The 72,089-nt window shown below is 40.8% G+C and overlaps 1 protein-coding gene across 1 annotated transcript; it reads left to right on the plus strand.

The window, feature by feature from the left end:
- Window positions 1-2,690: 2,690 nt before the first annotated feature.
- CASTOR1 (cytosolic arginine sensor for mTORC1 subunit 1) lies at window positions 2,691-48,611 on the plus strand. Its single transcript, XM_075213172.1, has 9 exons — window positions 2,691-2,930; window positions 3,725-3,795; window positions 15,825-16,003; window positions 26,385-26,514; window positions 37,763-37,886; window positions 40,160-40,273; window positions 41,839-41,921; window positions 44,306-44,400; window positions 47,077-48,611. The coding sequence occupies exons 1-9, from the start codon at window positions 2,818-2,820 to the stop codon at window positions 47,170-47,172; spliced, it is 1,005 nt and encodes a 334-aa protein (XP_075069273.1). The 5' UTR covers window positions 2,691-2,817; the 3' UTR covers window positions 47,173-48,611.
- The last annotated feature ends 23,478 nt before the right edge of the window (window positions 48,612-72,089 follow it).

A 72,089-nucleotide genomic window follows, 5' to 3' on the forward strand; every position in this document is an offset into this window, starting at 1 on the left:
TGCCACCTTCAACTCCCTCCTATCTCCAGCCCCCCTCCCATCCCGCCTTCCCTCTTCGCCTCTGACCTCGCCACCTTTTTCACTTCCAAAATCGAGGCCATCAGACTTAACATCTCCTCCTCCCATCCCTCTCTTCCCCCCCTTTGCCCTCCTCCTCCCCCCAACATCCAACCCTGGTGCTCCTTCTGCCCCACCTCGGGTGAAGAAGTTCGCTCACTTATTCTATCCTCTCCACCCTCCACCTGTCCTCTCGACCCTATCCCCTCTTGCCTCCTTCGCTCTCTCTCTTCCACTGCCTACTCTTACCTCGCTCACCTCTTTAACCTTTCACTCTCCTCTGGAGTAGTGCCCTCCTCATTCAAACACGCTCTTATCTCTCCTATCCTCAAAAAACCTAACCTTGACCCCACCTCCCCTGCTAACTATCGCCCAATCTCACTTCTCCCCTATGCCTCCAAATTACTTGAGAGAATTGTCTACAGGCGCCTCACCAAACACCTCTCGGACTACTCCCTCCTCGACCCTCTCCAATCAGGCTTACGCCCCCTCCACTCCACTGAAACTGTCCTGGCCAAAGTTACCAACGATCTCTTATTAGCCAAATCCAAGGGTCACTTCTCCCTACTCATTCTCCTCGACCTCTCTGCGGCCTTCGACACCGTTGACCACCCCCTCCTGCTACAAACTCTTCTCTCTCTTGGCCTATCTGGTTCTGTCCTCGCCTGGTTCACCTCATACCTCGCAAACCGCTCCTTCTCTGTATCCACATCTGGCTCCTCCTCCACCCCCTCCCCTCTCCCTGTTGGGAGTCCCTCAGGACTCTGTACTCGGCCCTCTTCTATTTTCGCTCTATACCTCCTCCCTTGGTGCTCTCATCTCCTCCTTCGGTCTTCAGTATCACCTTTACGCTGACGACATCCAACTCTACATCTCGCCCAATCTCTCCCCCTCCCTTCTCTCTCGTGTATCCGACTGCCTCTCGGCCATCTCCTCCTGGATGTCCTCGCGCTTTCTCAAAATTAACATCTCTAAAACTGAAATAATTGTCTTTCCTCCCCCCAGGCTCCCCTTCTACCATGACCACTGTCAACAATACCTCCATCTCCTCTGTCACCCAACTTCACTGCCTGAGCGTTACCTTCAACTCCTCTCTCTTCTTCACCCCCCACATTCAATCCCTTGCCCAAGCCTGTCGCTTTTAACTTCGCAACATTGCCCGCATCCGGCCTTTTCTCTCTCAGGATGCCACCAAAACTATCATCCACGCTCTAATTATCTCACGCCTCGACTACTGCAACCTCCTCCTCACCGGCCTCCCTCTCTCTCACCTCGCCCCCCTCCGCTCTATTCTGAACGCGGCTGCCAGACTCATCTTCCTCTCTCGCCACTCCTTCTCCGCTTCCCCTCTCTGCCTTGCCCTACACTGGCTCCCCATCCCCTACAGAATCATCTTCAAACTCCTGCCCACCACATACAAGGCACTCTCCCAGTCTACTGCCCCCTACATCTCCAACCTCCTCTCCATTCACACTCCTGCCCGCTCCCTGCGCTCGGCCAATAACCGTCGCCTCTCCTCCTCTCTGATTACCTCTTCCCACTCCAGAATCCAAGACTTCTCCCGGGCAGCCCCCCTTCATTGGAATAACCTCCCTCTCTCCGTCCGTCTCTCTCCCACTCTAAGCTCCTTCAAACGGGCACTAAAAACCCACCTGTTCCTCAAAGCCTACCATCCTTCCACCTAACCCGCTCTCCCCTCCCTCCTCCCATCCCCTCTTCTCTCCTTTACATCAACTGGTCCCTTTTGTACCTGGGTTTTGTTCACCCTCCCTTAGGATGTAAGCTCATTTGAGCAGGGCCCTCTTCCCTCCAGTGTCCTTACCTACTCTTCTGCTCCGTCTTTTCTGCATTAGCCTGCTTGGAGCTTCTGAACTGTTGGTATTTTTGTTTACTGCTCAGTAATGTTTTACCCTGTACTGTCTATTGTCTGTGCATTGTACGGCGCTGCGGAACTCTTGTGGCGCCTAACAAATAAAGGATAATAATAATAATAATAATATGGTGCTTGGGTTATCTCGTCATAGGTCACTACTCCCCCTTTTGGATTGTGTTGTCATCACATGTGTTGGGTTCAGTGAGTGGGACTCTGGGCCATTATGTTGAATATTTTACTGGCGGTTATAAGGGGGTTGTAGTCTTGCCGTTGTACAGATATTTTGCACCGGCCAATAGACAAAGTATGATCCTGGGTTGGTGGTACAATGGTCTGACCTTCCCACCGTTATTGGTTTTGTGTTTGCTGACTGCCCTGCTCTCGTCCGCCTTTTAGCCCCTTTAGTTTAATATTAGCCCATTTAATAAATATTTTATTCCAACGTTAATCTGGTGTCCGTGTCTTTATTGGTTTTCCTATGGTATTATGGTAAACATTAAGAACTTCCACACTGTGCATTTTAACTGAACTCCATGTACCAAGCATGGCATGAGTTCTTCTATTTGTGTTTTTATAAACTACAGTAACTGGCAGATTTCTCTCATCAATTTGCATTAGCGGCATTCCTCAGGAAGCTTTTATAGTTTTATACATGCCCTAACGAATACCACAGTCTACAATTAGCCTGTAACTGAATGAGTAACAAAGTGCTCTGCTCCCTCAGACGTCAGACGGGCACAGTCACCGAGTTCTAACTTCACATCTCCACAATCTGGAGCGTCTGTCTGTGGTGTTGCCCATGTGTCAGTAGCCCCGCCCCCTCACAGACACACATCTATGCACGGCTTCCTCTCAGCGCTCCCGCTGGATCTCCGGGTCTCCCAGTCATGGACCTGCAGCTGCTGGATCATCGGGTGCGGGTAACCAGTATTGACAAGTCCGGGCTGTGGTTCTACACTCACTCACTTGTCAAGTTATTGTTCCTGAGGAACCGCACCAGGTATCTGTCAGGGAATGTTACTGCTGGGGTAACATAGCGCCTACCTCACACCCCACCCACCCCTGCCCCAATACTGTTCACCAAGGACCCATCTTATTCAGTGAGGGTCAATTAGTAGAACTTTAATGTTGCAGATTATCTATTTATGCAAATATAGTATAACTCTATTAGCATTACAGTCCTGTTATATGATCTGTTACTAACACCTGAGACAAGCTGTGAACTCCCTGATGAGCATGGGAAACCTGTCTACTGGAGCATATGTTGCCTGCTCGATAATTGAAAGTTCGTGGCAAGAAGGACTTGAGTGAATTTAGCACATGGGTTAACTGTTGTTTACAGAGCTTTACTTAAAGTAGCTCTGAATAATTCCAGGATGTCACACTTGTGTATTAACGGTAGAAATGTGTTGCTTTAACATTATTTTAATGCCATAGTGGTAAATTGCATCATATTATGATTACCATACTGTGCAGCTGTTTAGTGTGATGGCATTCAGAACATTTCTGTTCCTGGCTGGGTGATATTTCCTTAACTATAGTGATCTGTGTTATAACTGGTAGAAAATAAAGAGTAAATGTTTAACTTGGCCTAAATTGGCTTTTTTTTTAAACTTGGGTAACTTTAAGATGTTTCTCAAACTTTGTTCCTGTGTTATTGAGTATTTATTTTCATTCTGAAGTTTATCGAACTTTGTTTTGTATTATATTTGCCTTTCTTTTACTTCTAATGCAATGAATGCACCCACACTCACCGCATGCACATCAATGACCGCGGCTGTATATTTTTGCCAGGTGTAAGTTTTTCAGCTTGACAGAAACTCCTGAAGATTACACATTGATGCTGGATGAGGAAGGCTTTGAAGGTAGACATAAATACTTCTGTATGCAAGTTGTATAGTATGCTAAGACATAGCTTATCTTACTTAATACTCTTTGACAAAATTAGTATAATTCTACAGACTTCATGCTGATATGTAGGGTGTATAAACACCAAGATACCTTTGTCTGCTGCCAGTGATAGGATCAATTAATGTGGACGTAAATCATATCAATGTAAATGCACATATATGTTGTCATTGTTTGTTTCTCTTTCTCTCTCCCTCTCTAATGGTTTTAATTATTATGTTGCATGTTAGCTTGGTGCTATCCAGTGTGTTCTCTATTTACCAGATAAATGTTCAGTATAAATGTATAAAGTCCAGGTTATCAGTCAGGTTTCCCAATCTCTCCGTTGCTCCGATGGCTCCTGCAACCTCACGCTGGCTGCATCTTGTTGGCAAGGAAAGGATTTCTGACACATTTTTTTTAGCTTGAGCCATCCCAGTATTTATATATCTTAATATTATTTTGTCCAGTTTGAATGTGCACTAGCAAGAGAAACAACGGCGGCAGGTGCGTGTAAGACATTGGGAGGGAGGGAGGGCGGCTGGGCTGCTGGATATCCTGAATGTCTGAACACCCAAAGCAGTTTATTTATTTTTTCTTACTACTTGAAGGTAAAGTCTTCCAATTTAATTATACAGACTGATCTCCACCAAGGAGCTTCCCTTCATTTGTTGCATATGAAGGACTATTGAGCTGACAATGGGATCCCAAATCATTATCATTATCACCATTTATTTATATAGCGCCACTGATTCCGCAGCGCTGTACAGAGAATTCATTCACATCAGTCCCTGCCCCATTGGAGCTTACAGTCTAAATTCCCTGACACACAGACAGACAAGAGAGATACTAGGGTCAATTTTGATAGCAGCCAATTAACCTACTAGATTGTTTTTGGAGTGTGGGAGGAAACCGGAGTACCCGGAGGAAACCCGCGCAAACACGGGGAGAACATACAAACTCCACACTGATAAGGCCATGGTCGGGAATTTAACTAATGACTCCAGCGGTGTGAAGCAGAAGTGCTAACCACTTAGCCACTGTGCTGCCCGAAATTGCAACATACTCCTGTAAATATGTTTTTTTAAATTTCAAAGCTGTAACTGGGATTGTAGCATCTGGCCAGTGATAGACACGAGGACTGTATGGTGTGCAAGCTGTTCTTACAGCAACTTTTCAGGGGTTAGAGGGCATTGATACTGTAGTCTTGTGATGGCATCTTCAGGTATAATTCATTAATTGTTTTCATAATCTGTTGTGCAAGTATAAATGTGTATCCATGCTTGTGCACAGTGCATACATGATGAATGGGTAGGATAACATGCATTGATAACTGTCCCTGTACTTTCTTGCCATTGCATTTGAAATGCTCAAAGTAAAAAGTATTTGAACTTGGCAAGGCCAGGTTCTACTGTTGCAGAAGTGGAAAGGAAATAGTGCCAGGAAGGAAGGCGGGACGCCCTGCAATATTATGATGGTCACAGTGAGCTAACTCTCCCTATTGTTCAGTAGCTAGTACAAATTAGTATATGGCCAGGCATCTGTACTGACTCCCTGTGTTTCAGACATGGGTAATTACAGCTGGTTGGGGTGGAAATGTGATTTTGATCTGTTCCCTTTACATTCGTTCCCCCTTTTGCTGAGCCTGTAATGACACCGGGGCTCGGTGATTGTGTTTAAATATACACCACTGCTTTAGAAACTTAACTGTGATTCGGCATCTGTGTAACTCTAGCATAGCAGCATGTATTTGTGCTGGGGTCTGTTTGAAGGCAAAGCCCATTCTTTACCTTGTACCAATGAATTTCTGCTTCCTCAGATGTCTGTTTTTCATCTATATATTTTTTTTTTTCTAAATCAAACAAACTTCAAACTAGAGGAGCATGCCTACACTATATATTTTCCTTGAAAATTTGTAGGGCTGCAATAAGCATGTGTTTTAGTGCAAGGGATTGGGATGTGCAATGCCATGTTCAATGTAGAACACCCCTAACCAGGCTCTTAAAGCAACAAGTAACACAAAAGGTATGGGTAATTGGCCTTTCTTTGTGTAAGACTAGCGCAATAGTGCCAACTATTACTTTAGTTTATTAAACTATACTGGGAAAATTACCTTTCTCTTTCATCCATCTGGGGGACACTGCTTAACCATGGGGGTTGAGTAGCGAAGGGAGGAGTCTGGCACCTAAACAGTTAACTTTTTTTGTGCTGACAGCATATCCCCCCCCCCCCCCCCACCAATTCCCCACAGAGAGCTCCACAGTGAACTGGGTTCACTGTTAATAGGCTTTTTCTTTTCTTTTCAAAGTTTTCTTTTGTTGACTAGCGGCGAGAAGCTCTGTTTGGAACAGAGCTGGCTCGTGGGAGAAGCGCCTGTCAGCTGGGGGCGGCCCCGCAGGCAGAGGAGGTAAAAAAACGCTTCTCACAGCGGGAAGCATTCGGCAAGAGACTCTCCCCGCTGATAGCAGGGTCAGGCGCTGCAGAAAGCGCCAATACTACTGCCATTCCCCGGGGCCAGGCTGGAGCATACGAAGTCCCCTCCTGCAAGAGGAGGGTAGGGGGAACTTGAAGAGATGGCCGCGCTATGGAGAAAACTAGCGCTTTTTTGCGGGGAACATATTCCTAACAGGATTTCACCTAAATAGAAAGGGGAAATCGCTGTTAGCAGAGACACAGAAGGAGATGCCAGCCGTAGGGGAATGTGTTGAGAAGCACCCCTTCCCCTCCCCTGCTGAGTGAGCCAAAATACAAAAGGAGGACAGATGCAGCAGTCATTTGGAGAGAAGTGCACTGCTGACACATATCTTCCCCGCTAAGTATCACTATATTTCTTCTGTGTATGCATGTGTATTGTAAGACTATAATGTATTGAGAGAGCTTTAAGTTAAAGAAAACTATAAGCTCCCCAACCTGTCTTATTTAATCAGAAATACTATGATATGTTAAATAACCTAGTCAGTATTTTCTGATAAACATTGTGGAAGTGTTTGTGCGTATAAAACGTGATTTTGTTTTTTCCTTATCCTGTGATGACTGATAAAAGTAAAACAACACGTGCTAAACATATTGTCTGTTCAAAATGCAATGCTAAATTAACAAATAAACGGCTGGATCAGGGAGGGCTCTGTGCTGGTTGCACTGTGGCGCCTGTGATATTGCATCCTAAAGACAGCCCCATTCTGATGGTAGATCCCCCCCGAATGGGTGGCTACTTTGTCACAAGGGGTTAATACCCTTGTAAAACTGTTATCTAAACCAGTGGAGATCCCATCTACATCGGTGGCATCTCTGGGTATAACAGGAGGTTCCCCAGGGGTCGGACAAAATCCCTCCCCGGCCCTCCAGGAGGCACCCCAGATAGGGGAGGTTGGATGGTCGACTGTGGCTAAGGGCCTAGACCGACTTAGCCAGTTACTGGAGAATCCCAGACATATACGCAGTAGTAAAAGACATAGACCAGCTAATGCGCTGTGGTCTGATTCTGAGGGTTCCTCGGAGGAGGAAGGGGAAAGCTCTAGACACCAAGGTATGGACGATCTGGTAAAAGCAGTTCGTCAGACCTTGGGATTTATTGAAGTACAGGAGACGAGGTCCTTAGACCGCTCTCTCTTTAAGAAGGCTTCTAAGCAGGTGGGCAGATTCCCTCCCTCAGCAGAGTTGAGAGGTATTGCAGAGGCCTCTTGGAAGTATCCAGATAAGAGGTTCACTGTGCCAAAGAAGTTTGGCTCTTTATATCCTCTTCAAGAGGAGGATATGACCCGATGGGAACAGGTGGCGAAAGTGGATGCGCCTGTGGCGAGATTGGTTCGCCAGACCACACTACCTGTACCAGGGTCGGCGGCCTTACAGGATGCGACCGACCGTAAATTAGAATCCCTGCTGAAATCGGTCTTCTTGGCCGCTGGTACAAGCCTCAGACCGGCATTGTCTTCAACCTGGGTAGCTAGGGCTATGGAAGCCTGGGCAGGGCAGTTAGAATCCGCTTTGCAGGATTCGGAACTACTGCCCCTGGCCATGCACCTAAAGGAGGCAGCGGGTTATGTATATTAACATAGTAACATAGTTGATGAGGTTGAAAAAAGACACCAGTCCATCAAGTTCAACCTATTTTGGATCTCCTGCGATCCTGCACTTATATTTGAAATTAATCCAGAGTAAGCAACCGCCAATCTGTTTCAATTGTGAAAATCCCCCCAGACTCAATATTGCAGTCCTATTTTTACCCTATATCCACTACTATCCTTCATTTTAAATTAACGGTCGTATCCCTGGATACACCTTTCCGCTAAAAATTTGTCTAACCCTTTCTTAAACATATCTATTGAATCTGCCATCACAACCTTCCCTGGCAATGAATTCCATATCTTGACTGCCCTTAACGTAAAGAACCCCTTCTTTTGCTGGTTTTGAAATTTCCTCTCCTCTAACCTTGGGGGATGACCACGTGTCCTCTGTATGGTCCTTGGGGTAAAAAGTTCCCATGAAAGCTCTCTGTATTGACCCCTAATGTATTTGTACATAGTAATCATATCTCCCCTTAGACGCCTCTTTTCTAAAGTAAACATGTCTAAACTGGCGAACCTTTCCTCATAACTTAATGACTCCATACCCTTTATCAATTTTGTCGCCCTTCTCTGAACCCTTTCTAGTTCCAAATTATCTTTTTTATAGAGTGGTGCCCAAAACTGTACTGCATATTCAAGATGAGGTCTTACCAACGATTTATACAGTGGCAAAATTACACTCTTCCCTTGCATCTATGCCCCTTTTTATGCATGCCAATACTTTGTTTGCCATTGCAGCTGCTGCTTGACATTGAGCACTATTGCTAAGTCTACTGTCTACGAGCACTCCCAAATCCTTTTCCATTATAGATTCTCCTAAATTAATTCCATTTAATTTATAGATTGCGTTCTTGTTTTTGATCCCTGAATGCATAACCTTACATTTATATGTGTTAAACCTCATATTCCATTTGGCCGCCCAATCCTCCAGTTTATTTAGGTCCCTCTGTAGAGAAGCTACATCTTGCTCTGATTTTATTACCTTACAGAGTTTAGTGTCATCTGCAAAAATAGAAACTTTACTCTCTAAACCATCACCAAGGTCATTAATAAATATATTAAAAAGGAGTGGTCCCAGCACGGAACCTTGAGGTACTCCACTTAAGACCTTTGACCAATTAGAAAATGTTCCATTTATCACAACTCTCTGTTCCCTATTCTCTAACCAGTTTTCGATCCAAGTACAAATGTTGATTCCTAGACCCAGTTCCCTTATTTTGTAAACCAACCTCTTGTGTGGCACTGTATCAAAGGCCTTTGCAAAATCTAAGTAGACCACATCTACTGTCCTGCCCTGGTCTAAGTTCCCACTAGCTTCCTCGTAGAAACTAATTAGATTAGTTTGACATGACCTATCCCTCACAAATCCATGTTGATTCCCACTAATAATTTTATTGCGTACCAAGTAATCCTGAATACTGTCCCTTAAAATACCTTACTGTCCCTTAAAATACCTGAATATATGAAGCGGCCCACAATTCGGCCTCCATATCATCGTCTATTTCTGCTACAGCTGTAGCAGCAAGAAGGGCGTTATGGTTAAGGACTTGGAATGCGGATTCAGAGTCAAAAAGGTCGTCAGAATCCATCCCGTATACGGGTGGGATGCTATTTGGTCCAGAGTCGGACTCCTGGATTTTACAGGCTTCAGGGGGTAGGAATACATCCTTGCTTGTGAATACTCCTAGACCTAGGGCTCCTAGGTTTAGTTCTTTCAGACAGCCCGTTCGCGGCGGCGGGTCTGGCAGAGGCCAGACTACCAGTTCAAGGGCCGTGGGAAGCAGGAGACAGTCCCGTAGAGGAAGGTCATCCTTCCCCTCTGCAGCAGGAAGGGCCTCTTCCGCCAAGCTGCCGGATAGACCACTAGCATGACTACCACCCGCCTGTGGTTACAGAGGGTGGGGTGGGAGGACGGCTGCTTGGGTTCGCCCAGCAGTGGACAAAGTCCTCGGTGGACTGGTGGGTCCAGGGTATCATGATAGAATTCATGGGGCCAGCTCCTCACAGGTTTTTTCTAACCGGGTTACCCTGCTGTCCTCAGAAAAGACAGGCAATGCTCTTGGCTGTCGATTTGCTTCCTTTAAAGAAGGTTTATTATACAGGTTCCGGAGTACCAGAGAGGGAAAGGGTTCGTTCAGACCAGTGCTGAACCTCAAGCAGTTAAATCTGCATCTGAGAGTAGACTCTTTTCGGATGGAATCCCTGAGATCGGTCATAAATGGCCTGGAGACAGGCCAATTCATGACATCTATAGGCATCCCTGATGTCTATAATCTCCACATTCCGATCTGGGAGAGGCATCAGCCTTTTCTCAGGTTTACGATAGGCACAGCTCACAATCAGTTCAGAGCTCTTCCGTTCGGGCTGGCCACAGCCCCAAGGGTGTTTACAAAGATTATGGCAGTTATGGCAGCACTTCTTCACTCCATGGGGGTGCAGTTAGTGCCTTATCTGGACGATCTGTTAATCAAGGCTTCAACAGCACAGTTGTTGGAACAACATCTCCGCCTTACGGTGAGGGTGCTGGAACAGCACGGCTGGCTCTTGAATATAATAAAGTCACAGATGATCCCTTGTCAAAGAATGATTTTCTTGGGGCTAATAATGGACACAGCACGCAGCAGAGTGTTTCTTCCACAGGACAAGATAAGGTCCTTGATGGAGTGGATAGGCAAGGTCCTGTCAAGCAAGAAGCTGTCAGTACTCATGTGTATGAAGCTGCTAGGAAATATGGTGGCATCTTTCGAGACACTGCCATACGGAAGGATCCACTCCAGATGTCTTCAGTGGGACATCTGGAGGAAGTGGTCAGGGTCCTTCCTCTATTTCGATCGCCAGTTGATGAGGTTACCTCTAGAAGCGAGAAGGTCCCTCCGCTGGTGGTTGTTGGAGGACAACCTAACAAAAGGCAGATCCTTTGCCCCGTGGACTTGGGTCCTGGTATCCACAGACGCCAGTCTGAGTGGTTGGGGGGCAGTGGTCCTTTACCTAAGGATACAGGGCCTGTGGTCAGAAAGACAGTGGGGTCTTTCCATAAATGTGCTGGAGCTCTTGGCCATCTTGAAGGCACTACAGAGAGCTCAGAGTGTTCTTCAGGGAAGGCCGATCCGCATCCATTCCGACAATGCCACGGCAGTGTCATACATAAACAAGCAAGGAGGCACCAGGAGTGCAGGAGCGATGAAGGTCACGTTTCAGATTTTTGCCCGGGCAGAAAGAAACGTCCTGGCACTGTCAGCAGTGTTCATCCCAGGGAAAAAGAACGTACAGGCAGACTATTTAAGTCGGCACAGGGTTCTGTCAGGTGATTGGGCCTTGCATCCGGAGGTGTGTTCCAGTTGTTAGTAGACAAGTGGGGGACTCCCGGATCGAGACCTGATGGCGTCAAGAGCCAACAGGAAAGTCACAGAGTTCTGCGCAAGAACAAGAGACCCACTGGCAGTGGCAGTGGACGTCCTAACAATGCCTTGGGACTTCAGGTTAGGTTACCTGTTTCCTCCCATAGCAATGATTCCCAGGGTCCTTCGAAGGGTCAGGCAGGCGGATCGACCAGTCATTCTGGTGGCTCCAGCTTGGCCACGAAGAACATGGTTTCCGAGATTCTTCTGGTGGCAGTAGGTCAAGGGGTTCGGTTGCCCCTACGAAGAGATCTGCTGACCCAGGGACCGTTCTTGCATCAAAATCTGAACAGGCTGAATTTAATGGCATGGCTTTTGAATCCAGTCTGTGGAGAGCGAGAGGGTTCTGGGGGGGGGGGGGGGGGGGGGTGTAATAGGCACTCTCCTGAATGCCAGGAAGCCAGTTTCGGCCAGGATTTACCACCGCATCTGGTTTGGATATATAAAGTGGTGTAAGAAGAAATCTTACAATTCAAAATCCTTTGGACTGGCTAGATTTCTCGCCTTCTTACAGTGTGGTTTAGAGGCGGGTCTTAAACTGGGAACCTTAAAGGTTCAAGTATCGGCATTGTCAGTGTATTTCCACAGACGGCTGGCGGAAATTCCGGATGTTAAGACTTTCCTACAGGGAGTGCTTCACATCCAGCTGCCCTACGTACAATCCTGCAGAACCTTGGGATCTTAATCTGGTCCTTAGCATGTTGCAGGAGCCTCCCTTTGAACCTCTACTCTCAGCAGAGTGGCGGTTCTTGACATGGAAGACAGTCTTCCTGCTTGCTATTGCCTCGGCTAGAAGGGTCTCCGAGCTGAGAGCTCTATCTTGCAAAGAACCTTATCTGGTCTTTCATGAGGACAGGGCAGTTTTAAGGACTATTCCGTCCTTTCTCCCTAAGGTGGTCTCAGGTTTCCATGTCAATCAGGAAATAGTGGTTCCGGTATTCAGAGAGGAGCCTCAGACTCCAGGAACGAAAACAAATAAATGTTTGGACGTAGTGAGGGCATTACGTATATATGTTAAGAGATCTGCAAAGATACGTAAGACAGATTCTCTATTTATATTATTTGACTTTTCTAGGCGGGGATGGCCAGCGTCTAAGCAAACTATTGCTAGATGGCTTACCCTGACTATTAGGGAGGCTTATGTTCGTATTAATCTTCCTGTGCCGAAGCGTATTGTTGCCCATTCTACCCGTTCGGTTGGGGCGTCTTGGGCGGCACGGAATGGAGCCACGGCGGACCAGCTATGCAGAGCAGCCACCTGGTCCTCGGTCCATACCTTTACGAAATTCTACCAATTTAATGTATTGGCGTCTGGGGACGCCTCCTTCGTCCGTAGTGTTCTACGTGCGAGGAGATCAGAGCGGTCCCACCCTTCAGAGGGATTGCTTTAGTAAGTCCCCATGGTTAAGCAGTGTCCTCCAGATGGATGAAAGAGAAAATAGGATTTATACTTACGATAAATCTTTCTTGATTCCATCTGGGGGACACTGCGGTCCCCCCCTTCTCGTTGTTTTTCTTTTCTCTCCCCCTCTTTTGAGTGGTGTATCTTGGTTGATTGGTCTATCGTCTTAGGGCTTTGGTAATCAAACTGAGGTATGTGGGGAATTGGTGGGGGGGGGGGGGGGAATATGCTGTCAGCACAAAAAAGTTAACTGTTTAGGTGCCAGACTCCTCCCTTCCCTACTCAACCCCCATGGTTAAGCAGTGTCCCCCAGATGGAACCAGAGAAAGAGATTTATCGTAAGTATAAATCCTGTTTTTTGCATACATTCTCTAATATCAGTACACACATTCTCTGTGTCCCGGCCACTTAGTCTGAGTCCGAACAGCTGGAGTATTCATTTTGGCCAACCACATGTATGGCCAAATTGGAGGGTGATTCTCATGTTTGGTTTTAGTGACCAAAATTTAATTGGCTGCTGTGGGTTGCATCGTCTTTATTTTGCATGGTTACATGTACTTTAGTTTTCATAAATACCCCCTGCTGTTTGCATTCTAACTCTCTGCTTTATGCTTCACACTATTTGTACAGGTCACAGTCATTCCCCTCTGCTGCACAAAAGATAAACTCTAGACTGAATATTTGGTTATACACCCTGTTAAGTTTTACTTCACTCATTTGTCCTGTCTCTATTTAGTCATTAACTTTTGGATTTGTCATAAATATTTTGTCCTTAAAGAAAGACAAGGATTATACTGTTTTTTTTAAATGAAGTGCTCATTGTAGCCTTCTGAGATGGATGCCAACTGTCTGTCTTTGTCAAGTTTGTCATTTCTGCAATATTCTAGTCTTCAAATGTTAATTAACAGTTATATAAACAACAGTTCAAATGGTGCGACTCTAGAAAAAGTCTACAATGCTGCTCAGAGTGGCAGGGGAAGTCCCACCCCTACAAATCACAATATACACAAAAGCCACTGGCGGAAAAGTGAGACTTGAATGTTAAAAAGTGGTATGATAAAGATGGAAGAATCAAAGAGACAGTTAAAGAGACAGAAATAGAAATGTGAAAACTGTATTATAGACAGCTAAAAATTACATACAAACAATATCTAGTGCACTGGTACATATCAAGGATTATCAAAATGACCAATCATGAATCAAAAACATATAAATGTTGGTTGACTGATTAAACAGCTACAACCTAGCTGTGGCAAGCAATCCTGTTGAATCAGAGTGCATGCAATTAGGTAGCAACACCTTGTGCCGTTTACATCAAAAAAAGATTTGGATAATGAGAGAAAATTCTCTATGGACATAAAGGTAGTCACTCCATTAATTGATATAAAAACATTCCAAGGAATGGCCTATATAGACCAGATAAAATTAAACAGACACTTGCTTGCAATGAATAGCGCAACAGCGCAGTTGTATCTTGATCGATAATGCTCTGGCTAGCATAAAACAAATGTCATCCAGAAAGATATAAAAGTAGGACAGAAATCACTCGTCCACACGATCTGTTGGTAGTATGTTAAACGGGGACAGTACCAATAATGTGCCGGCATTCAGTGGCGGTATCCCGCCTATTGGCTGGTTGTTCAGTACAGTGGCAGTGGCGGTATTCCGCCTATTGGCTAAAAATGTCCAATACAGTATATCCCCTCTGTCAATAGTATATTAGAAGAAGATCTTACCAGTGGTATGCTGGTGTTCGATGTTAATGTTCCGCTTTGCTCGTACTGTCCAGTATGCTATACACGTCAGTCTTCTGTATGGTCGCACATGCGCAGATGGTACTTGTTGGAATAAATGTAAAAAACGAGCTCGTTCATACAAAGTGTATGTAAATACATACACTTTGTATGAACATTTATATGTTTTTGATTCATGATTGGTCATTTTGATAATCCTTGATATGTACCAGTGCACTGGATATTGTTTGTATGTAATTTTTAGCTGTCTATAATACAGTTTTCACATTTCTATTTCTGTCTCTTTAACTGTCTCTTTGATTCTTCCATCTTTATCATACCACTTTTTAACATTCAAGTCTCACTTTTGCGCCAGTGGCTTTTGTGTATATTGTTAATAAACAGTTGTTTGTTCTCTTTAGAGCAATTTCTGCTTGGAAAAATATATCCAGTTATCCATTGTTCAAAATTAGGTTGCAAAATCTCCCTCAAAGCAGCTTGATGTGTAATTAAAGTAACAATCCCACATAGATTTTTTTTTTTCTTTAAATACCAAGTTAAGTACCTTTTTTTTTTTTTTTTTTTTTTTTTAAGCATGCATCTGATTTTTCTTAGCTATCTTCCTTCAAATCATTATCTCCTTTTTTAAAAGTTCTCTGGTTAGCTAACAAAAATGGCTGACAGACACTTTCAGTATGCTACACAGATCTTACAGCTCTCAACATGTCATATGATGGCAGAGGTTGGGAAGGAGAATGTTATAATGCAGACAGATCTCAGAAGGGTGTTACAAAGCCTCTCTGCTCTCTACATCATGTGCTGTGTGACTGTGGTTGCCATGGTAGTGCAGAATCTGAAATCATTAATAGCAGTCAGAAGACAAAAAATAAGAGGAAATAGTAAATTCCAACATTCTTCTTCTCGCCTGCCTCATTGATTTGCATAAAAGAAACGCACCTATTTTTTTCATGGGATTGCTGATTTAAATACCTCTTGTAAAATGTGCCATTTTGCATAAATGTTCTATTTTGGAGCACTTGAGAAACTCCTCTAAAATACAAGTACATTGGGTGTGATTTTAATGTGCAGTGGCTTTCCTATCACAAAGCCTTATAACTTATTACTATATAATGCCAAAGCTGCATTGTCTGAAACGTGGACTTTTCCATCTCCTACAAGCAATATACAAAAACGCACGCTAGCAGTTAACTGTCCGATTTCATTTGTGGGAATTTCAAAAAGTGTTTTTAAGTAGACAACCTTACTCAACATACAGCTTCTAATCCGCAAAGGCTGTAATTATGACCCTAACTAAAAAAGGTAAGCAATGCACGATTAGCATTTTAAAAGCCTAAAGCATAATATTCTAGTTTTAGTGTTATGCTTTTAATGTGAAATTGTTTTTGACAGAGCTCCCACAGTCCGATTTCCTGCACGTGGCGGAGAACACATGGAGGGTCCTAAACGTGCTGTCCAATGGAATACAGACTGGAGGTGTTACAAAGATTGCAAAGTCTGTGATTGCTCCCCTGGCTGAGCATAATGTGTCTGTGCTGATGCTCTCCACCTACCAGACAGATTATATTCTGGTAAGAGACCTCGCTGTAAACTGCGTTCATCATAGGGTTACTGGCCAGTGGCACTTTTGGACAAAAGCATCTTCTTGGTGTTTTTGCCACCTATGGACATCACATGCTACAGACCAGTGCTCAAATGAAAAAAACACAAAACTAAAAAGTAAATAATTTGCAAAGCCTGGTAATTATGTAGTGGATATAGTTATGATTACTGAGCTCCTTCTCCTACAGTCACTAAGGAGTGCTGTTACAAACTGAATGAAGAGGACCGTTTAGGGAAAGAGGGCCTGATGTTGAGTTGAACTTACCCTAGTTTGCACAGCACATGTGCACAAATGCACCAATGCAGACTTGTGCATGTCTGGTACTTGCACCTCCTTATGACTGTAGAGAGAAGGGGTGTGCAAACGTAGGCTGAGTACAGTAAAGATATGTTCACACAAATGCTGCAGACCAACAAGGAGATGCATATATGCCTGTCAGGAGCAGACTATTTTCTATATGGCAGGTGCAAATACACACTGCTGCTGCTGATGACTTATCGGAAACCAGCTGCTGATGTGGAGCTGGGTACAGCTGGAGATGTGCACGGATCTGCATATGGAAATATGATATTTTTGCATGCGTTTTTTGGGTCTTTTCAGTAAGTTATACCTATATTAGCATATTTTGGGTGTAGTAGGTTAATTATAGAAAAAAAAACCTTAAAACACAAGTATGGCACTTTGCATAAGGTAAAACACCACTTAATTGCTATATATACTATATAATCCTATGAAATATAAGCATTAGAAAATAAGTATAACTGTAAAATATATCAATTGAAAGTAAATACACATTCTAGCAGTATTTTTATTTTAAATTAAACTGGTCTCCATCATATGGCATGTTTTATTTATATATTGTATCTGATCCGATTGGATTGGAACTTGCAGCGCTACCCTTATCTTCTTTTTAAGTTCTGGCTGTCTCTTTTGTAGTACTTAGAACGGAATGCGGTGTGTTGTGTGTTTTTTCCCATTTATATTGTTACACTACTAGAAAGGGAAAGTGTTTCCTGATTCATAGTCAGACAGAGAGTCTGCATCTTCTTCCAGAGCTCCCTCTCAAAAAAAAATGTACAGTGTAACCTGACCTCTGCAAGGAACTGAAGCAGGGAGGGGATGTGCAGTGTCCATTTCTGGAAGAAGAGTAATAATCATATTTCTGAACTGTACCACGGTCCATCTCAAGTGTAGCACTTCAGTGTAGACAAATTAGTGGTAGTATTGGAGTTGACTACAAATCACTGCCATCAAAACTTTGGTTCACAAATATCTCCAATGAAATTGTAGGTCATTACTGGCTGCATATGGCATAGTCCCTTCAATGTGCAGCTTCTAAGTATAATTATATTATGCTATACTAATTATAGCTATGGCCTATTTATAGCTATTGAGAGTATGAACTGATTGTAAGCCCTAAACAGTGGACTATGATTGCTGCTAAAATAAAATTGCAACTTCAAAGTTTGAAAATAACATGTTCTAATAGTAAAGCAAATAAAGCTTGTGATAGTACTTTCCTGGGGTCCCTCCCCTACTACACCCACCGTTTGCACTTGCATATAACCAGGATGTCTGCCAATAACTTTTGGTAAAAATGTGACACAGGAACCACAAAGTTTAAATTAAAGCTGCTCTGTGTTGGATCTCCCCTGCTAAAGAGAGGGCTGATCATAGTTAGTCTGTCCCATTCACTCAACTGAATCTGCCCTCACTAAAGTAACAAACGACTTACACTCAGCTAAGTCAAAGGATCACTTCTCCCTTCTGTACTCCTCAACCTCTGCTGCTTTCGACATCCTAGATCATTCTCTTCTCCACACCACCCTTCACTCCCTAGGTCTCAGCAAAACAGCTCTCTCCTGGTTTACCTTCTACCTCTCTGGCCGCTTTTGTAGCGTGTCTGCTTACGACGTTCCCTCTACCCCCTCTCCCTCTTTCTATTGGAGTCTCCCAAGAATCTGTCCTTGGCACTCTGCTCTTCTCTCTCTACATAACCTCTCTCGGTGAACTTATTCAATCCTTTAGCCTCCAGTACCACCTCTATGCTGATGACACACAAATCTATCTTTCCTCCCCTGACCTCTTTCAGCCTTATTACTCCTAGTATCTAGCTGTATCTCGGCTATAACTAGCTGGATTTTACAGTGCTCCCTCAAACTCAATATCTCCAAATCCGAGCTCATCATCGTTCCATCTGTCAATGTTACTATCCCTCTCAGTATCTCCATCTTCGTTGACAACATAACTCTATATTCTGTCACCTTTGACGCCCTTGACTTTACCCCTTATATTCAGTCCCTCACTAAATCTTGCCACTTCCTCCTCCCTAACATTACAAAATCTGTCCCTTCCTCTCTCGGGCATTAACCAAAATCCTGGTGCATTCAATCATCATTTCTCGTCTTGACTATTGCAACCTTTACACTGGCCTTCCTAAATTGCTTAATTGGCTCCCTATCCGTTTCAGAATTCAGTTAAAGTTCCTTTCCCTCATTTACAAAGCCCTTACCAACACTTCTCCTCCTTACATCTCTGACCTTGTCTCCAGGTGGTGGGCAGCACGGTGGTAGGTCATAGTTTGTATGTTCTCCCTGTGTTTGCGTGGATTTCCTCCGGGTTCTCCGGTTTCCTCCCACACTTCAAAAACATACTGGTAGGTTAATTGGCTGCTATCAAAAATTGACCCCTGTCTGTCTGTCGGTGTGTCTGGGAATTTAGACTGTAAGCCCCAATGGGGCAGGGACTGATGTGAATGAGTTCTCTGTACAGCGCTGCGCAATCAGTGGCGTTATATAAATAAACACAGACACAGGTCAATTTGTTAGCAGCCAATTAACCTACCAGTATGTTTTTGGAGAGTGGGAGGAAACCGGAGCACCCGGAGGAAACCCACGCAAACACGGGGAGAACATACAAACTCCTCACATGGCTGGGAATTGAACTCATGACCCCAGTGTTGTAAGGCAGAAGTGCTAACCACTTAGCCACCATGCTGCCCCTTATTTAACTTATTAAAAAACCCCCCACAAAACTAAACGGGTGGTTGCTGCTCCTTACCAACCACAGATGGTTGGGTGTTTAAAAAATCAAGTTGGATGTATGTAGTTTGTTTTATATACAGGTGTGTTTGATATCACAAACATCTCTCACCAGGTGCCCAATCCTACCCAGTTTAGATGAAAGGATTGCTTCTACACTTGCTCACTATGGGCCTAATTCATTAAGGAAAGTTAAGCAAAAGTAAGTAAGGCAAAACCATATTGCATTGGACTAAATTTAAAATGTAATAGCAGATTTATAATTGGGGTAGGACAAGTCCTAGATCAACTTTAAATTTCAGTGTACAAGCTATCAAGTATTTGTGTGCTACATGAAAAAACAACCAGTATTTATCTTATGTGCAAAATAAACTCATTTGCACCCCTTGCATTGCAAAATGGTTTTGTCCAGAAAACTTGAGTAAGAAAACGTACATGCTTAACTTTCCTTAATGAATAAGGCCCTTTATCTTATCTGCACCAAGGCCCCATTCCTGGTGTATTTGTCTGCTTTTTTTCTCTTCATAAATTTGATGTAGAGAAAGAGGGTATTAAGCCTCTTCCTCTGTACTTTCTCAAAGCATGGACTGACTGGGTGTTGGCCTGGAGGCGCAGCATGCTGAAGGAGCCACTGCTGTTACATCACCATTTCTTTTAAAAGAAAATAAGTAAAAATCTTGTAACTATGAAAATACATAGGTGCCAGATTTACGTCCTGGGGAGTGATCAGGTGTAGGCACTTAAATTAATCAATGATGCATTGCAAACAATGCATAATGGAAGCATTGATGTAAGCTCTGACCCTACTATTACCCCTACTCTGGCCAGGGAGTTTTCACCTAGGAGGGTGCCAGGAATTGCTTCCTGGTGGCTGACTGCTTCCCCAGCAAGAGAACTTGTTAAAACATTATTGTATATATTTGAGACATCACTCTGTACTACAAATCAGTTACAGTTGTGGACTTAAGTTGGACTCTATTAGTTGGGCATCAGTGACTGGTATTTCAGTAATTGTATTGCAGACAGATTCCAGGGGTGCAGCACCATAAAGGACATAAGCACTGCACTTGGTGATTCTAAGCATGCCCACTTTTCCCCCCTCTCCCCCCAATACATGGGCTCCAATTTTGGTCTCGGACATAGTCATATGCATGAAACAGCCTGAAACTATGATTAAGCATTAACAGTTATATGGCAGGTTAGCTTTGAATGCACCTGTATACAAAAGCTGCAGCCAAGAGCATATCTATTTCCAGTTGCTTCAGTTTCAGATAAGGATGTGCTATGTATGTTGGTATCAATTCAGCAGATGTTTATAACCGAATCGGCCACAGATATTAGATATTTTTTCCAAATACAACACTTAATTGGACAGGCTCATCCGATCATGGAGTAAACTTTTTTTTTTTCTTTTGTTGATTCCTTGACAACTGACTTGTATGACCATGGCAACGGCATTATTCTGAATCTACCACACCTATTCTACTACTTTTCCTTATTTATGTGCCATGTAAAGACTTGTCCAGGCTTTCAAGAACAACTGTTCCCTTCTATTTGGGCAATGAGTTCTCAAATTCATAAAATGGGCATGCATTAAAGGCAGCGGTGGTATTAGTCACTGCATATGTCAAAGGATCAAGAGAAGCCAAACTGATGCACTTGTTGTCCACTCTGGATTCAATAAAAAAAATCTCTCCTCCCTTGTCCTGTGTAGGCTGTGGGGCCTTTGTTGTGGTCTCTAACTTCAGTCCCAACTACTATTTATGTCTGTGTCATATTATCAAACTAGTTCTCTGTCAAGGCCATCCAAAAATGTTTTTCATGAAAGGGAGTCTATAAGTGGTGGATGTTTAACAAATTGACCTAGTTGTATTTTTTTCTAAACTTTAACATACTTCCACATATTATGGTTATTCTGTTTCATTTTTTTTTTATTTTTTTTTTAAATCAACTTTATTTGTGCAAAGTTCAGTGTATCACAACAGAAAACAGTTAAAAAAAGATCTGAAATATAAAAACACTCATAGGAATAGTTGCAAAAAATGTTATTAAATGTAAGACTATCATAGCAGGAGCAATATGATCAGACAATAATGTAAGCGACAGAGAATATAGAAATAAATTGAAGTATCTGGACATTAGGCTGCTTCCAGTCCTTAGCAATTTGGCATAAGGCAGCTGAGGTAAAGGGGTATATTTACTAAACTGCGGGTTTGAAAAAGTGGAGATGTTGCCTATAGCAACCAATTAGATTCTAGCTGTCATTTATTTAATACTTTCTACAAAATGATAGCTAGAATCTGATTGCTTGCTATAGGCAACATCCCCACTTTTTCAAACTTGCAGTTTAGTAAATATACCCCTACATGTTTAAACAGTTTATTCTGGTGTGCAGTAGCAGACAGTATCCCAACTGGCAGGAGGAAGATCCTGGGGTAGAGGGGGAACTCCAGATGCAGAAGGATTGTCAAAAAGTTTCTAAGCTCTAGCCATAAGTTGCCACCATATGTGAAGGAAGGAGCTGTCAGTTGGGCAACCCCTCCAGCATCTGCTGGATGAGTCAGGGAAAACTTTGTTCAGCTTGGTAGTAACTAACTACAATCAGTATAGGTTTATATGTGTTCTCTTTAGTCTTTACGCAAATAGAGCTAGAGTATGTCTTTCCAGTCCTCATCGGGCAGAGTCTCTTCCAGACCCTCCTTCCATGCTCGTTCATGCGGGTCCTTCATGTTTATATCTGAGGGTTTAAGTTCCAATATATAAGGGAAATGAGACCTTTAGTTGAAGATTGTTTAACGGAGAGTGATTCGAAAAGGTCAGTGGTCTGACCCTCAAACAGGGTTTGATGGTAGAGTAAAAATTTTGGAGCTGCAGATATTGAAAGAAATATTTGTTGGGTATGTTGAATCTTAATCTTAAGTCTCCAAATGTAGGGAACGAAATATCTGTAGTAAGATCATGAAGATATTTATCATTATTTAAAAGGGGGATAATCGGACTAAGAGCTGGAGCAAGCTTGAAAGACGTGTTTGCCAGATCCCATAGTGCCAGTGTGTGTGCAATGACCGGGTAACGTAAGGCTTAAAGCGGACTGTGAAGATGAGGGAGCCACAGAAGAGAAGAAACCGAGGAGATGCCCAAGCTCGCCTCCTTGATTAAAGTCCAGATTTTAAAGGTGCCTGGTGTGTTCCATAATACACATTGGGCGAGCTACACTGCTAAATAGTAGTGTTTTAAATTAGGAACTCGCAGGCCCCCACCCCGTACCGATTTCTGGAGGATGCGGAGTCTAACTCTATGATGGTTCTTGCCCCATATAAATTGTGATGTATAATGTTACAAAAATTTGAACATGTAAGGGGGATCCGAATTGGTAGAGCTCGAAAGAGATATAGAAACAGGTAAAACTTTCATTTTGACGGAGTTTAGATGCACTATCCAAACGATGAGGTGTTGATTGTGCATCTCCAGAATGGATTTGACTAGGGACAACAGAGAAGGAAGCTGGAAAGAGCTGAGTATATTGTTTGGTTATTTGGATGCCTAAATAGTTAATTTTCCTCTGTTGCCACTTAAAGGGGAAGTGTTGAGCTAGATATTTTCTAATGGGGTCCATTAGATAGAAGTCTAGTTTTTCCATTTTGTGAGGGTTCATTTTCTAGCTGGAAAGATGGCTATAAGCATTAAGGTCTGTAAGAAGCTGTGATAATTAAGAGGATTGGTCAGATAGGATCAGGAGGATGTCGCCTACATACAAGGAAATTTTGTGGTCCGTCTTCCCCAATTTAATACCTGAAATACCAGTATTAGAGCGTATCTTTGCAGCTAAAGGCTCAATTAGTAATGCGAAAATTAAGGGTGAGAGGGGGCAGCCTTGCTGTGTGCCATTAGAGATAAGAGAAGGAGGAGAGGCTACTATGTTGACCAGTACCGTTGCCCTAGGAGATTATACAGGGCTTATAGTCCGTCAAGAAATTTATCGGTGAATCCCATTGACCTCCGCACTGTAGACACGAACGTCCAGGAAATACGATCGAAGGCTTTTATGGCTTCAAGCACCATAATCGGTGATGGTCAGTTAAGCACATGAATAGAGTGGACAAGGTCAATGACCCCCATTGTATTGTCCAAGGCCTGACAGCCGGGGATAAACCCTACCTGATCTGGGTGGACCAAGTAGGGGAGAAGAAAATTCGGCCTAGTTGCTGATACTTTCCCATAGGTTTTGTGTTCAATATGTAATAATGGTATTAGTCTATAATTGGAGCAGGAAGCGGAATCTTTACCTGGCTTTAGTATGACAACGACAGAGGCCAAGCTTGTTGCAGCATCAAAAGAAGCTCCAGTCTTATTAAAAAAAAGTCAGTTATAGTCGTGGCGAGGACGCAGGCAATTTTTTTTTTTTTATAATATCGCAAAGTGAGGCCATCGGGTCCAGGAGCTAGGACTATTTAACGATTTGACCGCCGATAATGTCTCTCTTTGTGTAATATCCGCAGTCGGGAAGAGACGGTCAACATCAGAGAGTTGTGGTACTGGAAATGAGGGCAGAAAAGATTTGGTTTTATACTCCAGAGAGTCAGCAGAGTACTGCAAGCCTGATAGATTATAAAGATTTTTTATAATAGTCATGGAATTCTGGAGTGCTCTGCACAGGGTCTTAAACAGACTGTCTACAATGTGGTTTCTTAATCTCAGAGATTGGACCAACAGCCCTTTTTTGGCACCGCTTATCAGCAAGCATTGAGTCGGCTTTGTCGGTCTAATAGTAGAATTTTTGTTGTAGGATTTTCAGAGTTTTCGCTGCTTTGCGAGCGAGGATTGCATTGATCTGGCCCTTAAGAGTGTTCATAGGAGCAAGGAGATCCAGAGAGGGAGTTTGCTTGTGCCGAGAAAGCAGGGAGTCTATCTGTTCCTCAAGGGAAACAATCTCCAGAGAGGCAATCTTCTTTGCAGCTGAAGGTTTGCATATCAATCCGCCTCTGATAGTAGCCTTGTGAGTTTCCCACAGGACCTCTGGCATTATTATGTCTGACATTAAGTTCAAAATATTCTGTGATAGCATCCTTAATCTCATGATAGGACATCGGAGACAACAACAATGAGTTGTCAAGAGGCCTTCAACGAGAATGAGACGCCAGTATATTCAGGTCAAAGATGATGTAGACACCTGTATGATCTGTCCAAAGTAAATGGAGATATTCCGGTAATCTGTGTGGGAAAATGGGCTACAAAAATCATGTACATACGGGAATAACTTTGGTGCGGGACAGAGTAATGTGTAAAGTCTTTAGCATCAGAGTTTCTCAGGCGACAGGTGTCGTGCAAAGCGAAGCGGCAGATACACATCAAAAGAGATTGAGAATCCCTTGAGGAGGTTCTGACATGGGTAGTGTCAGAAGGTTATTCTGCTTTTATATCATCACATTCATAAGAGATGCATTATTATAAAGGATAGATCTGTCGGCTCTCTTTCAGTGGAGGAGTTATTTATCCTCTCAATTTCCATTAAAGCCATCGCCACAAATGTTAAACTCCCATTTATGCTTAAGACGTAGAGGGCAATGGGTGCCAGACTAAACCATTTAAAAATTGTACTACTTATGTACTAGTTTCTCCAAGGCCATTTATTACGTTGGTTAAATAGAAATTTTATTGTATTGACTCCTATTTGGTAGTACAAAGACTGCATCGTCTCTTATACGTGTGCTATTTGTGGTGCATTTTAGGATGCCAGTAAACAGGGTCAGTGTTGCATATTTAATATGTATGCCCTATCATACTGGACAAGCTATTATGGTTTTGATTGGAAAAGCTAGATGTGTGTGTATAATCTTCAATTATACATAAAGTCTCATTTATTGTGCATAATGAGAAGGTAACTTATATTGTTTTTGACAGCAGAGATGCATGTATTTGGCAGCCAAGGATTAGTTTTACAGATGTATCCTTACAAATTTAAATTACTATGAAGACTGTTTTGCTTATCTTAGTGTGTGAAACACAATGTTGTTTAAACCATTTACATACAAATAGATTTCTGTGAATTCATGGTGACTGCTCTCAACTGAGTACCTATGTTAAAGCTTTTAAAACCATCACTGCCTTCAGGGATCTATGCATATGTTTTAAGTTGTCTGGGAACTAAAAGTCCCAGCATGCCTTACTGTAATATCTGGTAAACAGAGATTTGGAGCCTAAGGGTTGTATTTGCTAAAGAAATACCCTAATTGGCTCCTTTCCTCCTTTTGTAAGAGTATCTAACAGTTGGCTACCAGATATGTGTGTCTTCTAGCTGTGAGGGGCCCTTACAGCTGTCTGCACAGAAGAAATGGTTTTCCCTGACCTCCAGGGAGACAATGATGCAGCTGTTATACAAGCGTGTATGTCCTTTCATGTAACAATGCCAAGTAGGGAAATTCATTAGTTCCTTTTTAAGTTTAAGTATTTTAAATAGCCATAGTTCTCAGAAAAATAAGCGGAGTCTAGCCTTTAAACACCTAAGTATTGACAGGTTATGTACAGCCATTTAATGTACACAGCAATGTGTTTTGTCCCCCTTAGAACTGTGGTGGACTATATTTTTGCTCTGTAAAATTATAATCTGACAATTGACTTAACTTTTATGCTCTTTCTGTAGGTGTGATCTATCTTATTTTCTTTAAGAAAAGTTATTTGATTGAAACTTATACCTGTGAGTTCTGCAGCTCCTTAAAGATCAAGCTAGTTCAGTCAGTTTTATATATTGTGGGTTTAGCCCTTTTTTCCTATCTTCTGTTGCATAATAATTGTATGCATTTATATAAACTGTTTTAACAAATGAATAGGAGCTGATCTGCCTTCTTTAAATCTACAGTTCAGACCTCTCCTTTCTACACACTATCTCTCTATCTAACATTAATCACTGTCACTCTCTACAATAATTGCCTATGTAGAGTTGTAATACATTTGTTGATCTGTTAAAAGCTTGCGTGATAGGAAACCTAAAATTTACGTAGGTTATAATGGGAAGTAAAAGCGCAGCTTGCATACTACATTTCTTGAGCTTCCAACTGCTTGTGTTTTTGTAACTTTATGATCTTATCGTTTTAAGGCTTACAGCTCAAGCCCTTGAAATATATTATTTCGCTTCGGAGCGCAGGCGAGCTCATTAAGTCTCAATTTATGTTCACACTAGTATACCTATAAACAGTGTTAATGTGTTCATTCCTTTAGTGTGTATTCACTATATAAACATAAGCCAGGGTTAATTTGGACCAAATGTACTGATCATTTCCGAGTAGAGACACTGTCTTTGAATTTTCCAAGGTGCGGGATGAGGATCTGCCTATGGTTTTCCACACACTTTTGGGTGAACTTAGGATCTACAGAGAGGTGAATGGAGACTTAGTCCCGATGAATCTGAGTGAAATCAGCAATGGTTTGAAGACCAAGAACAGTAAGTTACTTGTCAGCGGTCTCTGACCTCTATCAATATATAATCATTGTTACACTGTAGAAGATTGTGTGTGGCTTCATATTATGTCAAACTTGCATCATTGTGAATGGTCGTAGATAGGAAAAATAGGCAAATAACAAATGCTTATGTACAATAAGTAATATGGTAAAATATTTTGAAACATTCACAAATATAGATGTACATGATAGTGCTTTTGATAGAAAACACAAGCAGTTGCTCTGTGCACTGCTCTCTTTATATAGTTTATATTTAGTTGTATTATTATTACTTGTGTATATAAGGCATATTACACCAGCAACTATCAATGGTTGTACATGTTAGAAGTCCCCTCAGATTTCTGTGAAATCAGTCCACATTCTTGTGCTTTATTATGGTCAAAGAACTCATTGGTAACATATAATTTACAGCAGAGTGCATTATCTTATGTGTAATATGCTTCGGACAATAATATACATTTCTCTTTTCATCCTATCTTTGGGACACGGCTACCATGGGAGTGTAGAATTCATGTTTAATGTAACATGCTGACATACCCCTCCCATCTCTAGCCACTTGTAGCTCCTCAGTTTAGTTTCCAAGGAGTTGGCGCTACCATCAAAGGCAGAGAGAGTCTTGTGTAAGGACCCTCTTGTCATCAGGACCTGCCTGGGCTGGCTCTAACAGCATGGCTGTTGAGGATTCTCTTCCAGGGTTTTGAACACCCGTTTCGGCTTGAATTTACTAACGCATCTGGCGCACCTACATTAGGTGGTGTGAGTGTCGGGCTTGCCACACGGCTTCCTTTTGCCTTCTCTTATTTCTTTCCTTTCTCCAGAATGGCCTAGATGGGGGCTTCTGCCTGAGTCCTCTAAAGGTACAGGCCTCAACCCTATCCACGCTTTTCCACCTGCACGTGGCAAACATGCCGGACACACAAACATTTCGGCAGGGGTCCTGCATATCCATCCATCGTATGACCCACCCAGTGCACCTTGAGATTTGAACTTGGTGCTCAAAATGCTTAAAAATCCACCCTTTTTGAATCCTTGTAGTCGGCGGATTTTTGCTTCTAGACATGGAAAGTGGTATTCTTGCTGGCCATTGCAACGGCTCAGAGTGTCAGAGCTTGGGGCCCTTTCATGTCGGGAACTATATCTCATTTTCCACAATGATCGTGCGGTACTTCGTACTGTCCCTTTCTTTCAACCAAAAGTGGTTTCCGGACTTCACATCAATCAAGAAATTGTGACTCTGGTATTCAAGTAGGTCACTGAATCTTCTGGACCTAACCCCATGGAGTCCCTGGATGTGGGCCGGGCTCTCCACATCTATGTCCAGCGGACATCCCAGATTTGGATTCTCTTGTTTGATCTCATATTCGGGATAGCTAGCATCTAAACAGACATTTGCCAGTTGGCTCACATCTACCATCAAGAAGGCTTCTGTCAGTGCAAACCAACCTGTGCCAGATCGCATTATTGCCTACTCCAGCCGCCTGGTGGGGGCTTCTTGGGCTACGGAAAATGGGGCATCAGCGGACCAGCTCTTCAGGGCAGCCACCTGGTCCTCAGTCCATGCTTTCACCAAAGTTGATCAATTCAATGTCTTTGCGTACACGGATGCCAGTTTTGGCCAAATTGCTTTAGGTGCCGGGCTGTCGGAGTGGTCCCTCCCTTAGGGGGCTGCTTAAGAACATTCCCATGGTAGCAGAGTCCCCCAGATAGGATGAAATAGAAAAGAAGATTTTTATACTTGCGATAATTCAGTTTCTCTAATTCCATCTGGAGGACACTGCGTTTCCTCACTTCTGCTGTTTGATCTTTGGTTGTTTGACTCCCCTTCCTTGGGGCGTTAAGAATTAAATAAGTATAAAAATCCTCTTTTCTGTGCAAAATAACTTTAATCTCTGAGCTCACATTATACAGAATTATACATTTTAGCCCAGTCTTTGACAGTTGCATTTATTCAGAAGTAGGGATTCGCGCACTACTCATGGAAGACTGTACAAATAACGTATTTAACAGAATCTGTCTCCTCCTTCCATTCCAGTGTTCGTCCTCTTACCACTGTGCACTCCTAATATTGAAACCCGCTTCACTAATAACACAACACAGCTCATTCCATCATAGAACAATTTAACAACGAGTCATGTGACACACAAGTGGGCATAACTGTTTAAAGCATATACATACAGATGGCGCATCTTAAAACTTTCTGCACACTTACTGAAGAGGATATCGGCCCTGCGTTTGGTGATGTTACTCCCCTCTGATCAACAGAATCCACCAATTTCATGAGACATGGACACCCTGGTTCAGACTTCATGGCTTCCAAGTCCCGGGACTCCAGTAAATGGTGTTTCCTAACCTCAAAACTCCTCTACTCTTGCGGGGACTGTTCTTACATGCTCTCCCACCCTTCTCCCATTCCCCCTCCTGCCTCTACTCTATCCCCCTTTAATCCTTTGACGATTTGTTACTTCATTGAAAGTTCACTGTGTTTTATCTAATTCAAAGAAAGGTAACCCTTCTCACTGTGTTAGGCTCACTAATGCTGTGATTTTGTTTGGTGTATTACTGATTATCTACCACACTTTTGATTGTTCTGTAGAGGGCTGTTATATTACTCGCCTTTATTTTTGTTGATCATTTTTTTTTGTACTGATGTTTTTTTTTCTCTGATACAGTGCGAAAATAAAGAGCTTAAAAAGAATAAAATAAAAAATATTAATATGGACAAATGTGGCATTTTTAAATAAACAGTCCTGATTAAAATAAAATAAGGTTACTAATCCTAAGTAATATGATATACTGTATTATTTAAATTATAAGGAACTTGGAAGTTGCCAAGGAGTAAAAACCCAGCCTTGAGTCTTATTCCTTAATGATTTGTAACTTCCTTATAATCTACAGTAGAGCATAATTTTATTCCATGTATCATTACATGAGCAGAAGCAGTAAGCTGTAGATCTTGGTCTATATTTTGCCTTCATTTGACCTGAGTAATGCATATCCCCATTTCTGGTCCAAAATCTTCACTAGGCCAAATACTAAGGGAAGACCCAGTACAAATTCAACATTTTATTGTATATAGTGACATAGATTACAAAAAAGATATAACTAAATAAATCCGATGTTCAAACTTAATGTGTTACAAAAGTAAAAGCAATGGTAAACCCAATTTTTATAGCCATTTGCTATTTTCTAAGGGTTGGATGAAGTTTTCCATAATGGGGTTCAAGGGTTATGGTGAAGGTTATGAAAGTGGTGCAACAGACACACATTCCTTTTGTGTTTTTGTATAAGTTATGTATAGTTTATATTGATTTATTAGACTTTTTAGTAGAGTATCACACTTAACTGTTTAATGTGTGGATGCATGCCAAAATTAGATCTCCTGAATATACTCCTCAATATTCTTCGTTTCAGAAAAGATTTAGTGCCTTCAGCTATTTCCTAGGTCCCGTACCAGCAACCAAAAATGTCACCCTAAAACATTTTGCATGATTGTCACCCAAAATACATGTTATCCCAATTTCTGTTTTGGCCGCTCACATTCCTATCCAAACTGTAAGAATTTGTTTCACAGAAATGCTTTTCATTAGTACATTTGCCATATATACACTCCTCCTAAAACTAAAATGTAAACCTTCTTGTCTTTGGGCCTTTATAATTCCATCAGCATTTGTTCACAAATAGTTCCGTTATACTCCTGTGTACAAGCTGAAATAATTTGGTAAACTACTAGAGATGTACTAATTAACTAAAAGTAGTTTTGGTACAATCATGGAAAAGGTTTGTTTCAACGCACCCCCCACCCCCACACCCTGGCAATATAGTCTTAATAATAATAATAAAAACATTGATTCCAATATACTACCAAAAACAATATGAAATTTGCTTGGATAGACTAAAAAGTAGAAAGTTATTGCCAGTGAGACTGAAGTGTCTTTTAAACCTAAACATTGGTCTGAAGGGACATAAAAAAAAACAAAACACAAAAAAGTCCAGTGAGTAAGGATTTAAACAAACAACGAAGTATGCCAACACAATTTAATGGAATGGAAATGAAAAATGTTTAATAAAACGAGTACTTCTGTTTCATGGCAGAGGATGAATCACACCTTAAAGTATATAAGAATTCGAGATGTTCACTGACCCTCGTGTTTTGGTTTTGGATCTGTATTAAGTTTGTGTTTAGTTTTTGCCAAAACTTCCCTTGCGTGTTTTAGTTTTGAATCTGTATTTTTTTCTTTTTTTTTTTTTTTAGAAAAATATGCTAAAATCACATAAGTCTGCACTTTTTTTGTTTTTTTTTGTTCCTACATTATGATTAACCTCAGTAACACTAATTTGCAGTCAATTTTTACTGCCACACAGGTCACAATATTATTTTCATATGCTTTTGGACAAAGACTGCAGCGAGCTGGCTGGATGCCAAGACACAGAGCAATGACACAAACACACAGCAGTTCATAGCAAATCTAGGTAACATTGCTACAAAGCAGTGGCAGAAAAGAAAAGTGGTGCAAGACCACCCACCCATATGTTAAAAAGCTTTAACAGACTCACAAAGAAACAGGAGTAGCAGCAAGTTTAGCAAAGCAAGCACTTCAGCGACAAGGAGTACCACTTTTGTGTCTGAAGTGCTTGGTTTGTTTGGGCCTCCCACAAAACAAGCTAACAATGGGTTTAAGGTAGCTAAGCTAACAGTAATGTTAATGAACTCTACAATGGCAAGATGATGTCATCATTCTCAGCCTCATCCTCACCCTCATCAGTGTGTACATTATCCTCACACAATATTAATTCATCCCCACAGGAATCCACGATTACAGAAGTCTCTGTACCATAAATGTAAATAACAAAAATATAACAAACTTTTACCTTTTTATAAAGAAAAAAACACATCTTTATTAAGGGTGAAACTTTACTTTAGAAAAACATAAAATTACCAACATACAATTATACAGAAAATATTAATAAGCATTCCAGCATCAGCTAGCTCCTACCACCTGCAATGTACACTGTCATCATCCTCGCCCTTATCCTCGCCTTCATCAGTGTGTACATCATCCTCACACAATACTAATTCATCCCTACTGGAATCCACCATTGCAGAAGTCTTTGTACTTTGATGTAAAGTCCGGTAAAGGCCTTCTTTGTGCAATTTGTACTTCTTTTTGCTCATTTTTAGGAAGTAGTCTCCTACGCTGGCAAGGTTTCTGGCTGAGCAAAAAACTCTTTCCGATTACACACTGGGTGGGCAGCTTAGCTATTGCAAAGTGAGTTTGTACATGGGTCTCCAAATTACCTTTTTTTTTTTCCTCCCAGTTTGTAAAGGGACTGTCTGATTTTGTACGCTGTCATTAAAATAATCCTCCACGATTCTTTGGATGTTGATAGTAGGATCAGGTGGAGTTATGGCAGGTTGCACGATTTTTGGTCAATTCTTTTAGACCAGACCAAATGTCAAAATGTTGTGCAGACTCATCTGCATCACCACTAGGTCTCTTGGAAAAGCTTATTTTTTTACTAGCAGCAGCAACCTGAGAAACTTAAGGAGGGGACGACGTTGTGTCACGTACTACTTATGCTGTCAACTTGCTCACCAGGAGCTGATTGCATCTCTTGTGATCTAGGGCAGTTAGAAATAAAAAAAAGACATAGCTCTTAAACCTAGGATCAAGCATAGTCGTCAAAATGTAGTGATCCGATTTCAAGATGTTGATAAGTTTTCGATCCTGGCGAAGCGAATAAAGTACTTGATCTATAAGTCTGACATACTTGGCATAATTGCTTTGTTTCATCTCCGCCTTCAATTTTTCAAGCTGCTTTTCCAAAACTCAAATTAAAGGAATCACTTGGCTCAAGCTAGCAGTGTCTGAACTCACTTCACAGGTGACTACTTTGAATTGTTTCAGCACGTTGCACAACACCATTCCCAATTTCATGGCTCGTGGAGTAAACATGGATGGCTTTTTGCTGTTCCTCCATCCTCACAAGCATATAAAGTGTGGAATTCCACCTTGTTACCACCTCTTGCTTCAGTTGGTGGCAGGGCAAAATAAATTGTTCTTGCAGCTGCTGCAATTTCTTACATGCTGTTGCAGAATGCTGAAAATGTCCCGAAATTTTTCGGGCCACAGCCAGCATCTCCTGCTCGTCCCTGTCATTTTTCAAAAAGCTCTTTACTACCTAGTTGATTGTGTGAACAAAACAGGAAATGTGATGTATTTCACCCAGCTGTAATGTTATTGCAATATTGGTGACATTATCAGAAATTACATATCATAAGGAGAGTCCAAGCAGGATAAGCCATGTTGCAATGACACCCCTTAGTTTTTCAAACAGGTTGTCAGCAGTATGCCTCCTAGGGAAATCGGTGATACAAAGTAGCCTACCTCTGAAAAATTTGACGTTGTTGGGTACAATGCTGCTGCTGAAGGTGATTCACCAACCCAGTGGGCTGTCACAGTCATATAATCTTTAGTTTGTCCAGTTCCGCTTGTCCACATATCTGTGGTTGTGTACAGAGGGTAGAATGGCATTTTGTAGCCCAATAATTACATTTTATCGAACCTTTTGGTAGAGATGAGGAATTGCTTTTCTATTAAAATGGTGTCATGATGGAATTTGGTAACAGGGACACAGGACCTCAATTAACTTTCTAAAACCAGCTACATTAATTGTGGATATTGGACGCAGATCTAATACTAGCATAGTCGCCATGGTGTCTGTGATCTGCTTTGCACCTGGGTGACAGCTTTCATACTTGCTTCTCCTTGCGAAAGATTAACAGTCCATTGTTGTAAACTACTAGTAGTCTTCTTCTTGGTCTACTTCTGGGTCGAAGATCCACCCATAGTAGCAGCTCAAGAATTCTTTAGAGGAATCCTTTATAGGGGAGAAGTTATTTAGCCTTAGCAACTTTGATACAGGACTAACTCCGATCACTAATGAGGATATTGATGAGGAAGATGTTGTCGGTGTGCCTTTACAAACGCTACAAATCTCTAGACAACTGTTGTCAGGATTGGGTAAAAATAATTCCACACATAAGAGATTTTTTGGTATTATGCCCAGGCATGACAATGGCCTCCTTATCACTGGCAAGAACTGCGTTCACTATTGCAGGACTCGCACAAACAACAACATCCTCGTTAGCGTTGTCATCGGCTACACAAATACCCCCCTTATCCTGTTGCGAATGCAAAGTGGTATCCTATATTTGTGTATCACCGGCTAAGCGGAATACCGCTGTTTGAAAAACTAAAAACTAAGGGATGTATTTGCAACATGGTTTATCCCGTTTGGACTCTCCTGAGGATATGTTATTTCTGATAACGCCACCAACATTGTGAGAGTATTACAATGGGGAGAATTCCATCACATTCCCTGTTTTGCTCACACAATTATTTTAGTGGTACAGAACTTTAAAAAAAATTACAGTGACATGCAGGTGATGCTGTCTGTGTCCCGAAATAATTTGGGTTATTTTCTGCATTCTGCAACAGCATGTTGGAGATTGCAGCAGTTGCAAGAAGAATAGAATTTAAAGGGAAATGTATTTTAGTCCAGTGTAGTGGAGAATACTTTCCGTTTTTTGTGCAAGGTGCTGATATCACTTTAAGTAGTCACATGTAAAGTGAGTTTCGACACTCTTAGTTTGAGTCAAGTGATTCCTCTAATTAGACTTTAGGTAAAGCAGCTAGCGAAATTGGAGGAGATGAAAAAAGCAATTCCGCTAACTATGTAGGACTTGTAGATGAAGTACTTTATTCGTTTTGCCAGGATCCGAGAGTTATCGATATCTTGAAATCGGATCACCAGATTTTGGCAACTGTGCATGATCCTAGGTATAAGAGCTATGTCTTCTCTTTCTTTCCAACTGACCCAGATCACAAGAGATGCAATGAGCTCCTGGTCAGCAAGCTGAAAGCTCAAGTGGTACATGACATGATGACGTCTTCTCCCTCAGTTTCTTTGGCAACTGCTTCTAGGAAAAACTTAGCTTTCCCAAGACACCCAGTGGTGATGCAGATGAGTCGGCACAACATTTTGACATTTTGTCTGCTCTAAAAGAATTGCCCATAAATCGTGACAGCTCTGTTGTAAAATGAACTATAAATCCCACGAGGAAGGCCATTGTCAGCAATTGCATCAAAGTACAGGTACTTCTGTAATGGTGGATTCCAGCGGGGATGAATGAGTATTGTGTGAGGATGATGTACACACTGTTGAGGGTCAGGATGATGACAGTGTAGATTGCAGGTGCTGAGATCTAGCTGAGAGCAGGGAGCTAGCTGATGCTTGTTGTTATTTTGGGATGTTGGCAATCTTATGTTTTTCAATAGTAAACTTTCACCTTTATTAGCGAGGTGTTTCTTTTTCTTGAAAAAGGTAAAAGCTTTTTTTTTTTTTTTTTTTTTGCGATTTTTGTTTCCCTGACTTCGCCCTCCAGGTGTTGTGAAACTACAAGCCCCAGCATGCTTTGCTGGTAGACAACCAGTTGATAGCTGGAAGGGCATGCTGGGACTTGTAGTTTCACAAACATCTGGAGGGCCGCAGGTTGGACAGGCCTGCTTTAGCAGATGATGTAGAGAGATTAGTATAATTAGTAGCAGCTGTTTTGTGCTCCTGGTCTTCTGTGGACTTATGTGAATCCAAATTAAAGGCACAGAGCAAAGTGACTGGAAACTTGTAAGAACACTGCCACCCCTCCTCTTTTTCTTTCATTAATGACGTTGCCCAACTGTACTGGAGACTACCAAGAACCCTGCTATCCCTTATGTCTCTCTCTGTGAAATGGCACCGAATCACTGTGGGGGGCGATATTTATAGAATCCAAAAACAATAACGTTTTGCCTCGTTTTCAGTTTTGAGCGTTTACGAAAGTACCGAGCCGGCTCGGATCTCCGATGTTCGGGTGGGCTCGATTTTCGGAAAATAAGCATCTCTAATAAGAATATCAGAAGTCTTCTGCACATTCATGCTTTTATATGTTCACTTCTCACTGACTTCTAATATCCTTATAATACACAAGTGATGTTAATATAGCAATAATCTCCTGTAAATATTATTTGCATTTTCTGTGCTATTTTCTTATCACTCCACTGTTTATTGGGAATACTTGTACATTATCAGAAATAATGCACCCTCTATTGTAACCTATTAAGGATATTGGCACATTCCTCTGATTCGTGGGTTCGTGTAAAAGCATTTGGTCTACCGTCTTGTGCTTATATCGTTACAGAACTCCTCTGTTTTCCAATATCGATATAACCAAGTCTAGGCAGTACATAATCACCATACATATATTAGCGTGCAAAAGTTTTTAATCGCTAAGAAATGTCTTAGTTTTTATAATAATTGATCCTTTTTTATTATCTATTAAGGCACCTTTTTAAATGGATTTGAAAATATAGTTAAGACATTATTAATGTTGCAAATGACTATTGCTGCTTGAGATGAGTGATTTATCAATTATTAGTCACATGTGACTGCAAAGCCCCATTTTCAGCAGACATTACTCTAGTGTGCATTTCTGAAGTTCAATTCTGAGTTGAAAACAGGCTAGAACAAAATGGCTTTCTAAGGAAGCTCATCAGCCTAAGGTTGTTTTGCCAAGAAACTGAAGATTTCATGCAAAGGTGAACACTACTGTCTTGCGAAAAAATGGCAAACTGGATCTAACCAGGATAGAAATAGAAGCAGACGGCCCAAATGCATCAGAATCTGCAATTTGATAAACAGATTCCTTACATTTCCTGAGTTGGCTGCCTAATTAGTACATGACAAATAAGATTGTCATCTGCAACAGGAAAAAGATGACTCTAGGATGTGTGCCTTATAGGCAGAGTTGCAATGAAAAAGCTGTAGTTGGAAAGTAGGAAAAAGGTCAAAATGGGAAAAAGACATTGGATGGTGATTGACGCTGGAAAAGAGTATTATGGACAGAGGAGTCTAAGTTTGAGGTGTTTGGCTGGAAGAGGAGACCATATGTGAGGCATACAGCTAATGAAACGATGCTGGAGGACTGCTTGAAGCCTTCTGTCATGCATGGCAGAGGAAATGTAATAGTATGGGGCGGTGCTGCTAATGTGGGAGATTTACATAGTTACATTGTCATGCCATCCCCTGGTATGGTAATACTTCCAAGCGATGTGCAAAATATTTGGTGAATAAACGGAGCTGGAAAACAGTCTTTGATGGACTGGCCGGCACAATGGCCAGATCTCAATCCTATGTCATTTGAGCTTGACCGTAAGATCAGGGAAAAATGCCCCACAAGTCAGTCACACCTGTGGGAAGAGCAACAGAAGTAGTCTGTACAAATTTGTCATGATGATCTTCAAAAACTGATAGCTAGAATGCAAATGTCTGCCAAGCTGTAATTGCTGCAAATGACGGATTATGTGATCAATGTAAAGTTTTATGAATAGAACAGTTATAGGGAAAATAATAAGTTATGACATTGTCAATGTATTGAGTATAATTTAAGGTATTTTAAGTATTGATTAAAAAAAAAAAGAAAAAAGTATCAACTCCTTCAAAAACCAAGAAGTTTCTTAATGATTCAGAAATTTTGTGCACTAGTGTATACTGTATATCACAGAAGGGGGGATATAGCCCATATATTGTTCAGGCCACAACCTTTGTCTGTGGAGACTTGCAACGTGATTATGTAATGTTTTGTGTGATTGCTTGATTATGCATATGAAATTTCAGCTAAAAACTTTGAATGATAAAAATAAATAATGAAATTCCCCTTTTACTATATAGCTGATTGCAGAATGTTATCGGCTGTGTCTACGGTTCTAGAGGTTCCATTTCCATTTTTCCTTCACATGTTGAAAAGATCTGGCCTTGGTAGCAGATTAAAACAATTTAAAACAATGCTCAATCTTACAGTACACTTTACCCCTACTGTGCCGTTGTACCGCAGTCTGTTTGCCACAAGATGGAGATACAGACCAGAGCATTTCAGTCTTTGCAGCAGTTTGTCTAACCTAGATAAATTACAGCTGTTGGTGATTAATTTTTCTTATTAGTTTCTCAAAGAATTCTAAACTTTTTCTTTTGAAGACCATTGGCTAGTTTTCTGTAAAAGTCAGTGTAAGTATGGTCTTCATCAAAATGCAGTCCGACTAGTTATCTGTAGTGTGTGTGCCAGGACATGACTGTGTTGTGTTAAAAGGACAAACTCTGAACAACTATAACTGATTTGTTGTTGATGTTTTTCATAGTGTTTAAACTCACAGTGCATCCTGTGCAGAGCCCCGAGAACAGGTTCTGTATTCTGACCCTGGATCGAGACACCCTGCCATCCATTTCAACTATCCTCTTAGATGTCCTCTTCTACTCCCATGCGTGAGTGTATAATAAAATGTGATAACTGCTCTGGCTTTCTCCAGCCTTATTCCTGCTAACTTTCCAATGGATGCTGCTAATTCTAAAGCAGAAGCTGTTTCAGTATGAGAAGGCATCTTGTGATATCCCCCAATGTAGAGTGGCTTTTATTTCCTTCCATCATGGAATCAAACTTGATTTATTTAGAATTCTTTCGACTGGTCAACACAAAACACAACTGTAAAGCTTTCTCTTGGATACAAACTGTACAAGGAGATTGGCGCGTATTAAATAGGTCATTGCCCGCTATCTCCGTGCACCATTCCAGGACAGTCTTGTTAATTACCCACACGCTTTTCACACTTTTCCTTATCGGCCACAGGTCCTTCAAAATATGAAATAACACACAACCCTTACAGAGTTCTCCATATAATAGTTACTGTGTAAAGACGATCTACAACCCTCCAAACACAAGGGGGTGGTGTCGGAGAATAAGGAGAGCGGTTCCATGACGGACATGTCAGAAGCTGTACATTGGACAACAGTAGCCTGGGCACTTCACAAATCTGCGCTTTATGGCAGGTTCTCAAGAAAAAAAATTGTTCAAGAAAAATTGCGTAACTTCTATCCTAGAGTTTGGCAGAGAGAACGTGAGAGACACATACAGTGCAGGGAGATTCTAACGTGTAATGAGGGCGAGGTTTTACTTTTTTGGCTCAATGCTCAAGCGCTATGTTTAGCCCAAACATAACACTTTACATAATGCCAAAAACAATACACCTAGGGATGAAGCATGGTGGTAGGAGCATAATATTATAGGGGTATTTCTCTGCTTCAGTGACTGGAAATCCTGTCCAAATGGATGGAGTAAGATCTAGACATTTATTGTAGGAAAACCTGCTGCAGTCTACAGGCAACCTAGTGTTTGAGAGAGTTACAGGTTTTCAAAAAATGACATGACATGCAGGCACGCAGAAGTTTTGTTTTTTTTAGTTGCTTATTTTTATGTAAAGTTCTAGGGTATAGTTTACAGATGTGGTCAAATATTTGCATAGAGGAGACATTTTTGATATCTGCTCTGATCTCCTTTTTCGCAGAATAGGAATCCCTATTAAAAGCAGCTAGAAAGACAGACAGCAGAACATTGTCCAGGGCTGGTAAATGTAGAGGGTAAACCTGCAACTAATAGTATTTTGCTGTTAAAATAAAATAGAACATTTTAAAGATATACGACAAGCCATAAAAAGATATATACATCAATCAGCCACAACATTGTGCCGCCAAACAGCTCTGACTCGCTGAGGCATGGACTCCACAAGACCTTTGAAGGTGTTCTGTGGTATCTGGCACCAAGACGTTAGAAGCAGATCCTTTATGTCCTGTAAGTTGTGAGGTGGCGCCTCCATGGCTCATCCCACAGATGCTCGATTGGATTGAGATCTGGGAAATTTGGAGGACAAGTCAACACCTTAAACTCTTGTCATGTTCCTCAAACTATTCCTGAACAATTTTTGCAGTGTGGTAGGGCCCATTATCCTGCTGAAAGAGGCCACTGCCATCAGGGAATACCGTTGCCATGAATGGGTTTACTTGGTCTGCAACAATGTTTAGGTAGGTGGTACGTGTCAAAGTAACATCCATGTGAATGTCAAGACCCAAGGTTTCCCAGCAGAACATTGCCCAGAGCAACACACTGCCTCCGCCGGATTGCCTTCTTCCTATAGTGCATCCTGGTGCCATCTCCTCCCCACCAGGTAAATGACGCATTATGTCCAGTTTGTGCGCTCACATGCCCATTGTAGGCACTTTCGGTGGAGGACAGGGGTCAGCATGGGCACTCTAACTGGTCTCTGGCTACGCAGCCCCATACACAGCATGCTATGATGCACTGTGTGTTCTGACACCTTTCTACCATAGTAAGCATTAACTTTTTCAGCAGTTTGTGCTACAGTAACTCTTCTGTGAGATTGGACTAGCCTTCAATCCCCACGCGAACTTTGGGCAATCGCGACCCTGATGCCGGTTTACCAGTTATCCTTCCTTGGACCATTTTTGGTCGGTACGAACCCCTGCATACCATGAACACCCCACAAGACCTGCTGTTTTGAAGTGTGACCAGTCATCTAGACATCACCATTTGGCCCTTGTCAAATTCACTTCACTTGTCAGTGGTTTTAATGTTGAGGGTGATCGGTGTACATATATTGATAAATTATAATTTTTCTTAATACTTCCCCCTATAATTCTTGGACACCTAAATATGCCTAATCCATAATGTTGCATTTCCTTTGCAGGTCCCAGGAAGATTCCCCTGAAGACTCACAGAACAGTGAAACGTTTAACTTCTTTGCTTTCTCCTTGATTGATGGATATATATCCATTGTCATGGACACGGAGACACAGAAGAAGTATGTATTTGTAAATAATGTAGCTGTGTTGTTGCATCGTTTTATAGTGTTATATTGCAACATTTGAAGGATATGGTTCTGTGACTTTTGCTTCACAAACAATACTGGCCAAAGGTGTTTTTGCTCCATAAATGATATTTTCAGTCTTAGTAGCAGATTCAATTAGCCGCGAGATGTCGTCGGACATCGCCTTGATGTCTGGCTGCGCACCTTGCCAGCTAATGCCATACTAATATATCTGCTCATTATCCCTCGCATGTCTAGGGTGCGAGAAAAATAAGCAGAGATTTTACTAAAACCTCTGCCGTGGCCAATTGATTTCTCCCTTTAGTATTGCCTATAAAATGTACATATTTCATTAGCACTCATTAATGTTAGATTCTATTGAAGTGGTACTTACACAAACGTTCCGTGAATTTGTATGTATGTATGTCGGTTAATAAGGAGTTGGGCTACCACATGTAGCCAGTATAGCCTCTATGGAACATGGCATGCGGGTAGCCCGTTTTGTAGCAGGGATACAGACAGCGCTATTCTTTCACAAAAAGTCACTCTGGTTACTCCTGGTTGATAGATATAATTCAAGAATATCCCATAAATAAGTGTCATGATCCTCAAACCATTGGGCGACTACACATACGCTATGGATGGCAGCATTACTCTGTAGTCCATTGTCTGTGCACTTTGCACCACAGAACTCGCAAATGTGCATTGACAGGTGTGATGAACGTTTTATGTACTGCAATCAGCCAATTATATGCTGCTCTGTGGAGTTGCGCCACAAGTTGAAAGTTGCAGTCAATTGATCTGCAGTTGCACTCCTGTTTTTGTCTTTTATTTCAAATGAATTGATATCATGATCCTGGAGTAAGTTCTTCCACCCAATGTTTCACTTTGCTGATGGCTTTCCTTTGAGCTCCATGAGGACATCACCTTAGATACCTTTTGTATTTAAATATTAGCAAGTTGGGCTGCTTTGGTCATGGAGTCCTGCCATACACACCCCCAACAATCACCCAACTTTCACAGTCACTCACCTCTCTTCTTGCAGCCATGTTAGCCTTAGTTATAGGCAACCAGGGCAGTCCAGCAATTCTATACATGACCCTGACTGTGCTGGAATGTTGTATGTTTAACTACTGCATGAGTCACACCTGTTGGAAGCCCGAGCTGTCACTACTTGGTGCGGCCATATTTACCTTTTTTCTTTTGATCGGAATAGATTTAATGTGTGCTTCTATATCCTAGATGTGTTTTGGAGGATTTGTGTAGATATGTCCATGCACATTAGATTCCTTCATTACTTCTACTTGAGGTGATATAATTTTTGAGGTTAAAATTAGTTCCTAGACATTATTTTTTTTTAAACTGTATATAAATAATACCATGGTCTACAATGAGTATTTCTATAATATATCTAGATCAGGAGATTTGTATGTATGTGTAATACTGGCTGTTCATCTGAGAAAAGGTCAGAAGGTTACAGAGTTCTGCATCTCAGAGCTGGGCTCATGGTGTGTGTGTGTAATTAGTTTGACGTCAGTAACTTTGGCAACTTCCCTCAGATTCCCCACTGACCTACTTCTAACAAGTTCCTCTGGGGAACTATGGCGTATGGTGAGAATCGGTGGGCAGCCCCTTGGCTTTGGTGAGTTTGCTTTTTTCGTCATTTACTGAGACCCCACCAATGTAAACACATGGAATGGTACATTTAGGGGAAACAGTAGACGTTCATGCAAAGTTTGGTACCACATACACGTATTATCAGAAAACACTAAACCTGTACATTACTCAAGAGGGTGTTACTGTACACTGACTGTTGAAGTTGCTTGAATTGACCCCTAAAGCATCCTGCATCTATAAGCCGTGTAATACCAGCATGTAATCTCTATATATGGTCTAATAATGGTTTGGTTTTAGTCTGAAAAATAAACTACTTCTAAAAATAAAACCACTTGCATTTTGCAACATTTTTATCTAGTTTATATATTATGTAAAATACTGGACACCAGAATTTCAACATCAAAATCATCACTTCCACAAATGTGTCTTTACATCTCTAAAAACACATCCACAACAACAACAAAAAAAGATTTAAAGTGTCAAACATAACCCCAACTCCACCTTCCTGTCACCCTTTAAAAAGAGTTGCATAAGTTTTATTTAGGAAAAGTCACATTGTGAACTGTAAATGTCGCAGCACATGTACAACTTATTCCTGGTGCCATTTCGCTATATTATTATTAGAATGTGATGCTGAAATCTACATGTTTACAACCCTGCTGTAAAACATGGAGTGTAATATACCATTAACATTGCATTTATTATAAAGAACTTGTACAAAGACAATGACATTGAGACAGAAATCATTCCCCATTCCCCATTAATATTGTTACTATGAGACATACATTCCTGCATTTCCACAATAAGGAGTCTCGTGGGCCTGGAGATCTCATGAATGTTTCTAGTAAAGTGTGTTTTCTCGGAAGGGAGCTAAATTTTGGCATTTACTTTGGGATTGCCCTGTGATCTTGCTGCCTTGACCAAAATATTAATTGCTAGAACCTGGGAGGCTTCTCTAGGCCCTTCTTTCCAAGAATGTGTACATTTAGTGAATGAGATTGTTAATTATGAATATTGGGTTTCTACCAGTAAAAACACATATTCTTAATTTGTGATCTAGATGGGCTAAATCAATTTTTAGGTGGGAATTGCATCAGTCTTCAATTACCTAGACAACCAGCTCCTGTGTTTTGTTTTTTTATTTGTGTTTTACACTCTCATCATTATTATATAACTATTAATAACAACCCTCAAGATGAGAAGATTACAAACGTAATTTGTTTTAGTCTTTATGGAGGCTCTTGCATGTAATTTTTGCAATGTTACGGACTTGTATATAAAACTTAATACAATGACATTGGACTCAAAAAAAGAGGAAATAACAGATTATCTTCGGAAATGCAACTTCCCCAAACTTTCAGATGAAGCTAGGGAAGCCTTCAAAGTCACCATTCACTTTATCTAAATTGGAAGCACTCCTCCCCTTCAGTTAATAGCCCGGGCCCAGATGGTTTGTGTATAGCGTATTCTAAATCCTTCGGGTTGAGATTGAAGCCGATAACTACTTAGGGCCTTTAACGAGATATTGACAGTCGCTTGAAGCGCATAACATGGTCATTCCAAAAGAGGGAAGGACCCGTCTCAGTGCTCCAGCTACAGACCAATTATCCCTGTTGAATGTTGCGAAAATTATTGACAACAGTCTTAAGCTCCTCTTACCATCACTAATCCACAGTGATTGGCCACTCCCGCCCTACTATTATCAGCGGACGCTGAGAAGGCATTCAGGGTAGATTGGTTATTTCTTTCAGGGGTGCATTTGGGACAGGGTCCTACCTGTATGCAAATATTTTTGTCCTTTTGTAATAATCCCACGGCTATTAAGCTCACCGGCTCCTTCTCAGATAACCCTGATATATCGGGTGTCCAGATGGGGGGGGGGGACTGACAAATTTGTTTTTTTTTGCATTTGAACTGTTGGCCATCACCTAACCTGTAATGTTGGAATTCATAAATGTAGCTGTGTATCTAACTTTGAAAACTTCAGAGACACTAATATTGAGCAATTAATTTTAATTTCACCTGCCACACTGACAGGCATTCAGCATGTCTTTCCCTTCACCTGGCACCCCACACTTATCAGATTACTGGGGGAACTAATCACTAAGGATCACTAGGATAGATCTGTTCTATCCTCTACTCTCAACTGCGCTCAGAGCTCCCGATAGTGGTATTCCCGTGGTTTTTCCTGGCTGGGGAGGATAAACAGCATTAAAATGAACACGCTACCCAAAGTGTTATACCTTCTCCAGTCTCTTTTTATCAGCTTCCCTTGGCCTTACAAATTCTTCCTGAGCACATCATTAGCTTTCACAGAAACCCTGTAGTATTTGGCTGTGCTCTTGTACCTTGTGCACTTGATGATTTATATGGATTTTTTTTATATTTATTTATTTTTTACTTTGGCAGATGAGTGTGGAATAGTGGCACAAATAGCTGGACCTCTAGCTGCAGAAGATATATCGGCTTATTATATTAGCACCTTCAATTTTGACCACGCATTGGTAAGTAGACATCATCATGTGCTTGATTGGATCCTTTGGAGTGTGTGCGCACGTAGAATCTCAGCAGTATGCAGCACTTCAGGGATTCAACTCTTCACAAATGTTTTTGTTTTGTCAGCTTTGTGAAAGGGAAGCCATATTTCATAATCTCTGCGTTTCACAAGCGCTTCCTAATATTGCAACTTAATGACTGGAAGAGTGTGACACCAGTCTTACTTTGCTAATTTACACAAGTGCTAAGCTAGTTTACATATACAGCCTAGCACTACCCTATTAAATGCATAACTTTTAGAATGGAATTTTACAGCTGGTTTCTTATAGGTTATTCTGAGTGTTTTTAGGCTACAGTCATATCAATCTGTCTATAGCAAGAACATATCACTCTGGCGTTTCATTAGAAAAAAATATGAATTTAACCAAAACAAGTCTTTCCACACATTTTCTATAAAGTGCTTTGCATACTTTTAGGTAGAAGGATTTTTTTCTGCAATTTAGCACTCAATACCTAAAATCCACTAAAACGCACTTGAAATGCACCCTTCTTTCCACACTGCCAGTGAAATTCTCTCATAATCACTTTGTGTATCAGGTCTCAAGTGACTGTATGCAGGCTATCTTGATGATTGTTTGTGTGTGTGTGTGTGTGTGTGTGTACACCCAGAGCCGTCAGAACACAGTAATGGCCCCAAAGGGACCTCACTGCACATGCACAAACATCCATCAGACCAACCCCATTTGTACATATTTATATTTGCCTTTTCATTTGCTGGTCACAGTGGCATAAGTTATTCCACCTACAAAACATAACTGATGTTAATAATCATTATGTAATTGATTGTCACATGTTAAAAAGGGAGCTTTGTGGTCAATTTCAGTAGAAAAGGAAGCCATATGTTTTCAGTATCTGCAAAGGGAAAAATAAAGCAAATTGTAGTAGTTTCAGTAGATGACAGTAAAAAAACATAAATCTAATGGGATAAATAGCCCATAACAGATTTTACTTTGTAATTGCTTTATATAACAAAAAATAATCCAACATGGGAAAGCAGTGAGTGAAAAAGTAAGTACACCCATGATTCAGTAACTTGATAACCACCTTTAGCGGCAATAACAAATCGATTCTTCATGAGATTCAGTGTCTGACATGAGGAGTTTGGGCACACTACGCCTTACAACACTGCTTCACTTCATTAACATTGGAGTGTGTAAGTTCATGCACAGCTCTCTTAAGGTCTGAATGGGGTTGAGGGTCTAGACTTTTATTTTGCCATTTCAAAACTACTTTCTTCTTCACAATACTGTATATGTACAGTCAAGTCCATAAATATTGGGATATCGACACAATTCTCATATTTTGCTTCAGGTCATTGACCATCTGCACTGTGAAGCGCCATCCAATGAGTTCTGAAGCATTTGACTGAATATGAGCAGATAATATTGCCCGAAACACTTCAGAATTCATCCTGCTGCTTTTGTCAGCAGTGACATTATCAGTATATACAAGGGAACCAGTTCCATTGGCAGCCATACATGCCCACGCCATGACACTACCACCACCATGCTTCACTGATGAGGTGGTATGTTTTGGATCATGAGCAGTTCCTTTCCTACTCCATACTCTTCTCTTCCCATCACTCTGGTACAAGTTGATCTTTGTCTCATCTGTCCTTAGGATGTTGTTCCAGAACTCTAATGGGTTTTTTAGATGTCGTTTGCCAAACTCTAATCTGGTCTTCCTGTTTTTGTGGCTCACAAATGGTTTACATCTTGTGGGAAATCCTCTATATTCACTCTTGTGAAGTCTTCTCTTGATAGTTGACTTTGACACATATACAACTACCTCCTGGAGAGTGTTCTTGATTTGGCCAACTGTTGTGAAGGGGTTTTTCTTCACCAGGGAAAAAATTCTTCTGTCATCCACCACAGTTGTTTTCCGTGGTCTTTCGGGTCTTTTGGTGTTGCTGAGGTCTCCGGTGCGTTCTTTCTTTTTAAGAATGTTCCAAACAGTTGATTTGGCCACACCTAATGTTTTTGCTATCTCTCTGATGGGTTTGTTTTGATTTCTCAGCCTAATGATGGCTTGCTTCACTGATAGTGACAGCTCTTTGGATCTCATATTGAGAGTCGACAGCAACAGATTCCAAATGCAAATGTCACACCTAGAATCAACTCCAGACCTTTTACCTGCTTAATCAATGATGAAATAGCGAGGGAATAGCCCACACATATCCATGAAATAGCTTTTGAGTCGATTGTCCCATTACTTTTGGTCCCTTAAAAAGTGGGAGGCACATATAGAAACCGTTGTACTTCCTACGCTGTTCACCTGATTTGGATGTAAATACCCTCAAATTAAAGCTGAAAGTCTGCAGGTAAAGCACATCCTGTTAGTTTCATTTCAAATCCATTGTGGTGGTGTATAGAGCCCAAAATATGAGAATTGTGTCGACGTCCCAATATTTATGGACTTGACTGTATGTGTGTACACAGTGTTGGAACTACAGAGCGCCTACACAAATTTTGCCATGGACTTTTCTGCTCCTATACACTTATATACATGAACAGACATCTCTGCAATCAAGAGTCGACAGTATTATTTAAGTGAAAAATATAAAATCTCTTGACTCCTTATTTGTAATGTTACGCTTCATGACTTTTTTTTTTCTCTCTGAATAGGTGCCAGAAGAAAACATTGACTGTGTAATTAAGTTATTACGTCAGCGTCAGGAAAATACAAGCGAAAGTAAAGTCTGTGTCCATCTGCAAAAGTGATCCGATGACTGAATGCCTGAGTAGTATATGGGGATTGTCAGAACTGCAGCTTGCACTCTTCACTGCTCTTTGGCTCTACAATCAGAAGCACTAACCTTGATGAGAACATATTTTGTATTCTATTTTTTTAAAGTGCCATTGAGTTGAAACCTCACTGAAAGCAATACTCTGTTCAACACTGACCATATTTTTTTGAATGTAAAGAATGCAGGTTCTTAATGAATAAAAAAAAGAAGCAGATATTCCTCTGCTATTGTGTTTGCCTATTTGGCAGCTTTACTTGAGTTTGTTACATATGTATACAAAGCATATTTGTGCATTTTTATACAAACTATTGTTTCTCGAAAGGCAACATTATCCTATTATGTAAGTAACACACTGACCTATCGTTTTTTTTCTTTGTGTATTGTTTTTTTTTTTTTTATAATCTTGTTGCTTAAACTTGCATAAGGAGTTTCTACTTATTACAGTCCATCCTTATCATAAGATGGTTAATAAATGTTTGGATGGAAATCCTACAAATCCTAATATTCATTTTTTTTTTATATAAAAATTAACTTTTAATATTGCTCAATAGGAGATCCCACAATGGTTTAATCTGCTCTTTAATGGGAAATTTTGAACATACAATTAAAGTGCATTTTTGAAGGTGCTTTACCCAGTGCTTTCCCTGCTTATGAGGATGCTTTCCCTGCTTATGAGGATGCTTTACCCAGTGCTTTCCCTGCTTATGAGGATGCTTTCCCTGCTTATGAGGATGCTTTACCCAGTACTTTTCCCTAATGTGCCCATTTTTCAAGGACTGCAGAGACATGTTGAAGTGTAGAGACTAATTTTGCATTTTTCCTGCAACACATCTTGAGACACCTTGAACAACAGAGTAAACATGCACTATATTTAAAACAAGCAAGTCAAAATTGTTGTTCCTGACTATTGATAATGCAGAAGTTGTTAACTTGATGATCTGTTATATGTGAAAAGAAAATTATGAGTTTGTCTAGCAATGGAAGCATTTCGAAATTTGTAAAGAAAGTGATTTCCTTTTAAGTACCATACTAAGTTTAGTTTTTCCTCTGTCCTTTATTTTTTCTCTATTTTTATACGTAATTAATTGAAAACTAGGTATATGTTTTATATACTGATTTAAAGTTTGATCGCTCTAGCTATGCACTTTACATAAAATAGCTGTAATCAATTTCTTGATGATAACACGAAGATTACATTTTTTTCACAATGTTAAATAAGGAAATCTCTCCGCCCAGGCTGTATGGTATGTGCATCAACAAATATGTTTTAAAAAAGTGCCTTAGTATGGAAAGGAATGCCACAATCTCGTGGTTTCTATAGAATTGCAATCACTATTACCACTTAATTTTGTGGTTACCTTCCTTTAAAGTTTTGCTATAAACAAAGTAGAATCACATTTTAATTTATTTGTGTCGTGGGTGGGGTTGGGTGGGGAGTACATAAAATGAAATGTAATACTATTTTAGGAAAGGAAGTAAACTTGCATCGGTTAAGAAAATGCTAAACTATCTATGTATTGTGACTAATTTTATGTCTTTTTCCTGTTTGTCTAGTATTATTCCATTGATAAGAATAACTGTAAATGCAGCTGATATCACTTTCCGATAGAATAAAAGGATCTTTCAGTTTGTCTTGACCAAATCAAATACTTCTTACAGTGACCTTATACAGGACAAAATCCAAAAATCATTTTAAAATGGAGACTTCATTCAGAAATTTATTGCTTGTCTTTTGCCGGTTTTCATGAGCATTTGGTTTTTTTCATTGCTATTTACAGAACAAATGTCACTTTATACTACCAGAGCGCATTAATAGATGTGAAGAAAATGTATTACTGTCGAGGTGGATATATGCTCGTGTTTACTGAACATCTAGAGGAAAACAAACCCCTCCTACAAGTAGGGTATATTACAGTTATTCCTAAGATTCCTACATAATACATATGTATATATTATTGAACCGGTCAGCCACAACATTTAAAATTGACAAGTGAAGTGAATTACATTGATTATCTCGTTACAATGTCATCTGGGGTTGGATATATTAAGCAGCAAGAGAACAGTCAGTTCTGGAAGTTGATGAGTTGGAAGCATCTCCAAAACAGCAGGTCTTGTGGGGTGTTCTCAGTATACAGTGGTTAGAACATAGCAAAAGTGGTCCAAGGAAGGACAAGGGGTGAACTGGCGACGGGGTCGTGGGCACTTCTAGCTCAGTGATGCACATGGGGAATGGAGGCTAGCCAGTCTGGTCCAATCCCACATAAGAGCCACTGTAGCAAAAATTGCTGAAACAGTTTAATGCTGGTTATGATAGAAAGGTGTCAGAACACAGTGCATCGGAGATTGGTCAGAGTGCCCATGCCCTACCCACCACCAACTGGGGAAGAGATGGCACCAGGATGCACTATAGGAAGAAGGCAAGCCTGTGCAATGTTCTGCTAGGAACCCTTGGGTCCTGGCATTCATATGGATGTTATTTTAACACGTACCACCCACCTAAACATTCTTGCAGACCAAGCACACCCCTTCATGCCAATGGTATTCCCTGAGGGCATGCTCCAAGACTGCGGGCGGGCCCAAAGCAGAAGAATGCTTCATGAGGTAACCTATTGACAAATAAATGTAAAAGCATATATACAAAGATTACCAAAGAAGGTCTGAAATTCCTCTAGTAGGGGTGTTTGTGGAGGATGAGTCATTGTAGTAGTCCCATAGGCTATAAATCTGTATGCATTTTTGTGATTTAATGTTTAGGTAAGCAGATATTTTGTTCAATGGTCACAAGGTGTCATACTTTGATATACACTTGTAAGGAGAGGGGGTCCATATCTTTCCAATTTTTAACAGTAAGACATCTGGCCGCATTGGGAATCTGAATTAATAATTTGTTAGAGGGTTTATCTAGGCCCTCAATCGTAAGCCTAAAAGAAAAGACCAAGGAAGATGGGTACTACAGTAACTTTGGCGATAAAGGCGCCAACGTTGTCCTACAATTTGGCTATTTTAGGGCAGGTCCACCAGATCTGATAAAAGGAGCCTAGCTCTCCACAACCCATCCAACACAGAGCAAGCTGTACTATAGATCCGCTGAAGTCTAGTTTGTACTAGGTAGGAACTATCTTTTAACCCTGGAACAGCCTGAGTTGTTTATGGCATGGATTCAAAAAGGTACTGGAAAGATTCTGGTCCATGTTGATAGCAGTTGCTGCAGTTTTGTCAACTGCACATTCATGCTGCAACTCTCCTGTACCACCACATCCTAGGACTGATGCAGGATAGGATTCCTGTTGTTTATGCCTAAGACTGTATCTACTCTCTGCATGTAGCAACAGCAGCCGAGAGTCACCAGACCAAGCAATATATTTACAGTCTTCAATTGTTCAGTTTTGGTGAGCCTGTGTGCTCTGTAGCCTCAATTTCCTATTTTTGGCTGACAGGAGTGGAACCTGATGTGGTCGTCTGCTGCTGTAGCCCATTCACAGTTGTGCATTCAGAGATGCTCTTCTGCATACCAAAAATAATTTGACTTCCTTTCAGCTTCAACCGGTCTGGCATTTCCCCCTCTGACCTCTCTCATTAACTAGGTGTTTTTGCCAACAGCACTGTCACTGGATGGTTTTTTTGTTTTTTTTTTGTTTTGTGCACAGTTCTCTGTAAACTCTCGAGACTGTGTGTGTGAAAATCCCAGGAGAGCAGCAGTAGCAGTTTCTGAGGTATTCAAAACACCCCATCTGACACCAACAATTATTCCATGGTCATTTCTTCCCTATTCTGGTGTTTGGTCTGAACCAGTTGTCAAAGTGGGCGCATACACAATGGTATGCTAAACCACCACTTCTCCTGCTGTGATTGTAAAACTCTTAAGAGTATATTTACTAAACTGTGGGCTTGAAAAAGTGGAGATGTTGCCTATAGCAACCAATCAAATTACAGCTGTCATTTTGTAGAATGTGTGTATGTATATGTGTGTATATATATATATATATGTGTGTGTGTGTGTGTGTATATATATATATATATATATATATATATATATATATATATATGAGAGAGAGATCTATATACAGTCAAGTCCATAAATATTGGGACATCAACACACTTCTCATATTTTAGGCTCTATACACCACCACAATGGATTTGAAATGAAACTAACAAGATGTGCTTTAACTGCAGACTTCCAGCTTTAATTTGACAGTATTTACATCTAATTCAGGTGAACGGTGTAGGAATTATAAAGGTTTCTATATGTGCCTCCTACTTTTTAAGGGACCAAAGGTAATGGGACAATCGACTCCAAAGCTATTTCATGGACATGTGTGGGCTATTCCCTCGCTATTTCATCATCAAGCAGGTAAAAGGTCTGGCGTGGATTCTAGGTGTGACATTTGAATTTGGAATCTGTTGCTGTCGACTTTCAATATGAGATCCAAAGAGCTGTCACCATCAGTGAAGCAAGCCATCATTAGGCTGAAAAAATCAAAACAAACCCATCAGAGAGATAGCAAAAACATTAGGTGTGGCCAAATAACTGTTTGGAACATTCTTAAAAAGAAAGAACACACCGGAGAGCTCAGCAACACCAAAAGACCCGAAAGACCACGGAAAACAACTGTGGTGGATGACAGAAGAATTTTTTCCCTGGTGAAGAAAAACCCCTTCACAATAGTTTGCCAAATCAAGAACACTCTCCAGGAGGTAGGTGTATATGTGTCAGTCAACAATCAAGAGAAGACTTCACAAGAGTGAATACAGAGGGTTCACCACAAGATGTTAACCACAAAAACAGGAAGACCAGATTAGAGTTTGGCAAACAACATCTAAAAAAGCCATTACAGTTTTGGAACAACATCCTATGGACAGATGAGACAAAGATCAACTTGTACCAGAGTGATGGGAAGAGAAGAGAAGGAACTGCTCATGATTCAAAACATACCACCTCATCAGTGAAGCATGGTGGTGGTAGTGTCATGGCGTGGGCATGTATGGCTGCCAATGTAACTGGTTCCGTTGTATTTATTGATGATGTGACTGCTGACAAAAACAGCAGGATGAATTCTGAAGTGTTTCGGGCAATATTATCTGCTCATATTCAGTCAAATGCTTCAGAACTCATTCGACGGCGCTTTACAGTGCAGATGGACAATGACCCGAAGCATACTGCAAAAGCAACCAAAGAATTTTTTAAGGCTAACAAGTGGAATGTTATGCAATGGCCAAGTCAATCACCTGACCTGAATCCGATTGAGCATGCATTTCACTTTATGAAGACAAAACTGAAGGGAAAATGCCCCAAGAACAAAAAGGAATTGAAGACATTTGCAGTAGAGGCCTGGCAGAGCATCACCAGGGATGAAACCCAGCATCTGGTGATGTCTATGCCTTCCAGACTTCAGGCTGTAATTGACTGCAAAGGATTTGCAACAAAGTATTAAAAAGTGAAAGTTTGATGTAGGATTGTTTAGTTTATCCCATTACTTTTGGTCCCTTAAAAAGTGAGTGGCACATATAGAAACCGTTGTAATTCCTACAGAGTTCACCTGATTTGGATGTAAATGCCCTCAAATTAAAGCTGAATGTCTGCAGTTAAAGCACATCTTGTTTGTTTCATTTTAAATCCATTGTGGTGGTGTATAGAATCCAAAATATGAGAATTGTGTTAATGTCCCAATATTTATGGGCTTGACTGTATGTATATGTGTGTGTGTGTATGTATATATATATATATATATATATATATATAATAAATTTACTTTGTGAAATAGAACCCAGTTACTGATGATGGAACCCATTAAATCTGGAAACAATGAATAATAAAGGAGGAAGTGAAGTGGTCAATGTAAGAAATCTTTCCTCATTATAAGTGTCATAGAATCCAGTGGCTTATATTTTGTGAAAGCATATGAGAAAAAAATTCAAAACTATTGTATGTGTTTGCCTGTAGAAAATACTTTTTTTTATTTTTAGGGGGTTTTTTTTGCTTGTTTTTTTTAAGCACAAAGACACCACAATTGTAAAATTTATACTTTGATAGGCTTAAATTAAACAAGTTGCAATGCATATGAGGGTAACTGCTGGGTTGCAGCAGCTGGTAACAGCATGTTGTTTGCTTCTACCCATACTGCTCCAGGCCCTGTTCTCCTCTAATGGTGTTGCTCTCAGAGGATCTTCCTGCATTTCTGATCTAGTATTGCATTTGCAGCACCAGAATGCTGTGCATGCCTGCCCTATTCTAGGGCTCCAAATTAAATTCTGCTCCGAGCAACGGGAGACAGTGAGAAGAGGTGGGCAGCTAACCCTGTATGGTCAGTGAGGGGAGTTAAAGAGGTCCATGTCTAGAAACTTTGGGCTCCTTTAAAATTCTGTTCTGGAACCCACACATTTATAATTGGCCATACCATTATTCAGGACATAGTGCATTTTGTTAACCAGATTTACATTTATAATTGTGTCTTGTTATTAAGGTATCACTTTTTTAACACTGTTTTTAAAATCAACTTCATGGGTTCAGAGGTGGGACAAGAACTTGTTAGGGCTATTACACTCTGTGGCCTACTTCACCTCTTTCCTTAGTTCTTAATCTGGTAGTTGGTAGTGCGGGGAGAGAGGCCTGATGGTGCACAGTCCTCTGATGATGGTGTGTTTCCGGCTCTGATACTAACAATGTGATTTCATGCATCTGTGGAAAAACTAGCTTTGCAAAACCCCTGATGGGGCCTTTTCCACTAGGGTGCAAGTCAGGTTTCCTCATATGGACCTTGAGTCCCGTCACCTTGGTGGATTCTATGCAGATCTCCCTGTTGATGCAAAGAACTTGGTTAATATCTGTCAATAATCTGATAACAGTTCATCAGTTGAGACAAGCGCAGTGTTATCTTTGGGGTACAGTCCAGTAAACATAGCTCTAAGTAGCACTGGGGGTGGAAACACTTTGAGTTGACCATTTTGAGTTAGGGCAGTTATGCAATTTGAGATCAGTTTAAAAACATCTTAGCAATTTTGTTTTTCAATACACCATTAACTCAATGTTACCTAGTGATTGGGCATAGTATGGGTATGCAATTGTTGAGCTATGTTCAATGCTTCGCAAGCCTGTCATTACTTTTCCTGTTAAGTATATCCTTCTATCTGAAGAATCAGATCATTTGTTTTCTGTATTCAGACTTGCTGTGAAAATATTATCTTAAATATCTCCTTGTTAGAAGTAAGATCATATACCCAAACCAAAATGGCTTCATGGCAAGCACATTTATGGCAATAAATATCCAATTGTTGAAGAACATCTAGGTGTATATTTATTAAACTGCACATTTGAATAAGTGGAGATGTTGCCTATAGGAACAAATCAGATTCTAATTATTTAGTACATTCTACAAAATGACAGCTAGAATCTGATTTGTTACTATAGACATCATGTCCACTTTTCAAACCTGCAATTTACTAAATATACCCCATGGTGTTTGCACAATAAAACTGTATCTCACTAGACGCAGTCACAGCCTGTTAAGTGGCCATATTTTGGTCTAGGCAATTAGATATGATGATACCTTCATAGCATGGGTCAATGTGTTGTCTTCAAAAATCATCTTGTTTTGTAGAAATTGCTTATCCCTCATTACATGCCCCTTGAGTAGAGCAGCCTATCAGCAATGTCTGCTCTCTCCCTTACTTTATGCTTGCATTGTGGGATTCTGATATAGAATATCTTGAAGAAGCAAAATTAGAGGAGAAGGTTGAATTATATGCACATAACAATGTACTATTTCTATGTGCTCTGTATGTCCACTCTGTATCCCTACATTTAGGGGCAAAGTCTTTCCTCGCTGCAATGGATTTACATAACTGGGAGTTAAAATCATCTGCAATCCTACATCATTTGCAATACTGAGCACTTGACTTGATTTACCAAATATATATGCAGACTTTTGGTCCTAACTTCTTTTGATCATTGGACAGGTAAACCTGAATGTTTTTCCTAATATTTGTGAATGTTGTACAATAATCTTGGATTCCAAAAATTCTTCAATTTGATGATTTAGATAATTTATTTTTTGTTGGGCAATGCTGGAATTAGGTCATCAATATTTCTAAATCTCACAAAAAAAGGTACGTCAACTCTTCCCCACTTCCAATACAATTACATAGCTTCCTACCTTAGCTATAACATTGGTCCAATTTAAATGTAAGTTGTATATCTGAACTCCTGTCTTTCAAGTCTGACCCTGGACACTACAAACTAGTATATAAGTTATTTGTTGGTGTCGGGGTGTTGTGCAACCTGGAAGGATCTGCAATAGAGCCAGAACTATACTTTCAGGTAAAACTATACCCATTTATGAACCATTAAACATTTCCTACAGTGTTGTAACCTACCTGTCAATCAGCACATTTACTCCAAATCCATCATTTCATTCTCTCCGTCATACCACCTCAAGGATTCCAACTGATGACAATATTTGTGTGTTTATGTATAAATAGTTTTACCCATCTACAAATTACTCTCCCCATCTCCAAAGCATATTATGAACTGAGAACAGGACCTAGGAAAAGAGATCTGGATTGGTACAAAATCTGGGAGGCGGCCAGGACTAGTTCTATGTGCATGTTGGTGAAAGAAAAATTATCATTTCTTGTATAGAAGATATATGGCACTAACTGATTAGAGCCTCATATAGCTTTAAAAGTTAACCTAGATACAAGGTGCAGTTCTGCACCTTGGCTGCCCCCAACACCTAATCTTTAACAACCCAACTATTTAATCAGTGGTTGATTTACAATTTGTGCCATCCTCCATGACTGAAGCTTTAATAGTTCTTTTTGTAAAACTAGGGCATAAACATTAATCAAACAGTCCTATTTCACTCATACACGTGAACAATAACATTTTAGCAAAATTGAGACAGGGTTTTCCCTTCTCTTTGCCTTATTGATGGAGCCCCTTGCAGCTAGAATTCGGAACAACCAAAACATCTCCGGCATATTTTCTGGTTCAAGAACATCCAAAATCAAAATCATGCTCTATGTGGATGATGTCTTACTAACTCTCACTAACCCCCATATCCCAGTCCCACCCTTATTACATGAAATCAAAGATTATGGTAATCTATAAAACTATAAGACTATCTCCGATAAAGCTGAAGCTCTAGCGCTCAAATTTCACTCCTCATACCCAGCGATATTTACAAGACACCTTCAAGTTTAATTGGCAACCCCATCAAATTAAATATCTAGGTATCAATCTTACCAAACACTATGATAAATTATTTGCGGCTAACTTCCCCCCTTAACTTCATCATTGAAAAGGGACCTACATGCCTGGAACTCACAATTTATCGCCTGGGTTGGTAGGGTCGCAGCTATAAAGATGAATATCCTCCCCACTACTCTATTTATTTCAGACCCTGCCAGTCCAAATCCCATCTATTGTTCTTAAAGACATTCAGAACAATATCTCTCGATTTATTTGGTCAGGAAGACGTCCATGGGTCCGACAAAAAGTCTTATACTGCCACTTCAAAGATGGCAGCTTAGGCCTTCCCTGTGTTCATAAATATTACTTATTGGGTCACCTCACTCAAGCTATCCTAGCTCACGCCAATCCTTACACTAGACTTTGGGTAGATCTGGAGGCTGATCTCCTTCAGATGCTCTCACCTTATACATTATTTTGGCTAGACCTCAAAGACTAACCTCCCCTTCATAGCCTCCCCCCCGCTTTATTTGTACACTGAAATTTAAAGTTGATCTAGTTGATCTACATGCCCTACCCCAACTATAAATCTGCCCCCACATTTTACATTTACCTCCCCCTCCAATGCAACATGGTTTTGCCCAGATACAAAGTTACTCCTTTTTTATGCTTTACTCTCATGTCTTATTGCCAGCTGAAAAATATGTGCGTACTCCACTGTTAACCTTGTTATTCAAGTATCCTGATGTTCCATGTACACTTCCCTCTTGTTCTGAAATGATTCTCAACAAAACCACACAAATAAAGTGACCACTCATCATCGTCAACACTTTTTTATATAGCGTCAGCAAATTCCATAGTGTTTTACAATTGGAAACAAACACAGTAATAAAACAGTACTGGGTAATACATACAGAGAGGTAAGAAGTCCCTTCTCGCAAGCTTACAATCTATGGAATGAGCCAAGTTGGGTTTTTGGCTGGTAAATCTACTGCCATTAAAATTAGAACAGTATATACTAATATCAAATACAAACATGGAGCACTAATTGCAACAGCTTTTGAGCTGTTACCACAAGTACTGCAAAGCAAATCTAAAATAATGGCCCGTAAAACAGGAGGGGCGGAGGAAAAAGCCTATATGCCAATGACATGTTAATATATATTACTTACCCAAAGACCTCTCTAAATAAGGTGTTAAAAACTATTGATTCATATGGAAAATTCCCATGTCTCAAAATTAATTGGGACAAGTTAGTACATTTTCCAAAAGGTGGAAAAAAGTATGACATAATTTATCTTGATTTCAGGCTTTATATCATCTGCATATCTGACTTAATTTTACACCTATAATAGTACATTAAAGGGAAAATAGCTACATGGATTAAACTTCCTCTATCTTTAATGGATAAAATAAACTTAGTGGAAATGATCTTACTCCCAACACTAAATGTTTGTAAACTCATTCCTAAAGAATACATTACTGCATATGAACTGATCTGGGCCAGTTCAGTACCTAGATTCAGCTATATCACCCTTCAGAACATGGTTGAGAAACCATTCATTTTTAGAATGCCTGTTGGTCCAGTATTATTCCCTAGTCCCTCTACTCCCTTACATTTCCTCCCACATTCTACCTCTGAGGACATTAGACAGAGAAAAATATAAACAATCAAGCTATATGGTATGTATTCCTTTTAGGTTGTATGTTTAAAGAAAAAATGTACAAAAATAAATTTGTCCAGTGGTAATGTATCTTTCCTATATTATATTGGTGGTATTATGAAAGGGTAATCGGGTACTTAATATAAGTGTTAGGGATATCTTGTTAGGTAGTTTTATATGTTAAAATATGTTGTTAGATTAGTTTAGTGTCAATGTGTTGCATTAATAGTTACTTAGTGGTAAGAATTTAGTTTTATATCTATTGATTTTAATATAGTTATTTAGCTTCTTAGGTTATTTTAATTTTAGAATGTTTTTATTATTTACAGTTACTAGATGCTAGCAGGGCCGGATTAACCCTAGGGCTAACTGGGCTACAGCCCAGGGGCCCCGGGCATCCAGGGGGCCCTTGAAAGTGCTCAGCAGCAGTATTGATCGGTCGGGGGCGCCCACGCCGCGATCAATGCTGCTGAGCACTTTAAATGCGGTCCTTCCCCGGCACGCTGTAGTCTCCTTACTGATGAGATCTCGTGAGTCTCACTCTCACGAGATCTCCTCAGTAAAGAGCGTACAGTGCGCCGGGGAAGGACTGCAATGCCAGGAGGAGGTAAGTGCCTTGGGGGCGGCTCAGCTCACCGGGGGGGTGGCTCAGATAACGGGGAGGGGGGCCCTCACGGGGGAATGGAGGTCCCCTTAGCCCAGGGGCCTCCATTCCCTTAATCCGGCCCTGGATGCTAGTCATGTCTTCTATAACTGTATAGCACAAACAGGGCATAACGATGAGCATGCATATGAAATGCTTTGTGTCTTAAAGTATTTATAGGTTCTGAAGTCCCGTAATTTAATAAGTAGACTCCAATGAGTAAAAATTTATGATTTAGTAGTCAGCTTTGTTGATGGTTACAAAAGTAATCGATGCAGACAGGAAAACCACAATCAGGGAAAACCGCAATCAACACTGTCCTCCTAATGTCAAAAGTTTAAATATTTCAGCATTGGATTTAGTACAAGGTGAAGACCAAGCAGTGTAAACTACGACTCTCTCTTATATGTCTATATGCAATTACATGATGAAAATACGGACATGCATACATGCTGAATTAGCAGTTATCTATTTCACTAGTTAGCCTAAAATTGTCTTAACATGTTCTAAAAATCGAACCATTAGAATAAATGGCTGTATTAATCGTTGATCATTATGTCATGTTTTTACACGACTTTTCAGTATATTACGGGGTGTATGCTGTGGTGGAAGTGGGGGGTGTAGGGTGATATGCCATAGCGCCATTTCTTTAACTGCCTTCGTTGGTAATCTATCAAATTCCATTCACTTATATTTTCCATACCGCCTCTAAATTTCCACTTCACCCACTGGGTGTGTGTGTCTGCAAATCTGATAAGGTGACTAAAATGTGTGGTCAGCCAGTCACTGGAATTACTGTTAATTTGTCTTGCATAAGCTCTGCTCAAGCAGCTACACCCAGTATACAGTCCTGTATTACAACTTATGCATAACAGAATGCAATTGATATTAAAACTAAAAAGTATCTTAATATATCACTGAATAGATGAGTTTTCTGTAGATAAACATATTACTCCAACCATGCTGCAAACTTTGCTTGTGTAACTATGAGAGCAGTGGAGGTGGATCAGGTTCTCAGTGGAGAAATGTTAATGACCACCTCTTACTCATACTAGATGAATCCTCAGCAACGAGGGCCACACTAAGAGAGAGGCACACCGGAGTGTGGAACAGAGTGAGAAGAGTGCATCTGCTGTACCACTCTGCAAATCCATACACTGGCTCCCCATAAACACCAGAATAAAATTCAATTTACTCCGCTATAAAGCCCTCACCTAGATCTTCCACTCATACATCTCTGACCTTGTCATGAAATATTCTCCCTCTTGCTCCTTTATATCTGCTTCTGAAATGTGCATCAACTTCTTTCTAATAACTACCTTTTCCGCACTGCTGGTGGCTGTACTTTACAGTGCTGAGTAAAGACCAGCACTTTTTTCACATGCTTCTCTTATCCAGTTAGGACTCAACATTTGTTTCTCAGCACGGAAGTCACCAAAACTCTTATTCACGCACTTGTAATTTCTCGCCTTGATTACTGTAACCTCCTTCTCCCTGGCCTACCTGACTCTCAACTTGACCCTCTTGAGTCTATCCGCAATGCAGCTGCCCACCTTATTTTTCTCTCCTGTCACTCTATCTCTGCTGTCCCTCTCTGCCAGTTGCTACACTGGCTCCCCATGGCCTGCAGAATTAATTAAATTTACTCGACATCCTCACCTTCAAAGCCCTCAATCAATCCTCCTGCCCCCTACACCTCCATCCTCGTCTCGACCTACACTCCTTGCTGCCCCCTCTGCACTACCAATGACTGCCACCTCATTACTTCATTGATTACCACTTCTCACTCCCGCCTCCAGTACTTTGTCCGGGCCACTCTTCAACTGTGGAACGATCTCCCACATTTTACGTTTCTCCCCTATTACGTTAGCCACTACTCTCATAAGCTTTAAGCATGCCCTAAAGACTCATTTCTTTATTCAATCCTATCTACTTTCCTCCTAACTCCCTTGTCTTGTCTTTCACTCCCACTCCCCCAATTGATACCACACATTTGTGTCGCTCCCTTTTCTTAAGTATCTTAAGAATGTGAGTAGGGCCCTGTGTTCTCCTTCTACTATTCTATCAGCCTCTGTACCTCCTGGCCTGCTTCCCTAGCTCTGTTTTGTTAAGCTCAGGCCTACTTCATGCTGGTCATGACCATCACTCTCACTCACTGTCCCGTAAATAATTTAATCTGCATTAGCATCTTATATATGTGTTTATTCAGAATGTCTGGCCTTTGTATTTTTTGTATCATGTAATGTGTTATGAATCACGGTTTTCTGTATTAATCATGTACGGCGTCAGGGGTGCGGTTAGTGGGGGTTTCGTGTTGCCCAAAAACCCCCCTCCGTGCTGAAAATGACTATAGAGCCTCTCTATAGAAGCTGCATAGAAGCTGCACAGAAGCTCTGTGTCTGCCCTGTGCTGTGTGCAGAGGAGGAGAGGTGGGAGAGTCAAGCAGCAGAACAGACCAATCGGCTGCTGAGTGTCTCCTATCTCATCAGAGGTCTCCCTGCACACAGTTCTAGGAGGAGGGGAATCTGGAGCTGACCTGCAGGGGACAGAAGAAGAGTATGGGGCAGATTAAATTCAGAAAATATCCACACGAGGTGCCTCCGGAAAGATCGTGAGACACCTCACGTGGATATTTTCTGACAGAAGTAACACTGATTTCTGCTCGCGCCCCATATAGGTGCAAGCAAAAATCTGCGTTACTTTTTACTGTAGGTAAAGCACTGGTACTAAAGCACGACCTCAGAGCATCGCGTCCAATTGAATCTGCCCCAATGTGTCTGTCTGTCCTGCCAGTGTGTCAACCTCTTGTTCCTGTCAGTTTCCCATTCCTGCCACTGTATCTGTCTCCCATTCCTGCCACTGTGTCTGTCTCCCATTCCTGCCACTGTGTCTGTCTCCCATTCCTGCCAGTGTGTCTGTCTCCCATTCCTGTCAGTGTGTCTGTCTCCCATTCCTGTCAGTGTGTCTGTCTCCCATTCCTGTCAGTGTGTCTGTCTTCCTGCATTCCTTAAAGCATTTTACCTGCAGTTCAGTAAGCGCCATCAACTACATAGTGGACGAAGCAAGAACTTCTGTTTCTATGGAAAGTGTATGTTACTGTATACTTACTGCATCACAGTCTATATCTGACTTTGTGGCAGATGCAGCTGACTTCACCAAAGGTAATATGCTATTGTATAGTGTGTAAAAAAAACAAAAAGCAAAAACATTTTACTCTCTTAAATATAATATTAGTCTAATCTGGTTAGTAAATAAGACAATATGAATGAGCAACACTTATTAGTTATATACACAAAACAATTTAGCTGCAAAAAAGTGTCTGTTTCAGGTTTATTGCGTCAGCTATATCTTTGCTTTGTTCCGTAATCAAGCATTCAGAAGTCCCCCTACAGAAATCCTGTGTTTGCCCATGGGCACTGCAGACCTTTTGTGGAGCCTTATAAATAAAAGATAATAATAAATAATAATAAAAATAATGACCGAGGGTGAGTGACTCAAAGGTAGCTCACTGAGAGGGCATTAGCAATTGGTATCAGACTGCAATCACTGTAGGATCCACATAGAGATTTGCCAGTAAATAAAGGTGGGTAGAGAATTTTAAATGACAATTTATGGGAGGTAATTTCATGGAGTCAGAATAGTCAGACCAGTATTATGAAACCTAGTTCCTGCCAGATATGGTGGGTGTGGAACTTCAAGACCCAATATGCATAGTATGCTGGGGCTTGTTGTTCCACAAATGCTGGGTGGAGGGGAAGTTCTCTTTGGCAATGAGATGTCTGACTGAGTGGGGCTGTGGGGGAATTCATTTCTGTTTTATCTGTGACTTGACTGTCTTCTGCAAAAGTATTAAAGGATCCTAAAAATACAGGTAAAGGATTATATATTATAATCTTCCTCCTTATTGCTTACAGGGTTGTCTATTTATTAATGGGGGAGGCATGCAGTGGTGGTACTGGGTAACATAATAAAGTGGGGAAGGGGCAACTTAAAATTATTATTTCTGTGTAGGAGAAGGAGGTTGGTTCTTTGTATATATGATGATGGTGACAAAGGAGCAGCAGCAAAATTTTAGCACCAGGGCGAGACTCAGGTAAGCAGCCTATTGGCAACATTTTAATGGAAAAAAATATGCAGGCTGCCCAATGACCAAGCTCAAGGTCGCCCACTATGAAGGCCAGCCACTGGACAGTAGGGAATTAATTTCTGCCCCACCTGTGAGTGACACTGTGTCTGGAATTGGATGAGGGTTGTGAGGGACAGAGTTCTATGTTTATACTTATGTGGGGGACATTAATATGCTCACTGCAAGCTATAGGTATATATATTAGAGATGCTCAGGCTCGTTTCCCTGAGAACCGAACACACCCGAAGTTAGCAGATCCGAGTACTCGGCTCGGTACTTTTGCGCGCCCTCGAAATTGAAGATGAGGCAAAACATCATTGTTATGTCGTCGGATCTGACGAGTTTTGGATCCTATAAGTACCGCGCTCCAAGGCGAGCCAGCGCCATTTCACAGAGGGACACAGAAGGTGTAGCACAGTTCTTGGCAGTCTTTAGAGCAATTGGGCAGCATCATAGGTAGAAAAGAAAGAGGAGGAGTAGCAGTGTTCTTCAAAGTCTACAGTGACATTCAGGATTGCTCCATTGCTTCATTGCTAGTTGTCATTGCTGAAATAGAATTAATCGGTCTGGCAGGCTTGGTCTTCTGATTCTACAGTCACATCATGTACTGTGTTATATAGGTAACACACAAAGAGGAGAGCTCCATTGCTCCATTGCTAATTGTTATTGCTGAAATACAAATAATAGGGCTGGCGGTCTTGGTGTAAATCTGCAGTCACATTGTACTGTGTTATATAGGTAACACACAAAGAGGAGAGCTCCATTGCTAATTGTCATTGCTGAATTACAAATAATAGGGCTGGCGGTCTTGGTGTAAATCTGCAGTCACATTGTACTGTGTTATATAGGTAACACACAAAGAAGAGAGCTCCATTGCTAATTGTCATTGCTGAAACAGAAATACTAGGGCTGGCAGGCTTGGTCTTCTGAATTTGCAGTCAAATTGTACGGTGTTATATAGGTTATACACAAACAGGAGAGCTCCATTGCGCCATTGCTAATTGTCATTGCTGAAATAGAAATACTAGGGCTGGCAGGCTTGGTCTAAACCTGCAGTTACATTTTACTGTATCATAGTTCACTCAAAAACAGAGAGGTGGCAGGGTTCAGTGTTGAAACAGAAATTGTAATAATAGGGCTGTCAGTGTTATTAAAAGTCTCCAGTGACATTCTACTCATACAGAAACAGGAGGGGTGACATTGTTCTTGTCACTCTCCAGTCTCAGTCATGATGATACTTATCATTCTACATCATGTGCTAAAGTCTGTGTTCAAGTACATAGTGGTTTTAAGTCAGAGAAACAACAATGTAAATAAAAGCTTGTACCTTTGTAAAGAAAAAAACACCTCTCTAATAAAGGTGAAAATTTACTGTAGAAAAACATAAAATTGCCAACATACCATTCTACCCAAAATATTACCAAGCATACCAGCATCAGCTAGCTCCCTTCTCTCAGCTCGATCTCAGCACCTGCAATCTACACTGTCATCATATTCACCCTCATCAGTGTGTACATCATCCTAAAACAATACTAATTCATCCCCGCTGGAATCCACCAACACAGAAGTCTGTGTACTTTGATGTAATTGCCGGTAATGGCCTTCCTCATGGAATTTGTAGTTCATTTTACGGAAGAGCTGTCACGATTTTTGGGCAATTCTTTTAGACCAGACCAAATGTCAAAATGTTGTGCAGACTCATCACCACGGGGTGTCTTGGGAAAGCTAAGTTTTTTCCTAGCAGCAATTTCCAAAGAAACTGAAATTGGGTTTTAAAAACCCTTGGTGGGGTGAGCCGATTATAACACATTTTTCCTCCATTCTTTTCTTCTTCTTGTCATGTACCACTTGAGCTGTCAGCTTGCTGACCAGGAGCTCATTGCATCTCTTGAGATCTGGGTCAGTTGGAAAGAAAGAAATGACATAGCTTTTAAACATAGGATCAAGCACAGTTGCCAATATGTAATGATCTGATTTCAAGATGTTGATTACTCTTAGAACCTGGCAAAGTGAATAAAGTACTTAATCTACAAGTCCAACATAATTAGCGGAATTGCTCTGTTTAATTTCCTACTTCAATTTCTCTGGCTGCTTTTCAAAAAGTCTAATTAGGCGAATCACTTTACTCAAGCTAACAGTACCTGCACTCTCTTCAAAGTTGACTACTTCGAATGTTTTCAGCACCTTACACAACACGGAAAGTATTTTCCACTGCGCTGGACTAAAGTATATTCCCTCTAAATTCTATTCTTCTTGCAGCTGCTGAATTCTCCTACATGCTGTTGCAGAATCCTGAAGATTACCTTAAATATTTCGGGACACAGACAGCATCTCCTACATGTCATTGTCATTTTTTAAAAAGTTTTGTACCACCAAGTTGATTGTGTTTGCAAAACAGGGAATGTGAAGTAATTCCCCCTGCTGTAATGCTCTAACAATATTGGTGGCATTATCAGAAATCACATATCTTCAGGAGAGTCCAAGCAGGATAAGCCATGTTGCAATGACATCCCTTACTTTTTCAAACAGATTGTCAGCGGTATTATCTCTGACCTGCACCATGTCTCGTCTCTGAAAACCACCTCTCACTCCCGCCTTCAAGACTTCTTCCGTGCTGCTCCCCACTTATGGAATTCCCTACCCCGCTCAATCAGACTTTCCCACAGCCATCAAATCTTTAGATGCTCTTTGAAAACCCATCTCTTTTTTAGAGGTGACTTTATCATCGATAACACTATTCACACTAATGCACCCTCACAACTATCCCAATCTCCACTCTGAGCCACACTCGCTCCTCTTGTTTCATCTGTGCCCTCTTCCCTTTAGAATGTAAGCTCTCTAATGAGCAGGGTCCTCCATACCCTTTGTTTTCATGTCTCCATTAATTTAGTCTGTCTTGTCTGTTCTTGTTTTACGTATGTCTTGTTTTATGTATGTCCTTGTCTTCCCTACTGTACGGCGCTTTGGAGCACTGTGGTGCCTTACAAATCTCCGATAATAATAATAATAATAATAATAATATGCCTCTTAGTGAAGCAGATGATACACAGAGTAGCCTGCCTCTGAAAAATGTGACATTCTTGGGTACATGCTGCTGCTGTCCCTGCTGGTGAAGGCGAATCACCGACCCAGTGGGCTGTTACAATCAAAAAATCTTTCGTTTGCCCAGTTCCGCAGTTTCCGCAATAGCAGTTTCTTTAACTAGCCTGTTTAGTTAAGAAATGATCACTCAATTGTAAATTGTAATGATTTCCAAGACTGACTTACTAAATCTATCTCTCATAGATTCACCTGTTGTATCACTGAGAAATTGGTGACTACAGTGATTGTGTTTGCGATTGTTGAAGCATCCTAGGGGACTACAGCTGCCACCACAACTTCTGTGAACATGGGGAACAAGTGTCATGGGTCCGTGTTCAACAGTGAGCGTAATGCAACGGAAAAATATCTGAGCAAAGATTTTTTGAGAGTGCCCATGCAGCACAAAAGTGAGAGGCTTCTTCAGAACCATAATATAAAGGATGTTCATTTAAGATAAATAATGAAGGACAGTCATGGTTGCCAGCAGCAGACTGTCTTAAGACTTGTACAAAAACTAGTCCATTTTCATAACTCTAATTTCAGCTGTATCTCTTCATTCCAACTATACCACACCACCAGTGCCTGCATAAAAATGCCAGTCGCCAAAGCCAGCATCATACTGACTGATGGCCGCCCATTCTTACCTAATCAATGGCTGGAGTTTGTCAGAATTTGTGGGTTTTTGTTTGTCCACCCGCATCTTGAGGATTGACCACAAGTTCTCAATGGGATTAAGGTCTGGGGAGTTTCCTGGCCATGAACCCAAAATTTCAATGTTTTGATCCGCGAGCCACTTAGTTATAACTTTTGCCTTTTGGCAAGGTGCTCCATCATGCTGGAAAGGGCATTGTTCATCACCAAACTGTTCTTGCATGTCTGGGAGAAGTTGCACTTGGAGGATGTTTTGGTACCATTTTTTAATTATGGCTGAGTTCTTAGGCAAAATTGTGAGTGAGCCCACTCCTTTGGCTGAGAAGCAACCCCACACATGAATGGTCTCAGGATGCTTTACTGTTGACATGACACAGGACTGATGGTAGCGCTCACCTCTCCTTCTCCGGGCAAGCGTTTTTGCAGATGCCCCAAACAATCTGATAGGGGATTCATCAGAGAAAATTACTTTACCCCAGTCCTCAGCGGTCCAATCCCTGTACCTTTTACAGAATATCAGTGTGATGTTTTTCCTGGAGAGAAGTGGCTTCTTTGCTGGTCTTCTTGACACCAGGCCATCCTCCGAAAGTCTTTGCCTCACTGTGCATGCAGATGCATTCACACTTGCCTGCTGCCATTCCTGAGCAAGCTCTGCACTGGTGGTGCCCCGATCCCACAGCTGAATCAACATTCGGATTCGGTCCTGGCGCTTGCTGGACGTTCTTGGGCGCCCTGAAGCCTTCTTCACAACTATTGAACCTCTCTCCTTGAAGTTATTGATGATCCGATAAAGGATTGATTTAGGTGCAATCTTACTAGCAGCAATATCCTTGCCTGTGAAGCCCATTTTATGCAAAGCAATGATGACTGCATGTGTTTCCTTGCAGATAACCATGGTTAACAGAGGTAGAACAATGATTTTAAGCACCACCCTCCTATTAAAGCTTCCAGTGTGTTATAATAACTCAATCAGCATGACAGAGTGATCTCCAGCCTTGTCCTCATCAACACTCTCACCTGTGTTAACGAGAGAATCACTGACCTGTTGTCAGCTGGTCCTTTTGTGGCAGGGCTGAAATGCAGTGGAAATGTTGTTTTTTGGATAAAGTTCATTGTCAAGGCAAAGTGGGACTTTGAAATGAATTGCAATTCATCTAATCACTCTTCATGACATTCTGGAGTATATGCAAATTGCCATCATAATAACTGAGGCAGCAGACTTTGCGAAAAATAATAAGTGTGTCATTCTGAAAACTTTTGGCCATGACTGTACTCTTCCCACCAACAACTCCAATTGTTATTCCTCATCAATATCCCAAACCTCTTAGATTGTAAGCTTATTTTTACATTCTGTTTCATAATATTATATGCTATTTATTTGTATTATGATCCCCTTAATGCAAAGCAGACTTTAATATCTTGGTGCTTTTTAAATAAAGACAATACTAATAATTGTGCAATGTCTGTCAATTTCTTTTGGAAGTTACAGTTGTAAATCGCCACCTGCTGTTTAAAATTAGTTTTGCATGTCTGACAAAGAATACTAGTTTGCGATTCTTTAACATTGGATTTTTTTTTTTTTTTTACACCACAGCACTATATTGAAGTGATATTGATTTCAAAGCATAGTTAAAGGAGGATACTTATGGATTTCGACTTAATGTAAGAGACATCTGGAACATTACATCACTGCACTCTATATCAAAATTCCTAAGGAGGGAGAAGAGCATACATATCGAATTTAAATTCATTATTAGTAAGAATCTAAATTTAGAACACACTAACTTCTTCACCCCGTCCACCCGTGCACTTTTTTTTAATCGCACAGTACCGCTGCATCTAATTTATTCATAAAAGCACATATATTTTTTAAGGTATTTATTTAATTGAAAAAATCTATAATATAAACAAAGTACATGAACATATTAGAGATATAGAGAGGGGTTCATTACCCAGCAATATATCACGGAGTGCATCTGAAACGCACTCTGCGGCAATGTAACATCACAGATTTTTCCTAACATCCTGTAGAGGAGGGCAGGAAAATCCGTGGTGAATTCCCTCCATAGATAGTAATGAAATACTGCCAGATATTTCTGTAATAAAATCTCTAAAGGTGACAACTAGGATACCATAGTGCAAAATATGCAATATAGGGGATTTAATGTAGTACTTTGTTTGAACGGGGTCAGGTGGAAATGTATGGCTAATTTAGAGGACAAGATTACTGTTGCTACTGTAGTAAATGGGAAAACTTCAACTAACTTGGTGTAGATAACTTTGGAGAGACATTTCTACAGGCAACAGAGGTTGGAGGCATCGTATGGAGTCAAAATAAAAATAATTTAATACAGAGTCTTGTGTAGTAGAGAACAGCAGACCAACAGCCGAACTGAACAGTGCACGTATCTTGAGATCCTTGCCTCGATGAATTCAGGCATGCACACAGCTGAAATACCTGCGTTTTAAACTAAATGCATGTTGCGCTCAGTATGCGTGCCTTGATGAATCAGGCCCCAGGCTGGGTAGACAAAATGAAAAATTATCTAAATAGACTCAAGCAATGATCAAGAGAGGCATCTGCAGTTTAATGCGGAAAAAATGCAAAACACTGTACTTGGGTTTCAGAAGCCCCAAGGCTAAATATGGTATTAATAGCACTAAAATATCAACTACTGAGAAGGAAAGAGATCTAGGAGAGGGACTAATTTAGGAGAGTTAAAGGTGGATGAACAATGAAACAGAGTAATGGGAAGGCCAGTCCTAGGATAGGTTGCATAGGGAGTACAATAAATAGCAGATAGTGAGAGGTATTAATGACACTATACTGTGTTTAGTTCTGGAGGCCATGGGCCTGATACTTAGTAAGTACTAGACGTCTACACCACTCTGAAGAGGCAGAATGGGGGGATGGGGGAAGGTCTAACGTAGGCCAAGTACAGGTGTGTTCAAGCAAATGTAGCCAATGCGGACCTGCAGTTTTGCGTACATACTCCTGCAAGGAGGTCTATCTTTTACACCTGCTACAGGTGCAAATGCAGGAAAATAATAATAACTTTTACGGAAACATTTCCTTCTGATTGGATGATTGTGGTATCATCTTTACAGCTGATACCTTCTTAAACGTACTTGATTGTGGAAGTTTTTGTAGTAGAATGCGTCTCTGTGTAGGTATGTAAATTGTATTTGTTTTGTTTATAGCGATTAGCAAATAAGTATCTCACTATTAAAAGGAGTGTATAAAAACATTAACTTAGAGGAAATTACATTTAAATAGTGTTTGCCTAGGCTTATGTCTTTGTGTATGACTATACTATTTCTTGTTTTTGCACTTTTCAATTTAATATTATAAGAACATTAGACTGGATTGAAACGAAATGTTTTTTCCCCTTTTGTTTGTAAATAATGTCATGTGCATTTCTGATTACTTTTTTGACACTTTTTTCTAACATATGGGACCTTCTGGCAGACATGGGCATATGTTTATGCCAATGATATCATCTCCTCCGTGCAAACTCTCTCAGGAGTATCTCACTTCCAGAGAGTATGTCCTCTAACATTACTTCAGTTCTAAGTGCAATTTAAAAATATAAATCATGAGCATAAAATAATGTATACTGTCCCATTCTATCTTTGTCATCAAAATATATAACAATCGATGATCTAAACAATTTTACTTTGGATTGATATATGTATAGCTGCTGCATGCTGCATGAAAATATTCATTATTAAAATTTATTCTCAACACACATTTCATTATGCAGCATATATTTTGTATAAAAACATAGGTATTGGCCAGCTTTACTATGAACAACCTATACGCTGCTGTCATCTATTTGCTATATAGGATGAATAAAAGACCAACAGAAGATGAACATAAATGAATCATTTATGTTCATTTAAAATGATTAGTAATAGTTAGAGTTATTTTATTGCAATTTTTCCCCCATGGCCAATGTTAGATGTTGTCCTCTGCACCTACCTGAGTGTGGCCCGAGCACGGGCAGAGGCGTCTAGTCCCACCAGGGACTGATATGGGGACAGGGCCAGGGGCCCTGGGGGGCCAACCAATTCAGGATGGCTGCCAGGGATGTGCCAACTTCTGATAGTGGAAAGAATACTACTGCTGGTCCTTCTCTCGGGAAACTGAAATGTATGTTTTTTTAGGAGTTCCTTTGTTGTTGCATAACTTTTATCTATGGTCTCGAAGCTGCGCACACATAAAGAATGTACAGGGCTAGCAGCAGGAGAGGAGGGGGTGTCCCTGGCAGATCATAATCATGCTCCTCCTCATGCTGTTTTCCTATAGTGGGTGGTTACTCTGTATTAAGGAGAAAAAATGCAGCCAAAATGATTTGGATAGCTCTTTAATCCTTGAAAAAATAACAAGGGGCATATTCAATTACCTTCTGGGATCGTGGCTACACGCCGGCAGGCACATAAAGTGCAATTACAGTACCGCCACATCGCAGATTTCTCTTCGCAACCCTATGGGGTGCGTAGGGAAATCTGCTGTGTAGCGCTATCGGCAAGGAGGCGACCGCGCGTAGCCGCAGTCCTGGAAGGTAATTTTATATGCCCCCAAGAGTCTATACACCTCTTCTTTGCAGGGAAAATGTAAAGATTACACGTATAAAAAGTGGCACTAAGTACACTATTTGTCCTTGAAATTAATAAAATGTATATATTTTTATTTTTAACATTGGTCTAACTGCTGACAACATTTCTGGCACCATAATAACTACAATGATAATGTTAACTATTGCCAACAATTTCAATGGTTTAAAGAACAGTAAATAAATCTATACCAACAAGGGGATTGAGGTGACTTTGAACACTAGTACAGGAATATACACAATTCTAGTGGTTATCTTCTATATTTTAGATAATAAGGATAATTACCTGATTCTGCTTGTTGTATTCTACAAGGAAATCTGCATCTATGTCCACTTGATCGAATCTCTTGACTTCCCGGATATCTATGCAGGGCAACTGCTTCAGAGATGACACATCCAAAGAGGTGCCCGGCCCACCAGAGGTCCTCTGTGTATCACAGGGTTGCTCCTGGAGTTTTTCCTTCAGGCATCTCTTGAAATCTTACCACCTGTTACCACAAGAAAAAAAACATAAAGAGGTAAGGTATTTTCTAGTAAAACTAGACAATACCTTACTAAAAGTAATATGGGGCAGAGGGGAAAAGAGAATGAGCATCTCCATCTCTCAATTTCAGATTAGCTGAAGTTTTGTCTGGTGCTGCATTATGGGGACATGGCTCAAGTCTGGTTCCTCAACATTAGTATAGGACATTTTTATTTGTTGTGGGTTATTTTAATTATGTTTTTTTTGTTAATAAAGGAAAATGGCAAGCATTTTAATGTGTGATTTGCTTGTGGTGTCATATATATCGTATGATTAGACTTGTTTGTGGGCAGTTGCTAATGTATGAATGTATTTCAACGCTTCTTTTCCTACTACGGCACAGCAATGGTGTATTGTTGCACAAGTAACAATTATTGATTTAAGATTTCATACGAATGTT

Source organism: Mixophyes fleayi, chromosome 1 (genome assembly GCF_038048845.1).
Source record: "Mixophyes fleayi isolate aMixFle1 chromosome 1, aMixFle1.hap1, whole genome shotgun sequence".
Classification (NCBI taxonomy): domain Eukaryota; kingdom Metazoa; phylum Chordata; class Amphibia; order Anura; family Limnodynastidae; genus Mixophyes; species Mixophyes fleayi.

Excerpts from the sequence above, each read along its gene's own strand:
- CASTOR1 (XM_075213172.1), top strand. The coding sequence starts at position 2,818 with ATGGACCTGCAGCTGCTGGATCATCGGGTGCGGGTAACCAGTATTGAC. Across the intron at positions 40,274-41,838 it reads GACACGGAGACACAGAAGAA|ATTCCCCACTGACCTACTTC; the intron begins GTATGTATTTGT and ends AACTTCCCTCAG. Across the intron at positions 44,401-47,076 it reads TCAATTTTGACCACGCATTG|GTGCCAGAAGAAAACATTGA; the intron begins GTAAGTAGACAT and ends CTCTCTGAATAG.